The sequence below is a fragment of the Xenopus laevis genome, chromosome 2L (genome assembly GCF_017654675.1).
Source record: "Xenopus laevis strain J_2021 chromosome 2L, Xenopus_laevis_v10.1, whole genome shotgun sequence".
Lineage (NCBI taxonomy): Eukaryota > Metazoa > Chordata > Amphibia > Anura > Pipidae > Xenopus > Xenopus laevis.
Window position 1 is genome coordinate 54,058,603 of NC_054373.1, and position 72,089 is coordinate 54,130,691.

Below are 72,089 nucleotides of genomic sequence, written 5' to 3' on the forward strand. Positions count from 1 at the left end.
TAATTATGGGAAAGTCATGCTGTAGTATTAATTTACAGTGTATACATTTTTATGTAAATTGCAAGATAACAGGAATAACTGATGTGATAATAACATAATATATATATAATAACATAATATGATAACTGTTAACTGACCAGAAACATAAAAATATATCAATAACAGACTTGAGGCATCTGTACAAAATACACGTAACCTGCACTTCAGGAAATTAACATTAGCCTCTGAAAGTATTATATATTTTTAAAATATTTTCATTGGGTCCATGTGATAATTATGTATGATCTATAGCACATCAATTTAGGTTATTGAAATACTGTATAGAATTATAATTACAATTTCCAGGATTCGGTTCAGGATTGGTCTGTGTTCACAGACGCCCTTTTGGGGCCCCGGGCTTTATGCTGTAGAACCAACAAGGAATTGATGCGTTTGATAGTAATAAGTCCATAAAGAGGTACCGGCAAGGATTAGGCAAGGCGTAGTCACAAAACAGGCAAAAGGGTTGAGGCAGACGGCAAGAATCAAAGTAAAAAAACAGGAAATTCCAACAGTAAATATGCTTCAGCAGGGTCTGTAAACAGAAGCCAGCTTGGGCACTGTTAAAATGGAGGAAGGCCTTTTTAAAAGAGAATTGGCCAGAAATTCGTAACTCAGGCCGAAAAATTTCGTAATTACGCTCAGCGTCACAACTCTCGGGACAAACAAGAACGAACCGATGCCAGCGTCACTTGTGCACGACCGGAACAAGTTACATTGCTGGAAGAGCGTGCCTGCACCCCAGATGCTGGGGAGAGATGCGCCGGGAGGTAAGAGAATGGAGAAATCTCCCGGTGCGTCTTACAAGGAGCTTTTACGACAGTTCAAGGTTTTTTTACGGCAATTGTTAATTTGAATTTCTGAAACAAATTTTTTTTTAGATTTATTAAGTGCGTAACACTTGATTATAACAATTCACCAGAGTAGAAGGCAGTGCCTTTGCTATTCTCTGAACTGCTGGCTCTGACTACATGTACTGAATGATTGAGTCTTGGCTGGAGGGGACAAGTATTAAGAACCAACAGTGTATGGAGTAGCAAAGGAAGGAGTGACAGACACTGTTACAATAGCTATTGCTTTTACAATTAACTTTAATGAACAATATGTAATTAACATATACTGGAAAGATGTTTATAATTATATTCACTTTCATGTTGAGAAATTTATATTTGGATTACAACACTTCGAAACAAACTTTTAGGAAAGCAAAAGAAAAAATACAGTGAAAGAAAATAATGCATTATGTTAAAGAAAGTCTAAGAGGCCCATTTACTAACAATAGAATTTAATTTTTTTTCCACAAGAAATTTGTGGTTTTCCTATTATTTAAAAAAAAAAGCTCTAAAAATTCAAGTGTAAAAACCACGAAAACCCCTTATACAAAACTTTGCCAGGTAAAAGTTGTCGAGATCCTATAGAAGTCAATGGGAGCTGTGTTGATCCTATTGGACTGTTTTAAATCAATTTCAACTTTTAGAGGTGTTAAGATTTTTTTTCACTGGGAATTGTACAGAAAACTTGATTTTTTAGAGGTTTTTCTTATTTTTTAGTGCAGCGTTCAGTGTTATTTTCCATTCATACTTTTTTTATTCGGATCTTTTAATGAATGTCAAATGACATTCCTGGTTTAGAGAAAGTGATTTTAGTTATGGTTTCAAAATCCTCTAAACCCACTAAAATTCGACCTTTCATAAATGGGCCTCCAATAGTCCTTTATCAAGATATTCATTTTTTTATATCGCACGTAACGTAAAGGGGGTAATTTACTAAACCTCAAATTTATCTGGTTGGGCTTTTTGTGGCAAAACAATTTTTATAGAAAAAAAAAACTTGTGCTGGCTTTAGCCCAATAATCCGATAAATTTGAGGTTTTCAGTGGAACCCCCCCCCAAAAACACGAGTGATTTAGGAAAAAAGGCCCAAAAAATGAAATGATTTGGGGTTTTTGCTGGATTTTATCAGTTTTTTCATTAAAGGCAAATAAGGCAAAATCATGTTGGTCAAGCTTTTTTTATTTAAAATATGAGATTCATTTTAATTTTAGTAAATAACCCCCTTAATATTGTCTATTGGTATGCTTATCATGTGAATCAGGTGGACAAATATTTTCTGTTTGGCTCCATGTTCAGCATGCGAGTGACATGTGACATTGACACATAGCACTGTGGGAATCCTGAATCAAATGCTTGGTCAGGAGGTGGTGGTAGTTTCCCTAGAGTTTCCCTTGTGTCAATAGGCACCGCAGTTGGCGGAATGTAAGGCAAGAACGACTGAGCGCCTCCAAGTGAAAGTTACACAAGTGTTAATGCCTTTAATGAAAGTGATTTTATGAGCCCTCGTGTTTTCAAAGAATTGCAAATAATAGCCATGCATCATGCAGGCTGGACTAGCAATCGGTGGATCCTGGCAAACGCCAGAGGGGCTGCTGTAACATGCAACAGAAAGTCCCCATTTAGTGGGTAGGTGGAGGGATGTTTGGGCCTCTGTGTAGTTGGAATGTCAGGGCCTATTTTGAATCCCAGTCAGGACCTGGTATCATGTATTTTCAACCTTTGTAGATATGTATTTTGAGTGCCATACAGTTATCACTCTATACCCAGTTTGCTAGTGGTAGAATGTTGTACCGTGTTAGCCATAGTTCTTAATAAGAAAAAAAGTTCTTTGGTGGTTCCTTAATACATTTTTTTCATCAGGCATATTTATGATGTTACAATTTCAGACACAGTAACTGAAGATAGATGTATATACTGTATGTCATTAAGGACACACTGATCTATTTGCCAACTTGATATAGCTCGTATTATATTCTCTACCACCTGTCATAGAGGATTTTACACAAGAACAATGACATTTAAAACTGCCCTTCAAGTTTTGCTGTCTGAATCTGAAACCGTTTGAGCCAAGGAATGGATCCTGTGAATAAGCTTGTAATCATCACCACCGGATCACTCAGTTTCAGTGACAGACAAGTTATAGAGAGGAACTACCAACAGCTCAGAGGTGCTTCTATAAATAATTGCTGTTAGCCTTGGTAATTTAAATTTAGGCCATTATTCTCATTATAATTCCCATTGGCTGTTTTGAGCCAGTTTTAACAATAGGTTTCATTTTCTCCACCTTTGAAATGTTGGTTATTCCAAAGATAATGACCTAGATTTAGTAAATGCAGGCTACAGAATAGGGGGACATGAGATTTTTTCTTCCCTGTCCTCATTTTGCTGTGCAATTTTCAGCATATATTATACTATAGGGATTTATGGTTAAAGGGGCAGTGAATATTGAAATGTAAGTTTTAAAAGGAAACTATAATGCCACAAATATTCAGATACCCCTTCTAAAATTGTGTGTCCCTTACCATTCCTATGCTAAACTCTACTCATTGCAGCGGGTTCATATCTTCAATCAGATTGCCAGATTGCTGCCTTTAAAGAAATTGTTCAGTGTAAAAATAAAAACTGGGTAAATAAATAGGCTGAGCAAAATAGAAAATATTCCTAATATAGTTAGTTATCCAAAAATGTAATCTATAAAGGCTGTAGTGACCGGATGTCTAGCATAATAGCCAGAATACTACTTCTTACTTTGCAGCTCTCTTATTGGTTATCAGTCAGTAACCAGTCAGTGGCTTTAGAGGGGCCATATGGGTCATAACCATATGCTATTTAATCTGAGCTGCATACTAAGGACTCACTGAACATTATGTTCCATGTGGCCCCTCCAGATGTAAGGCAGGAAGTTGGGTTCTGATATTACTGTATCTTAGACATCCTTCATTCCAGCCTTTGTAGATTATATTTCTGGCTAACTAACTATAACAGAAACATTTTTCATTTTGCACATTTTTCTATTTAACCAGTTTCTATTTTTACACTGAACTATCCCTTTAAAATGCCTACCCTTCTGTATGGATTTAATGGAGGTAGGTTTCTCAGGTTTCAGGACACTCTGGGGCAGATTTACTAAAGGGCGAAGTAACAAACGTTAGCGAAAATTTGTCACCGTGACGTCATTTCGATTTACTAACAGGTGCAGGGATAATTTCCCTAACGAAGGAGACTCTAGCGGTAATTCGCTCCCTTACGCCTGGCGAAGTTGCACTCTGGCGAGGGGCCGTAACTACGCAAATTCACTAAGATGCAGATTTTACTGAACGTTACCTCTTGCGCCAGACTTACCTTCGCCACCTCAGACCAGGCGAAGTGCACTAGAGTAGATAGGAGTTCCTAAAAAAATAGTTGAAAAATTTTCTAAGTCCCAAAAAACGCAGGCGTCTTTTCCCTTTTCAGGGTGATAGGCTGAAAAAGAGAGTTTTTTTTGGGGTAACTGGCTTCCCCCCTACATTTCCTAACATATGGCACATAAACTATACACTGGGCTTGTGTAGGGCAATATAATAACTCTATTTTATTTTATTAAGGTTTCCCGGGCTTGTGTAGTGTAATGTATTTGTTGCAACATATACGTCCATTGAAATTTAACTTCCCGCCGTATGTACATTAGCCAACGCTAGCGCTACTTTACCAGCGTCTGGCGCCTGGAGGCAACTTCGGATTTTAGTGAATTAGCATTGTCCTGGTGAATCTACGCCTGGCGAAGTGTTGCAATGTGAGGGAAGCGGACGCTAGCGCAAATTCGTCGCTTAGTGAATCTGTCCCTATAGGTTTTATGAGCAAAAATTGCCCTTGGGAATGTGAAGAGGAAGAGACCCAGGATCACTTTCTGGTCAGTTGCCCTGTGACTAGAGACGTGTATGGTCAGTTAGCCACAGCTCTTAAAGTTCCCGCCCTGAAAAACTTGACCTATACAGAGTCAGCCTATGGGGTTTCTGTCAGGCAACATCTACTGGACCGTGAGACCCTTTACATTATCATTGCCTGCACACGATACCAGATCTGGCAGCATAGGTGCAGGAGATCCTTTGGCTTTGCTGGTGCTACTCCTGGTAACATTGTTATGGCAACTCTGGCTCAGTTGAGTTTCCTGAAGGAAAATGATATAAGAAGGTCTGTGGCTAATGAAAAGCGATGGCGATGGGTGCACCTTCCTCTGTAAACTTGCATCTTGTTATACGATGTATGGAAACTGTTGTATTGGTATTGTCTCCCACAATTTCTCCTCAGGGTGATGGCAGAGATATTGCACAGCACAATGTACGAGCAGAGAAATGTCCTGAGATTGTTCTTCATGCATTTCTGGAAGGGTGGGGGAGTTTAGTTATTGTTTTTGGGGTGGTGCAAAGGCCATATGGACAAAAACAAGACTTTGCAAGTTTGGCCTTGTAAATTGGTGATTTGGACTATTGCCTATGGACAGAGGGATGGACTCTGCGGGCAGGAGGGTGTATGGGTGGGCTTGTTCCTTTTTTGATTTTCTGATATGTTAACGTTTTGAATTAATGTAAGTGTATTTTTATAATAAAAATCCTATAGGTTTTATGCAAGCAAACAAAGTTCCTGGTTTAAATTACCTTCCCAACAAATGTCTTAAAGCTGGTGGCTCTGAAACCTAGGAATAACCCTCCTCCCAAAAAAAATTGTACCTCATTTAAGCCTATATCACTGCTAACTATAGATATTAAGATTCTTGCCAAACTCCTGGAACAAGACTAAGTAAAGCTAGAATCTTTGGTGTACAGATAGGCTCTATGCCTGGCAAAGTTACAGATATAATTATCAGAAGACTGTGTACAAATATTCTAGCCAGCCACAGTAATGTTGGTGGTGGTATCTGCAATGAGATGCCGCCTTGCATATTGTTTTCTCTATTTTCCTGTGATTCTAGAGCTGTGCTAACAGCTACAGGAAAGCATATTCTTCCCTCCTGCCCAATACAGCTTTCTAAGTCCCTTTCTCACTAAATCATGGGTGCTGTGGTCATCTGACATGAAACTGAAGTGCACATTCATTTACTTCTGGATAAAGTCCTTGGGAGTATTACAGTAGTAAAGTATTTATAAACTGAAATCTGCTGCATGCTCCTGAATATGTTTGCTACATTAGAAACGAGTTCCTTTCTTTAATAGCAGTGCTTTTGATGCACAGTGCTTTGAAAACAAAACAAAGGACATTTATGTAGTGTCATATATATCCTCGATTCCAGATTGTCCAAAATTCCCAGTAAAAATAAAGATCATCTTGTTATTATACGTCTTGCTTCAGACTTTATCAATAGAAGAGTTTTGACAAAGCAAAATTTCAAACTTAATTGTGCAGCCCTCACAATTAAATCCCCCAAAATGTTTTTGATAAGCTCTCACACATTGGCAATGATATAAAACAAGTTAGTTCCTGACTAAACCTCAATTTATACATCCTCATAGCTAAAAATAAAGAAGATACAATTTATAATAAAACAATAGACAGTTCAGACAGTTGAATAAGAGACTGAAAGATGACTGGGAAAGGGCCTAAATAGAAAGATAAACAATAAAAAGTAGCAAAAACAATAAAACAAAAGCCTCATAGAGCAATAGTTTTTGGTTGCTGGGGTCAGTGACCCCCCATTTGACAGATGGAAAGAGGCATAAGAGAAAAGCAAATATTTTTTTTTAAAAGCTATAAGAAAAAAGAAAAAAGACCAGTTAAAATATTGCTGTGAATTGGCCATTCTATAACATACTAAAAGTTATCATAAAGGTGAACTACCCATTTAATTTTTTAATAAAAACTTTATCTAATCTTCACCTAACCTCACCTAACATTTAAAGGGGACCCAGGGCCTCCATCAGGGGGGCACAAGGGGTGCAGTTATACCGGGCCTAAAGGGGGCCTGGCTGTGCTGCACTTTTTGAATTATCCGGGCCCCCCTAAACAGCACTGATCTAATGAGCCTCCTAAGTCCCATAAGAGCCGGAGTCCCGAAAGAACCGAAGACCCGAAGCCGCGAAAGGAGCCAAAGCCGCGAAAAGATCTGAAGCCACGAAAAGATCTGAAGCCGCGAAAAGACCCGAAGCCACAAAAGGAGCTGAAGAAGCTAAAGAAGAACCTAAGGTAAGTTCCTAAGGTAAGTTTTTATTAAAACACTGGCCACCAATGTTTTTTTTAAAATATTCTATGGGGCCCCTGACCACCAATGTTTCTCTTTAACTTGTAAGGGGGCCCCCTGACAGCCTAAACTTTTTAAAAACTTTTATGGGGGCCCCTGGTGCCAATATTTTTCTTATAGGGGCCCTGACCACAAATGAAGTTTTTGAACTTGTAGGGGGGCCGCAATCACCAATGTTTTTTTAAAAAATATTTATGTGGGACCCTGGCCAAATTGTTTTTTTTAACTTATAAGGGGGCCCTGACCTCCAATGGCTTTTTATAACTTGTGAGTGGGGGGGTTACCGTTTTCAGTGCTGATGACTGTGTGGACTTTTTACTGTGATGTGGGGTGGGGCTTGGGGCAATGTAAACTGCTCTAGATTTTACTGCCCTCCCCATATGCCCCAGCCCTCCTCATTGCCTATAAATGGGTAACTTGTGCATGGAAATCAGGTCCCCCTTTCTGGTGCATACATAAGATTCTGGGATGCTGCAAAGCTTGCCTCGATAACAGTTTCCACAAAATGTGTGTTCTAATTGTGGATTCCAAAAGAATGAAGGAAAACAATATTTAAATAATATATATAGTGTAAGTAAAGTTTACTTTTGCTTGACTAACATAATAAAATAGGATTTGGAATTATTTTTTATGGTGACAGGTTCCCTGTAATTATGTCCTCCTCCTCTAAACTTTGTATCCTGATCTGATCTATCTTAGAGACTTGGTCCTGTTCTTAACCCTGCTAGATTGCTGCCTGCCCTGATCATTTTCTTGGACTTTGAACCAGTGGCGATCCTAGAGGGGGGCGGGCCCTGGTGCGTGACGCGCAGCCGGGCCCCGCCCCCCTCTGTACGGCCGCATATGCCTGCATTCTCATCGGCGAACGGACTGACGGGGGGCCCTGAGGGGGTGCGGGCCCTGGCCCGCTCGCACCCCCTGCTCCCCCAGTAGTTCCGCCACTGCTTTGAACCTTGTTATCCCTTGCTGTGCCATGCCTTGGACTTTCCTTGCCTTGTTTTCCTGTACCTTCTCCTGGCCTTGCATTATTACCCTACCAGTGCTGAAATATGAAATACAGTGGGAGTCATTTATCAACACTGGGTATATTTGCCCGTGGCCAGTATGTTTCATGTTGATGTTGAAGCCTTGCTGGTGGAAAGTATTCCATTCATACATGAATGGTTGGTACTGATGTTAGCAATCATGTCATGTCTGTGTTAGCATTCCAATTCATCCCGCAGGTATTCAATTGAGCAGAGATTAGGGATCTGTGCATGACAGACAAAGTATTCCATATCCCATCTCTGTAGGACCTTAAAGAAAGGAGCAAGAACTGAATTGTCATGAAAGTAACGCATGATGTAGTGGTACATGTGTTAGCAATGATGTCTATGTCTAATTTCAGTGACTAATAAGGGTTCCTCAAGGGAAAGGACTCTTCCTACAGTAAGGATTTTGACTATTCAAATTCCCTTAAATTAGATTTATTTGACATAAAAACCATCAGCCTATATTTTCCCTATTCAAATCTAATACTTATGGGGCTGTTTTACAGATATTGATACATTTAGAAAATATCTAAACATTATGCAATCAAGCTAGCAATTCCTGAAAACAATCTCTTCATAACTAAACACAAATATCACTGACTCCTGCCCTTATGATTATGACGAGAATTTTAGAATAAAAAAAGTGTGTAAGATAAATGAATGTTTTTGAATATGCGCTCCCATTTAAAAATCTAAACTAAATCTAAACTAAGCAAGAGCTCTGGTAATATTCATGTTCCCATGGCATTTAACAGCAGGAGAATTCAGATAATGTGCAATGAAAATTATAGGTTAGGCTGAAGAGTGAAACAGCATAAGAAAATTGTCTGGAGTGTGTGTTTTCACATCATTAGATCATTGGCTTTCAGCAGGGCTCTCTCTAAACCTCAAACGCTTTAGTAATGGATAGTGTAGGAGTAAGCAGAGCTGTTTAATAATGTGCACATTAACACATTCTTTTTTATGTAACTTACTGACTCATTTAAAAAAAAATGCTTAAAACACCCAGTCTGTACAATTACTTTCTTATTACTATGCCTAGCACCATAGTCCGGAAAGGATAATTTTATTATTTTTATAGCTTTTCACATAAATTGTATTTTTTTTATCTTGCAAAATTCCATTAGCTGTGTGCTTTGTTGCATTGCCATGGAGCTCTCTAGGGTGGTACTGTGTGAATTGTTTTCCCTACTTTCTATTTCCATTGCAAATAGGTTCACAGTTATCTAGGCTACTCGATAAGCAATAGCACAAGATATTGCAAATTATTAAGCTCTATTAATTTTTCTTGTGTTACGGAGAAGCTAAAAACCCACTGCGACAATCTCTTGGTTAACACTGTGTTCCTCTGTATTCTTTGTTGCTAACTTACAGTACTGTTTGTAAAAGGAAAGCCATTTTGTCCTTTTTTATTATTTGCAAATCAAACAACCATATAGAAACCCATGTAAGTGAAGCATTTTATTTTGCCCTTCTGTTAACATTCAAACAATACACATTTGATAACATTGAATAAGAATTTTCAATTTAAGGAAGAGTGTTAAGGAAGAGTTAAGGTCCAAAGTTTCCAACACCCCCATTTGTGACTGCACAAATTAAATACAATGAAGCTACCATCATGTCAAAAATAACAATAACCAAAAAAGAGGATAAAAGAAAAACAAAAGAACCAAAGGGTGTTCTAATTAATTTAAAAAAAAATGAAAAGTAAGTATATGTGAGAGTTGAAATTATATTGTTTCATTCAGCCTAAATAGATTAAAAGGCAGTAGCCTTTCAATTTGAAAACACTCCAAAAAGGGTCATTTAATTACATAGTAGTCAAAAAAAGAGAAACAAGCCTGATGTGTTTTGTATTTATACTTTTTCACTAAGGAGGTTATTTATCAAAGGACGAGTTTGTAAGGTTTGTGAGTTTTTTTGAGAAAATACATACCTTTATAAGTAACCCCCTAAATATTGAGTAATTTTTACTCCTGAGAAATTGGGACCATTTAGTCCTTTGTTGTTCTTGGCTTTTGTTAATTCTGAGGACCCAGACAAAATTCTTAGATATGCAATGCAGTATGTTACGTGTATGTCTTTTAGTTGTGGTCCCATTCAGACACGCTATGTTTTTTCTTTACCAGACATTTTCCAGAATTTACACAATTTTGATGTAAAATCAGAGCAAACATCAGCCTTCTTGAATGCCTGCATCTTCCACCATATGTAAACTTGTGGGACCCACAACAGTCTTTCTTAGGTTTAAGGCAGTTTATTAATAGACAGGGGTGGGCAAGCATAATAAACAAAAAATAAACAAAGAATTCCCTCACCACACTGGGCCTTTGTGGACTACCAGTATGAACATATTTGCCAGGGATCAACTCTGCACTCCTACTATATACCCTGATTTTACACTTTTTTTTAGTGGTCCCACTAATTTATAATTCCTTTTTGTTGGTGCTTCTCTCTGATTTTACATCATGGTTTCATAGATTTCAGGCCAAAATGCTGTCCTGTAATTAAAAAAAATTCTGCTTGTCTTCTGTGAATGTTATTATTAGTGAAATTAATAGGTTTAAAATACTAACCAGAAGCATAGTTTGCCATCTTGTATATAGTCAAGTACAATTTGTCTGCACCTTACACAGTCATGCACAAATCACTTATTGCTTTAGGTTGTGAATGTGTTTGTCAGAAAGGTCTTTTACATGATAACCCATAGTGTAACATTAATTTTGCAATGTTTGACCCTTGTCATTACCACAGTAAATATTGTATTTCAATGTATAACTGACTCTTGATTTTATATTATTTTACACTAATTTGGCATAAAAATAGGGGTACTACTGTATTTCGTGGAAGTAACAGTCCAATCTTAGGCTCATTCTGTGAGGTTCAGTGTCATTTGTGGCTCTTCTAGGAGGAATACCTTCCTGGTATAAGGCTACAGTGACTGTCATGTGTTACTGTAGCCTTATTAGGGCAGGTCAGTTTTTTTTCTACTAGTTGAACAATGATCCCACCATCTAGGAAAGAGGGCATCTATCTTTTAGTACTTTTATCCCCTTCCTAAGGTCTGTCATCATCCACATTTGCTATGCACTTTGTAAACATTACAGTGCAGAAGAAGAAAGTTACAGTGGCGTAACTACCGGGGTGCAGGGGGTGCAATTGGACTAGGGCCCACACCCCTGCACCCCCGGCAGATTGTGCCCGATGTAGCCGGCTGCAGACTCAAAGAAAAATGCCTGGACCTGGGCCTGCCCCCACCTAGTAACGTTACTGGAAAGTTACACTGTGGGGGTTATTTACTAAACCTCAAAAAAAAATTTTGGTAGAGGTTTTTTTGGGCAAAAACTCGAATTTTTAGAGGAAAAAACTTGATTTTTTTTAGAGATTTATTATACTATAAAGCTGTAAAAAGTCTGAATCCATAAATCCACCATCTCAAACCTGTTGAGGTTGTGTAGAAGTCAATGGCAGGTGTCCCTTTTACAATTTGAAGATATCAAGATCTGCACTAGGTTTCGTTCAATAATCTGAAAAATTTGGGTTTTGGGTTGATAACATGAAAAAATGTAGTGATTCAGATGTCAAATCTGAAAAAATCATATGATACAATTTTATCGAAATTTTTCCCGACCTGACTTTTTCAAGCTATTTTATTGATAAAAAAGCTAAAATCGTGGACTTTGGTCGAGCTTGGTTTAATGAAAATATGAGATAAATTCTAGTTTTAGTGTGTTAATTCAGAAAGACTACAAACTGCTGTGTAGCTATGGGCACTGCACTGGTTGACATAACTGATAACATAATCTATAAAATACTATGGGGTTTAGTTCTGACACAGGAATATATACAGGGGCCAAATGCCATTAATGACTCTCTACAAGACTACAGGCTAAATCCTCATAGCCTCAATTTTCATATATGATAATTTTTTGATTAATATTTTGGTAAGTAAAGCATTCCTTGTTATTAAATGGAAATCATAAGTAACAATGCATGGTTTACATTGGTCCATTGGTCAAAATTAGATCAAAAGGCACAGGTGAATAAAGAACCACCAAAAACTTCACCTTCCAGCCTATATATATTGGTGATTTTTTAAATATTTGTTAAATAAAGTGTGTCATTTTACAACCAGTATTACTGTGTGAGCCCTTAATACAGGAATTCGACCATCCTAAGTACAGTTCTTTGAGCTCCATTGTGTAAGTGTTTCTTGGGGGAGCTCCGAATGGATTGTACTGGGATTATATAATTTTCAATGCATCAACACAGGGATATTATGTATTATTAGTATATATATTCAGTTGCTAGTAGTTGCCTTGTCTTTTTTCTTCTTTTTTCTTTTTACTGTGCACATGACAGTATGACTAAACAAAATTTGAGGGGAACTGCCTACTGCTTTTCTCACATGCTACACTGGTAATTATATTCAGTGTTTGCTAGTCATTCCATTATTAGTACTGAATTGTGATATAGCTTATAGCTGAGAGCTTTCTTAAAGTGGATCTCCACTCAGAAACAATTTTCTACATAATGAAAAAATGGCATTTTAATAAACTTTCCATTATGAATGACTTCAATTTTTCTAAATGTATTTGTAAATGTAATTGCTACTGGAAACAGTATCTGTTTTGTTGTTTATGTTCTCTGTACTTCTGGTCCGGCAACAATGTAGCAGTATTCATCTGACTCACAGTCAAAAGCCAGAGATAGAAACAGTAATGTGATAAACAAAAAGTCAATAACATTCTCAAATATCTTTGAACCACTGAAATTATTTTCATGTTTTTATTTAAAGGGGTTGGTCACCTTTGAGTTAACTTTTAGTATGATGTAGAGAGTGATATTCTGAGACAATTTGCAATTGGTTTTCATTTTTTTGTCATTTCTGCTTTTTGAGTTACTTCGATTTTTATTCTGCAGCTCTCCAGTTTGTTATTTTTGCAATGTTTGCTAGGGTCCAAATTCCAAGCAACCATGTACTGAGCTGAATAAGAGACTGGAATATTAGTAGGTGGAGGTCTGAATAAAAAGATGAGTAATAAAAAGTAGCAATAACAATAAATACGTATGTAGTCTTATAGAGTATTTGACTTTTAGATGGGGTCAGTGACCCCCATTTGCAAGCTGGAAATAGTCAGAAGAAGAAGGCAAATAATCAAAAAACTATAAAAAAAAAGAAATAATTAAGACCATTTGAAAAGTTGCTTAGAATTGGTGATTCTATAACATACCAATGGGCAAATTTACTAACCTCTGAAAATTCACCAGCGACGGCTTTACTCACAGCGCAACACTTCACCAGGCATAGATTGCCAGGACAACGCTAATTCACTAAAATCCGAAGATGCGTCCAGGGCGCCGAACACTGGTGAAGTTGTGATAGCGTTGCCTAATTTGCATACGGCGGGAGGTTAAAGTTCAATGGACGTATATGTTGCAGCAAATACATTACACTACACAAGCTCGGGAAACCTTAATAAAAGACGATAGAGTTGTTATATTGCCTTACACATGAGCCCAGTGTATAGTTTATGTGCCATATGTTAGGAAATGTAGAGGGGAAGTGGGTTACCCCAAAAAAATTTTACGCTCTTTTGCAGCATATCACCCTGAAAAAAGGAAAAGATGCCAGCAGAAAATTTTTCAACTAAATTTTGAGGAAGTCCTATCTACTCTATTGCACTTCGCCTGGTCTCAGGTGGTGAAGGCAAGTCTGGTGCAAGAGGTAACGTTCAATAAAATCCGCATCTTAGTGAATTTGCATAGGCATTCGCCAGGCATTAGAGAGCGAAGTACCGCTAGAGTCTATCTCCTTCGCTAGCGAAGTTATGCCAGCGACCATTAGTAAATCGGCGAAGTACCAAAATGATGTCATGCTGGCAAATTTTCGCCAGTGTTAGTCACTTCGCCCTTTAGTAAATTTGCCCCCCAAAAGTTGATCAATGTTTCAGAATTTGCTTAATAAATGCTACCTGAATTTAAAAAAAAGGTGAACCACCCCTTTAAGAAATGTTACATGTGTAGCAGAGGCAAGTAAATAAAGGCCTTCTCTATTAATGGGGTTTTTCACCTTCCAAAACTTGTTTCAGTTCAGTTATTTTCAGATAGCACACTAGAAATAGTGACTTTTTCAATTACTTTCAATTTGTGACCATTTTTCTGACAATGAAGTGTATTACAGTAGTACACCTCATAGCTCCAATCATGCTAATACCATCAACACCTTGCTTCGCACCCATCGCTATACTTCCCCAGGCGAAAATTCGCTCAAACAACAGTAATTTACTGAAATGCGATGTGGCTTCCAGGGCGGCGAACCCTGGCGAATTTTCGCTAGTGTTACTTCAGCAATCAAAGCGAAGATGCGCTAGCGTTCAATTCTGCCTAGCGCAACTTCATTAGAGGTCTTCGCTTAGGCTAATTTGCATACGGTTAGAAATTTAAAGTTGAATAGACGTATATGTTGCAGCAAATACATTACATTACACAAGTGTAGGGAACCTTAATAAAGAAAATAGAGTTGTTATAATGCCCTACACATGAGCCCACTGTATAGTTATTGTTCCATATGTTAGAAAATGTATGGGGGAACCCGGTTATCCCTGAAAATTTTTCAGCAGTCATCCGACTAGCCAGTCGCATAACTGGGGAAACGTCTTCAGCAAGTCCAGTTGATTTGTCTTATTTCTTCAGATATTAGGACTACATTTTAATGTAAAATCTGGGAAAACATATACAATCAGGCAAAAGCACCCATTGAAATACATTATAAATTGGTGAGACCACAAAAAAAAACGTTGTGAAATGTGGGAAAACTTAAAATCGCGGCATGTAAAATTAATGTTTCACTGTATGTCTTTCTGAAGCAGCAGGTCACCAACTGTAAATTGTTCTAAATTGATACATATGTTGATACATTTCTTTTCTTTTTTTATATATTCTTTATTTTCCATTTTCAAATTTGAAACACAGACACGGGACATCTGATTGACAAAAGAAAATTATATACAAAGCACAGTTCTAGCATTATGAATACCATTGATGTATATTCACATTTGACAGGGTATTATCCTATTTTGCAAATTTCGAATAGTTATTTTCCCCTTTGCGTTTATTATATAGTTTTAATCTTATCATCTTTAACCATGCTTATGTACATTCTTATAAACATCAATAACAGGGGGGACACAGTTCCTAAACACTTCCTTTTCTCTCCCTCTCGCAAGAGGAGGAGATGAATTGAACCCATATTTATAACATAATATAATTTATTACTCAGGTCACAACTTTTTATCACAAAAGGAGAAAAGAAAAAGGGTCCACAATCTGGTTGCTATTTTCGACAGACCCTTAAGTAACCAACATATTAGCATATTCAGGAGAATATATGAAAAGGGTCCATGTAGACCAGTGATCCCCAACCAGTAGCTCGTGAGCAACATGTTGCTCCCCAAACCCTTGGATGTTGCTCTCAGTGGCCTCAAAGCAGGTGCTTATTTTTGAATTCCTGGCTTGGAGGCAAGATTTGGTTGTATAAAAACCAGATGTACTGCCAAACAGAGTCTCCTGTAGGCTGCTAGTCCACATATGGGCTACCAATAGCCAATCACAGCGCTTATTTGGCTCCATCCAGGAACATTTTTCATGCTTGTGTTGCTCCCGAACTCTTTTTACGTCCGAATGTTGCTCATGGGTGAAAAAGGTTGGGGATCCCTGATGTAGACCATATACGGATATCATTATCTTGTGTTTTGTAATGTTTTTTTTCGTGATAGTGATATGAGGTGGTGGTATTGACAGCAGCGCCAATGCAGGGTCTAAGGGAAGATCTATAGCTATGACTTTTGAGATACATTTTAAGATTGTCGCCCAATATCCTTGTATCATATGACACTCCCACCACATATGAATCATGTCTCCCTTCTGTGTGTTGCATCTCCAGCATTTGTTGGAGGTAGTAGGAAACATCTTATGTAGGACCGCCGGGCATCCATACCAACGGGAGAGAATTTTTTAATTGGTCTCCTTGGCTTTACAAGCAGTTACCATCGTATGTGTCAATTTAAAGCTTATGTGACACTCTTCCTCTGTTATTCTGCAATTAAGGTCTTTCACCCATTTATTAGTAAATCTAGGGAGGTGCAACTGCTTGAGGTTCCGAATGATATTGTAAATTTGTGAGATTGTGTGTTGTGGTGGTTCCTTAGTCAAGCATAACTCATCAAATAATGTTGTATCTGTTAATAATTTGGCCTGCTCAGAATGCGTCTGAAACCAATGTACCAATTGGTGATGCATTCATTTAAAAGGAATAGAATCTGCTAGCTCACCTACTATGGTATTAAGGGGGGCTATTCCATTGGAACTTTTAACCAGAGTGAAAGGAAGAGTTCTTTCCTGCGTTTATGAAGAAAGCCTTTGTTTAAAATTCCCGGAGGGAAAGTGAGAAAGAGGAGTCATTGGTCCTGGTCACATTGAGAGTGGGATTGATAGAACTATTTTGTCCCAGATGGAAAGGGATGTTTGTATAATATGGGGTAGTACCTGTTTATTGGGTCGCTTGGACGGCTTTAGCCAAGATAACGCTGTTAAAGGCTGTCAGATTTGGCTTTGTTCAAAATGGGTCCATAGTTTGCAGTGTTTATAGTGGAAGCAGTCGACTATTCGCTGGCAATTTGCCGCTTCAAAATATGATTGCATATCTGGAAGTCCTAAGCCCCTCTTCGTTTATGTGTAAATAAGATTAGTTGTTTTAGTCTCAGGGGTTTATTTTCCCAAATAAATTGTACCATGGCTGTATTCATTTTCTTAAACATCTGTGGAGGCGGCTGTTGAGGTATAGTTTGAAAATAATATAAACATTTTGGTAGTATAACCAATTTTATAGCATTAATTCCGCCAGACCACGTTAGTTTTAATGGCTCCCAGATTTTAAGATCTTGTTTGAGTGGATTTAATAATTTATTATAGTTTAAAGCTGCTGCCTGACTCAGATCTCGTGGTATTTGGATCCCCAAATATTTAAGTGAATGTGTTTGCCAAGCAAATGGAAAGTTTTCCTTTACACGCTGGGCTTCTCCTTGAGTGTTGATACATTTCTTACCTTTAGCCATGCTGAGCAGTTTCATTAAAGGTAGTTGTTATAATTGATGCAATAGTTGCTAATATGGGTAATATTCCATAGATGCTGCTGAGAAATGTATCAATTATTGTAGGAAATTGTAAAAGTTCAGAATCTTCACCTGGATTACTGAGCTGCCAGACTGAAACACCAGAGACAGGACCTACATCTGTCCAGATCCGCACCCAACCTGTACTTGATTACCCCCATCACAACCCACACCTGCTTACCAACATTTGTGGCCCATAATGAAACACCTGGTCCATCCCTGACCCCGGCATTGCAAAACCGGAAGTGACACACAAACAGGCAGTTCTGTCACAATAATGCTTGTTTTCAGCAAAGTAAAGTACAGTAAAGCAGATGTTATTTTTTCCCCCCAAAATGTCTGCCTACAATGCACCCACCTACCAAAAGGGGAGCTTATCTTCTCTTTAAAGAGCATTAAGGAAGTTGGGAAGGTAGCAGAGAATATGTAGCATGTCAAGGCGTGTTTTTATCTGCAAGTTCTAACTATAAAAGTTTACATTTGATTAATTATCTCCCTATTGCTTTACCTTGACTGTCTATCTTTTTGGATATTATATGTGAATTATGTTTTTTCCAATGCTATTTTTGTGGTATGTGAATGACTGAGACAGAGAATGTCTTCTTGTCACTTGCTGCTACAACACAAGTCTTTATTAATAAAGTGGTCAGGCTCCATGAAATCATTTCTGACAAGAGTGTATTGGTTGTTTTGGTTGATCTAGATTGTTCCTGTCAGCTTGTTGCCTGCTGTGCCTCTGTCAGTTACTGACACACTCCAGTCTGTGATCTGTCCTCTGACTGCTCTAGTCTGGTTCCTATACTGATCTCTACCTCTACTGATCAAGCTCCAGTCTGTCCCTTGTCATCTGCTTGTTTCTGATCATGCTCAGACTGTTTCCAGTCTTCACTCAAGTTGTTGATTTGCCTGTTAAGGACACAGAATCTACCCTGATCTTGGCTGATTTGACTTCATCCTCTGAGGTTAAAGCATTTATTTTGTGAGACCCTACTAGACACTTAGAGGGTTATTTATCAAGGTCCGGATATAACTGAACCTCAAATAATTCATAGTTTTCGGAGCAAAAAATAAAAACTACAAATTTTTTCGAGATTTATTAAAGTCTGATGGAATCCCAAACCCCGGCATCTACAGTAAAAGCTTAAGATCCTGTATAAGTCAAATGGGGAAGGTCCCAGTGTCTGCGCTGATGTCCAATGACTTCAGGGTTACTGTGCAAAAAACTCTGAAAACTCAGAAAAAAATTGTTGTTTTTGCGGAAAACTCCAAACAATTCAGAGTTTTCGGGGAAAGCTCTGAAGTTTGCCTGACCCTGTTTTTTCAGGCTTTTTTCTTCATAAATAACATCCATTCGGGAATTCGAAGTTGCTCGGATTTCTAATTTAGAAATACTGAGATAAATTCTGACCTTGATAAATAACACCATTAGGGTGAACATTCACTTTCACCCATTGATAAATACTCTTTTAAAAATCCCATAGAAATTGAAAAAATAAATATAACTGGTAAATATAACCCTTATACTGCTCTGAAAATAATTTCAGGATATTCATCATCAGTGATGAATACAAATGGTAATCCTCAGCAATTTAGGCTCCACTAGTCTATTTTTTCTGGTAGGTTAGTAAAGATGGTTATTCTCCACACTTAAAGGAACAGTAACACCAAAAAATAAAAGCCTTTTAAAGTAATTAAAATAAAATGTACTATTTATTGGTAAAAGTAATGTATGTAGATTTGGTGCATGTATGGTGGGAGACCTATATCAGTTGGCTCGTCAATACCTTGTGCTATGTTACTCCTTAGGTGGAATCTAAATGTAAAACAGTTTTTTTTTTCATAATAACTACAATTCAGTTTTAAAAGGGTGGTTCACCTTTAAGTTAACTTTTAGTATGTTATAGAATGGCTGATTCTAAGCAACTGTTTAATGGATTTTTATTTCGAATTTTTTTATAGCTTTATAATTATTTGCCTTTTTCTTCTGACTCTTTCCAGCTTTCAAATGGGCATCGCTGACCCCATCTAAAAAACAAATGCTCTGTAAGGCTACAAATGTATTGTTATTGCTACTTTTTATATCTCATCTTTCTAGTAAGGCTTTTTATAGCTCATCTTTCTAGCCTATTCATATTCCAGTCAGTTATTTAAATCAATGCATGCTTGCTAGGGTGATTTGGACCCTAGCTACTAGATTTTCAAATGCAAATTGAAAACCTGCTGAATAAAAAGCGAAATAACTCAAAAACCAATTGCATATTTCACTCTCTACATCAGGGCTGCTCCGGCCATGAGGCAAGGTGAGAATCTTGCCTCAGGCGGCACGGAGCGGCCAGTTACCAAGGGCGGCAAAAAGCCATCTTTGGTAACTTTAAGAGACGAATTTCCATTTTTTAAAATGGAAATTCGTCTCTTCTAGTGCAGCAAGCGCAATAGCGCTCACTGCACTAGCGATGCGGCCCCACCTCCACCTGCTCCGATGCTGGAAGTTAGAAGAGCGGAGCAGGAGGAGGGCGGCATTGAAATGTGCCTGCTCTACAACATATTAAAAGTTAACTCAAAGGTGAACAATCCCTTTTAAGGCACTGGGGCTGTTTGTTTTTAATTTAAATAACAACTTGTAGTATGTATTTGGAATTGATTCTTGTGAAATATTTACCAGCAGTTCTGTTGCTGTCCTTTCCTCCAAAACATTCTGCCTGCTCCAATGACAGATCCACTTGTGCAGATCTGTAGATTCCTGGAAGCATACACTGTAGGAGAGTCCAAATGACTGGTTTTAAAAGACATGTTGTAGTGAAATGTCCAGAGTTATGTTTAGCAGAGGAAAATTTTATTTGAGAACCAAAGCTACAACTGTATATATCAAATGAACATATCATGCCATAAAGGCTATTGTGTAGAATAACTGCCATTCTTTTCATTGGTATGCAAGTGTTAGCAACTGTGGCTGGGGTTTTAGATGAAAGCAGCCTATTTTTAAGAAAATGTGCTGAATATTTTGAGTTTCATTAATCTTTCGTTCCTTTTAATTAATGCCTGGCAAATGACTCTACCTAAACTACATTACTCTATGCAGGAATGACCTTCTTCAGTTCTAAAAGGTTGTTCTACAATACACCTTCTGACATGGATTTCTGTTATGACAAATGCTTTAACATTGCCCTTTGAATCTCTGCATTTGTAAAATGTATTTGTGGTCCCAGGGTATGATGCTATAATTATAGAAGTGTTGAGAGCTCCTCCAATCTGGATCTGTAGGTAAGGGCACTTTGCCCACTCTCTCTTCCTTAAAATATTATATATATGAGAGATTTAGCCTGTGTATTCAACACCCCCCCACAAACGTTTGAGTATATACTAGACTTTTTTTTAGGGCAGAGACACACGCTGCTATTTCGGGAGATTAGTGCCCAGCAACAAATCACTTCTTCTTCGGGCGACTTATTTCCACAAACTGCCTTCCCTCCGGCTAGAATGTAAATCGACAGCAGGGTAGCACTCGGATCATTTCGGCTTTCCGAAGTCACCCAAAGTTACCTCCTGCGGGCGATTGACATTTTAGCTGGTGGGAAGGCAGTTCGGGGAGATTAGTCGCCCGAAGAAGAAGCAATTTGTCCAAGGGGCGACTAATCTCCTTAAATAGCAGCGTATGTCTCTGCCCTTAGAGTGTACCTCTTCATTATATTTAATGTTTGCCACGTACTGAACACCTTTTTGCTAACCCTAGCTGGACTTTTGCGTATATATATATATATATATATATATATATATATATATATATATATATAGACCAAAAATACTGTCCACTTAAATAAAAGCCCCTGTCCCAGTTTTTATTTGTGAATAATTTCTGAACAGATTCTTGCAGAGTATAATTGCCATATAATTTATAAGGATATCTATGGCATTTACTATCCTTCTGAATGACTTTTTCTAAGTGAAAAGCCCCAGTAGACAGGAAGATAGTGATAGATTCTCCTGAGATAGTTGGGCCCAGGAATGTTATACAGAATGATGGTTAAGCAGACACAGCTGGTGACTGGAGGCTGGGGAGCAAGGAACCCCTTTTCTCAGACAAGCAAAACGTTGGTCTGCATCTTTCCCTCAGGTGGTAGCAGCTCTCTCTCGGTGGGCGGGAAGGAATTGGCGGGAAAGGAGGGGTCGGAGGAGCAAGGGACGGCAGAAGAAGACCTGCTGTATATATCTCTGTGCGCGCTCCCTCAGTTGGATTCCATAGTCTGGGAAGTAATCAGGAGGAATCTCCGCAAATGCTTCTAACAGTCAGGACGCAAGAAGGATCCAGCGGGGAGAGCTGGGAGCGGCTCTAGTAGTGGGCTCATGAGGAGGCCACCGCTTCTCCTATCCGCCCAACCCCTTATCTCACCTTTATGGACGAGCACCTCAGTCTCCTGCACTCGCCTCCTCCGTCCTCCACCAGACACAGAAGCAACTGCAACATAGTGAACCCAGGCTACACGGAGTCGGAGCAGGAGATCATGACGGTGGCGGCTTGTGACAACAACATCTTAGAGGAGGCGGCTGCTCTCCCGGGTCACCACTCCAGCGAAGCGTACGAGCAAGACGACCAGGAGTGCTGCGAGAGGCTCGTCATCAATATATCGGGCCTTCGCTTTGAGACCCAGTTAAAGACTTTAGCCCAGTTTCCCGACACGTTGCTGGGCGACCCCAAGAAAAGGATGAGGTACTTCGATCCCCTGCGGAACGAATACTTTTTTGACCGGAACCGGCCCAGTTTCGATGCCATCCTCTATTACTACCAGTCGGGCGGCAGGATCAGGAGACCCGTCAACGTTCCCATCGAGATCTTCTCGGAAGAGATCCGCTTCTACCAGCTCGGGGAAGAAGCCATGGAAAAGTTCAGGGAAGACGAGGGCTTTATTAAAGAAGAAGAGCGGCCGCTTCCCTCCAATGAATACCAGAGGCAACTGTGGCTTCTGTTCGAGTATCCGGAGAGTTCGGGGCCTGCCAGAGGGATTGCCATTGTCTCCGTCCTGGTCATCCTCATCTCCATCGTCATCTTCTGTCTGGAGACGCTGCCCGAGTTCAGAGACGACAAGGAGTTCAGAGTGACACCTGTCAATGGCACCGGCCCGTTCATCAGCAGCTCCTTCACCGACCCCTTCTTCGTGGTGGAGACCCTGTGTATCATATGGTTCTCCTTCGAGCTGCTGGTCAGGTTCTTCGCCTGCCCGAGCAAAGCCACTTTCTCTAAGAACATGATGAACATTATAGACATTGTGGCCATCATCCCTTACTTTATCACTCTGGGCACCGAGCTGGCCGAGCGTCAGGGGAACGGGCAACAGGCGATGTCTCTGGCGATCCTTAGGGTCATCAGGCTGGTGAGGGTCTTTCGGATTTTTAAGCTTTCCCGACATTCCAAAGGGCTGCAGATCCTGGGGCAGACGCTAAAGGCCAGTATGAGGGAACTGGGGCTGCTCATTTTCTTCCTCTTCATCGGAGTCATCTTATTCTCCAGCGCCGTCTACTTCGCCGAGGCCGATGACCCTTCTTCAGGGTTTAACAGCATCCCGGACGCCTTTTGGTGGGCGGTGGTTACCATGACTACCGTGGGATACGGCGACATGCATCCGGTCACTATCGGGGGGAAGATCGTGGGTTCTCTGTGCGCCATTGCCGGGGTGTTAACCATCGCCCTGCCGGTGCCGGTTATCGTGTCCAACTTTAACTACTTCTACCACCGGGAGACGGAGGGAGAGGAGCAGGCTCAGTACCTGCACGTTGGCAGCTGCCAGTCCTCTAATGAGGATCTGAAGAAGACGCGGAGCAACTCGTCGCTGAGCAAATCCGAATACATGGTCATAGAGGAAGGGACTGAGCCCTTTAAACAGCCGCCTTTTAAATCAGGCAACAACCCGAACTGCGTTAACATAAAGAAGATCTTCACCGATGTGTAATGACACGTGTTGGGAGGCGAATGCATTAACAGCAGCTTCAGCGTGTTCCTCTCTCATGTTTCTTTTCTTCCACAGGGGCACCCTCAGCCTGCTGAGCAACTCCAGCCATACAGCAGCTGCCATCCAACGCCTTTATCTTTTGTTAACGTTTCGGGCAGGTCTGGACTGGGAGTCAATATAGGTCCAAGTACAGAGAGACGCACTCAGCTCCCCACCAGCCCACTAAATAGTGACTTTCTATGGCATTTTACAGCAGCCCCTCTGGCATTTGCCAGAACCCACAGATTGCCACTCCGGGCTGGGAGCTCTGATATTGTCTCCCAATAAAGTGCTGCTGCTGCTTAGTTTTTGAATATCAGTGCACAAGGAAGGTCACCGTATTGCTAATTATTTATCAGGCAACCTTTTGAGGGCAATATGATTCAATCTAGCTGTTATTATTTGACCCTTACAGATAACAAATGCTGATGGAGTTAATCCCTGCAGAAAAATCACATTGTTCTGTTTTATACATTGTGACAGAACGGCACTGATGTTTCTGTCGAAAGTAGATCGACACTCAGTTCAACACTTATGTTTAAGTTTGCAGGGAAACTGCAATTTTTATACTGTCTGTGATAGTGCCAAGCAGCAGAACAAAACTCAGATTATGTGTAACATGTCTACATGCCAGAGGATTAAACTGCTGCACTTGCTTTTCATCGGAAGTTACTAATTCTTCACTCCAGTGATGCAGTTTCCACAGTAACATGGGTTTCCTGGGAAACCCAATTCGTTGTCATGGCATCCCTTTCAGTTCCCATAGCAACCATCCAGATGGCTCCAATTTACAGATATGCTGCTGCTGTTGGGAAAATGCTCAGAGAAAGTTAATCCCAGTGAGCTTCACAAAATATGTATGGAAATAAGGACGTCGCCTGCAATGGAGGGAATGAAGAATCATTTCGAGCCTCTTGCTGACAAGTACAAAGTAATCTCCCAGAGACAAAATAAACATAAACTGTATTACATCTATAAGGAGGGGTCTGCTGAAAATCTTAACTCTAACTCTGTAAAATGATCACTTTAAAAAAAATGATTGGAAAGAAAATAAGCAGTAGCATCTTTTAAACAGCACTTTATACATTTTAAAAACTCATCAGCACTTAACTATGTAAAGGAAGTGAACCAGCCTTATCAGGAAAAACAGACCATGGCAATTAGGGAATAACTGAAAGGCAACTTCAATTGGAAAAGGCCAGCCTTGTCTTAACCCTTTCACCAAAGGAAGTGGTGCAACATAAAGGAAGGTGAGCCTTGTCAACATTGTTTGTGCTTTTTGTGTAAGATCTGTTTTTCATTTGTAGTCTTTGCATATATCTATCATTACTAGAGATAAATGAGTCCCTTTTATCTCAGGAATGGTTAGTACAATTCATTATAAAAAAAAACTCCTGCTGATTGCTTTGTTGTGTAAATTATTGTAATGTAGGTTGAATGTCTTGTCAAACGTATCTGGACAGATCGGGACATTTCCCCACATTCTATCCTACAGAACCAATGAAATGGCTAGAGTGCCAGGAGATATTTTCCTCTTAAAGGAGAAGGAAAGTGACAGAGGCATTTTATTGCCAATAGATTAGCTGCAATAGTGCAAGCTAGAATGCTATTCTGCAGAAAGCTTTACCATACCTGAGTAAACAACTCTAGAAGCTCTCTCTGTTTGTTAAGGATAGCAGCTGCCGTATTAGCTTGGTGTGACATCACTTCCTGCCCGAGTCTCTCCCTGCTCACTCATAGCTCTGGGCTCAGATTACAGCAGAGATGGGGGGGAAGAGGAGCAAACTGAGCATGCTCACGCCTGGGGAAGGAAGTCTGATACAGAAGCCCATGTGTACACAATAGAAGGGAAGAAATGCAGTGCTTCTTTTGACAGAGGACTCAGAGCAGTATTACTTTGAGGGTTTACTGGTATATTTAGGTGGACCTTTCTGATAAGGCTTACTTCGTTTTAACCTTTCCTTCTTTAAGACTAGCTGTCTAAAATAATATGGCTTCTCCATCTGGGAAAAGATCGGAAACCTGTTACTCAGCAAATCTCTTCATATTTCCGAACAGCGATAAATTTAATTCTTTATTTATGTAGCATGGATACATTTGTGCAGTGGTTTACTGAGACTGTTCATCATTAATTAAATTAAAAAGTCTTCAGTGGGCTGTGTTCAGGTACCTATATAGGAATCTTTGTTTTCCCCCCTGCCAATTACTCAACAAAAGCCATGAGAATTGTTTGAGGGGTACCAATCTGCTGCTAGCTCAGCAGATGCACAATCCAGTTTCTGTAATGAGCACAGGCCAGACCAACCTAGGGGGAGGACTAGTGTACAAATGTTAACAGTACTCCAGCCTATTAATAGGTTCTCCCTCCAAAAGACAAGGAGAAGTGACAGAAGTACTACTTCTCTTAAGCTTGGCTGGAGTTTTGAGAGCTTTAACTAACACTGGTCTGGGGTATGGGATGGGGGGGGGGTGGTTGTGAAGAAAAATAGCACAACTGTTCTCCCCTACATGTAATACTGACAAGTTCTTATAAATTATTGGTGCTTTCCAGTATAATGCAATCTGTGCAGCTCTTCTAGCTGGATTGTCTAGACATATCCCTGATTTTTACATGATCTTGTAACCATATGTAAGGATGCTATACAGCTGTTCTCAGCAGTGATTTTATGACTCTAATAGGGATAAGCTGGTTAAGAATGCTGATTAAGGATCCACACCCAACCTAACAACTTTTAGACCCATGCCCAATCCATCAACCTGAGGACTCTAGTAATGGGAGGGGTAACAGTGCTCACCAAAGGGGCAGAGTATGGCTGATGATGTCATTTCCATGAAAGGGTCCTGAAGAATGTATGGTCTGCTCATGTTGGTACACACAAAGACAAGAGGTCCTCTGCACTCACCCATTATCAATATATATAGGGCATTAAGATATTTTGTTCATTAAAGGGGTTGTTCACCTTAGATTGTTCCCCAGAAATAAAGACTTTACTCAATTACTTTCCATTATTTATTTTTTACTGTTTTTCCCAAAATCTAAGTTTAAAGTTGAATGTCCCTGTCTCTGGTGTTTCAGTCTGGCAGCTCAGTAATTTGGGTGCAGACTCAGAACTGTTACAATTTTGCAACATTTTGTTGATACATTTCTCAGCAGCATCTCTGGAGTATTAGCAACTATTGTATCAATTCTAACAGCTGCCTGTAATGAAACTCAGGGATTCGGCTCAGCAGGGACAAAGATAAGAAATGTATCAACTAAATGTATCCATTTAGAATAGTTTACAGGGTCGGCGACCCCCCTCCCAGAGCTGCTTCAGAAGGTGAAAAATGAGACTTTACACTTTAATATTAGAAAAACCGTCACACATAGAAAATAGAAAGTAATTGGAAAAAGTCTTAATTTCTTGTGATCTATTTGAAAACAACTAGTTGTTTGAAGGTGAACCACCCATTTAAGCTTCTAAAAACAATCAAGCAAATTGGGGATTGTTTGTCTGTATATTGCAATATATTCAAGCTGGCCAACTACATCAAAGTCATCAAAGTTTTTTTAAAATAAAATATTAGATAAATTCAGATATTAGTAAATAACTGTGGCTGAGTCAGGACACAGTGCTGCAGTTGCGTACGATATGACAATAGCAATTGTGTAACTTCCGGTTTAAAATGTCATTACGGTAACTTGTCAGTCTTTGGGTGCCAGTCTGGTGAGTGTATTGACACAATGTTGTGTTGAGTTGTAGTAATTCCCCTAGTGCAGGTAGATGACTTTTTGCCCCTTATGAAGAATCAAGCAATAGGCGCTTGTATGTGAAGGGATGGGACAAACGTTCAAACATTCAGCGCCACTATGCAGAAGTGACTTTACTGAGTGGGCAGCGTCACGTGATGACTGTAGCCATCCTTATGTGACTGCAACTGTGATTGCACTTTCTAAATGAGCCCTATTGTATGTGGTATACTATTTGAAAACGATAGTATTTGCTAAGGTGAACTACCCCTTTAAAGCTAGGACCATTTTGGAGTCTTTTTGCAGTGTTTAAACACAAACACCATAAGAAAAACTGTGTGTGGGAATACCCTAGAGCTGCTGTCAAGTTTCAGTGAGTCTTTTGCTATGGAATGCTGCAAAACGGCGTTCCTCCAGCACTCCTTACTTATCAGTACTGGAACAGTGAGCTGACAATCTCCATTGGCTAAAACTGCAGTTGGGCAAGATGCATCAGTAAGCTGGGGCATGTTTACAAAGTGAGACCCATGCTTTAGGTGGCAGTTATATCAAGCAGATATTAGTGGCACAACTAGATGTTACTGGACCTCACAGCAAATTATTTTTCAGGCCCCAAAAATTCTTACCAATATTTATTGACACCCCTAATGGGGTCCCTATACCTCCTAAACCCTCCTATAGTTGCAGGGTCTGTTTCTTCTGTAGTTATGCCACTGACTGAGATTAACAGGCTGTTCAGTAGGTTGTTTAGGTAGAGAATACCTTTTTGTCTCCATCCCTATTTGCTCTGGTAGCAACCCAAAGGTCCAGCCATACTTTAGGGAGTTGCTGTTCCCCCATAATGGAGTTTGCGACAGAAGGCTTTCAAAGTGGATTGTTTTCTGTGTGAATCGTTTTAGGGCTTTATCACAATATTTCCCCTACAGTGCAATGTTTTTCCCATTTTAAGTTGTGTCCATTGCAACTTCAGTGTGATGCACTAATATAGAAAGATAGTACATTTAGCATACATTTGGCAAATTGTTTGCATGTTGTGATGCACGCAAAATTCCACTGTAGCCCATACTGTATGTACATTGTATTTTATGAGTCTGAGCTGTTATGTATCAATTACATTGCACTTCACATAAAAGTAAGCACATGTTTGTTCACACAGTCATAGAGATCTAAGGTTTTTTTTTTTACTTATCTGAAGAATTTTTCAATACCTAATGTATTAGTGTTATTGCACTTGTAAAACTTTGTTTATTTATTTATGCCTTACAATTATTACATCAAATTATTGTGACTGATTGTGGATATATATTTTCTTGTGTTCTGCTTGAAACAAAATAAGGTACTGGACTGAGCAGTATCCTTTTGTGCTCTGCCCATGTAGCTGTAACTAGATTATGACATGTACAGTAATTGACAAATAGGCACAAATTAGCGCCCCAGATGTTACATTGTAACTATGTTACAACCTTTACTTGAATGATTTATGCTACAAACAGCTATAGCTAGGTGGAAGGCAAATATTGAGGCTTCTTCTGCTTTCACATAAAGGCTTACAATAAATTGCCTGCAGCTTTCAATTGAAAATGAAGCATTTGCTAACAATTTGTACAACATTTGCCAAAACAAAGCCTGTTAATACATGTATCTCGTTAAATTAAAATGCAGAGGGAACTTTCATATTCAAGTCTGCATTTTCAGCCACAGACTCTATGCACCTTTATTTGTGGAGCAACACACAAGGGCCAGATTTAATTTCAGAAAAAAGCTTTTCTTCTAATTCAATTCCAGATTTTCCCGCAGACCTTAATGGAGTTTTCACATGATAATCAATTAAATATGTCTCATCAAACTAAATCTGGCCAAGTGTATGTACTGAATTTAGGTGGGGACTGCAGCGTACTCCTGTGGGTGTTGCAGATTGTCTGCTCTCTACAAAAGTAGTGTAGAATGTGAAGAATATGTGCAATTCAGATAATTTGGTTTCAACTTCATGCATGTGACCTAGTAGCACTAGCTGTTGAGTGCAGGTTAGGGTCGCAATGCCCCATAACCTCAGAAAGATGGCTGATAGCAGCCATCTTTCTGAGATCAGATATACTGCCAAATATCAAGGTTCAGGGATAATTTGATCAGCCATTAGGAAATGTCACTTTTACTGTACTTGCATAGGGGTACAATGCCATATAAACCCGATGTGCTTTGGTGCAGAAGGGCCCATCATGTTCTCTCCCAGTTCCCTACTGGCCCAGTGTGACCCTGGTTTGACTTTCAGTCCTTCCAGCTTTTCTACAGTTATATACAGGTATGGGATCCGTTATCCTGAAACACGGTATCCAGAAAGCTCCAAATTACGGAAAGGCCATCTCCCATAGACTCAATTTTATCCAAATAATCCAATTTTTTAAAATGATTGTCTTTTTCTCAGTTATAATAAAACAGTTTCTTGTACTTGATCCAAACTAAGATATAAGTCATTCTTATTGGAAGCCAAACCAGCCTATTGGGTGTATTTAATTTTTACATGATTTTATAGTAGACTCAAGGTATGAAGTTCCAAATTATGTAAAGATCCATTATCAGGAAAACCCCAGGTCCCGTGCATTCTGGATAACAGGTTCCATACCTATAAATCTGTAACTTTATTTTTCTTCTCATAAAATGACATGTACATACCTCCCAACATTTCTGAAATAGAAAGAGGGACACAAAGATTTGCCGCACTTAGTGAGGGAAGTGCCCTAATTACCATGTTTATTTTACAAAATTTGGCAGGTTATGAACACATTTCTGTGGTTTTTATGTGTTATTACAGTTTTGCTAAGGGTAAGGACACACGGGCAGATTAGTTGCCCCGTCGACAAATACGCCTCTTCTTCGGGGCGACAATCTCCCCGAACTGCCTTCCCCTACCTTACCTTCCCGCCAGCTATAATGAAAAATCGACAGCGGGGTGGCACTCACGGTGCTTCGTTTTCCGAAGTCACCCGAAGTTACCTCACAAATCTGCCCGTGTGCCCTTACCCTAATGAAGGTGACTTGCCCTTTAAGCTGCTAGTCACAGTTTCCCCAAGATACCTGTTTATCTGAAATTATTACAATTACTTATTTGCTTATCTTAAATTGTTACAAAAGTATCTAAGTGTACCCGGTGGCTGTTCTTTGGCTCTCTGCCAAAAGACAATTAAGTTAGAAACGTTGTATCTTTTTCTGGCATTTAAGTGCAGGAGATCAAAGAGAAAGTCGGGACATTTGTACTATACTAAAATCTTCCTTCTCTCTCAACATTTTCCCCTCTTCTATTCCAACTAATTGTCTTCTCACAGTCATCTAACTTTTGCACTCCCCTTTACATTTTAAAAATTCTTGGCTGTGCCTAATTCAGTTATCCTTTTGTTTTCCCACTTTTCTTTCTCCTTTTTTTCAGTTTGTAAGCATAGTGAACTGATAGCTATGTTATCCGATATAACAGTACTTCTGCTCAGGCCTGGATTTGTGGAAAGGCCACCTAGGCCTGGGCATGCTACCCAACCACACCCACATTGGTTCAGAAACACTGGGAATGTGCTGGAGATACAATCATTTTTTAAATTCCCATGCGCCAATCCCCATTGCTCCGGTCCAGATGATGAAAATTTGCATGAATAAAGGGGAGGTGGCAGGGGTGACGAACGGCAGTGGGCCTAGGGGCGCCCATTACGTAAATCCGGCCCTGCTTCTGCTTTCTGGTTGCTTGTGTTAGATCAGCCAGAGGCGGGAATAATTGTTTTTACACCTGCAATGAGACACCTAATTGGGGTCATCCTTGCATGGGCTAAAGTGGAAGGAAAGTGTTAAATTGCACTAGTAAAGTTGCAGATCAGCCCTATAAATTAAAGTGTGCTAGAGAAAATTTTGCTGGAAGAGTAGGTACGCTAGTGACTAGTGACTAGCATGTAGGCACCGAATGCATGTTGAGACGCAACATGCTGCATTTTTCCTGTGTTCGGCGCCTACATGTGCCTGTGTGAGTACAGCCCCATTGAAAAAAATGCGTCTACTCCTGCGCTCCCCTGCGGCTGAACACAAAAACGGAACTCAGGGGAGCGCAGCTTCAAACGCTCTTCTGTAAGAGCTCTAAGTAAACTCGTTGCATGCTCAGGTGTGGGCACAATTAGGCGGGGGGCGGAGGATGATACCGTCCGCTGGGCACTCCTACAAGAAATCCAGCCCTAGATGAGAGTTGTTTATAAAGCAAATAGCACGTGTAAAAAAAGTTTATTCGTTTGAAATTCCTAATGATAAGTCCAAATAAAGGAGAATGAAAGGTATAATCACTGAGGGAATGCTAAAATTTTAGGGACCTCCCAGTGATTATAATGACTTGCATGAGATCCTGGGTTGCAGTGATCCTGTTAGCAGAAAACTGCACAGGCCAGTGCTCCTACTGTAGTGCACCATGTGCGCGGTTTTCATCTTCTCTCCCAGTTGTGGTGTGCATGCCCAATTGAGTGAAAGGCATATCTCCCAACATTTTGGAAATAAAAAGAGGGACAAAAAAGTAGCGTGCCTTAAGTTTTTTTGAATACACACATTTTGTGGCCACACCCCCTTCTTACCATGTTCATTTTACAAAATTTGGCAGGTTATGAAAGTTTGAACATATTTCTGTGTTTTTTTTCCAGTTATTATAGTTTTGCTAATGAGGGTGAATTGTCCTTTAATCTGTGAGTCTAACTTTTCCCAAGGGACCTGTTATCTTATATTGTTACAATTACTTATTTGATTATCTCAACATTGTTACAAAGTATCTTATTTGTAACTGGGCCAATTAATTTAGAAACTTTGTTTCTTTTTCTGGCTGTTCAGTGCAGAGAAAAACTTTCCAGTATAAATGAGGGACTGCGGGTTGAGCTGTCAAATGCGGGACTGTCCCTCTAAAAACAGGACAGTTGGGAGGTATGGAAAGGCCAAACTTAAAAGCAAAAAGGCAACTTTTTACTATACACATTCAAAATTTTTACTATACACATTCAAAATTATACACATCCACAATTTTGTCCTAGTAAATGGCATTATGAGCAGCAACCAGCATGGCTTTATGAAGGATAGGTCATGTCAGACAAATTTGATTGCTTTTTATGATGTGGTAAGTAAGATGCTGGGCAGTGGGGGGGGGGGCAGTAGATGTGATCTATTTGGAATTTGCCAAAGCATTTGATACAGTGCCCCACAAACGACTGATTTCTAATTTTTGGGCTTAATGAAGTTGTTTGCACATGGATAGGAAACTGGCTACAGAATTGGGTACAGCGGTGGTTGTTAATGGGACATTCTCTACTTGGAGTAAGGTTCTTAATGGGGTCTCTCAGGGCTTGGTATTGGGTCCATTTTTATTTAACTTGTTCATTAATAACTTAGGGGAGGGTGTTGTAAGTAATGTATCAGTGTTTGCAGATGACACAAAACTATCTAGCCCAATAAATTCCATCCGTTCATCCTTGCAACACGATCTTGACAAACTGGCAATCTGGGCAGCTAAGTGGCAAATGAGATTCAATGTTGATAACTGTAAAGTCATGCACCTGGGATGTAAGAATATCCAAGTAACTTACACCCTTAATGGGACTGCACTAGGCAAATCCATTATGGAAAAGGACCTTGGAGTCCTTGTAGATGATAAACTTGGCTGTAGCAAGCAATGCCAGTCAGCAGCATCAAGGGCAAATAAGGTCTTGAGCTGTATTAAAAGGGGCATAGAGTCAAGGGAGGAGGGGGTCATTCTTCCACTGTAGAGAGCACTTGTAAGGCCCCATCTAGAATATGCCGTACAGTTTTTGTCTCCAAAACTCAAACAGGACATTATTGTATTAGAGAGGGTACAGAGAAGGGCAACTAAGCTGGTAAAAGATATGGAAAATCTTAGCTATGAGGAAAGAGCCAAATTGGGGATGTTCACACTGGAGAAGAGGCGCTTAAGGGGTGATATGATGACTATGTATAAATATATAAGAGGATCATATAATAATCTCTCTAATGCTATATTTACCAGTAGGACTTTCCAGCTGACACAAGGTCACCCATTCTATTAGAAGAAAAGAGGTTCCGCCTAAATATTCGGAAGGAGTTTTTTACAGTGAGAGCTGTGAAGATGTGGAATTCTCTCCCTGAATCAGTTGTACAGGCTGATACATTAGATAGCTTTAAGAAGGGGTTGGATAGCTTTTTAGCAAGTGAGGGAATACAGGGTTATGGAAGATAGCTCATAGTACAAGTTGATCCAGGGACTAGTCCGATTGCCATTTTGGAGTCAGGAAGGAATTTTTTCCCTCTCTGAGGCAAATTGGAGAGGCTCTAGATGTTTTTTTTGCCTTCCTCTGGATCAACTAGCAGTAAAGCAGATTAAAAAAAAAAACCTAAAAACAAAACCTAAAAGGTTGAACTTGATGGACGTGTGTCTTTTTTCAACCTTACTTACTATGTTACTATAGTGTGCATGTGCAGCTGGCAGATAGAAGAAGCAGAATCAGAGGAAAGAAATTGCCACGTGGCAGAAGTATTCCTGGCTAATGCAGTTTTCAGTGAACAGGAGGACCAGCAAAGGGCAATTATACCAGCAATTATAATCACTGGGGGTGCCTAACATTTGGCACCCCCCTCCCAGCGGTTCTACCTTTCCTAATGATTTGGCAACATGCCAAATAGGCATGTCACGTGGGTTGTTTCTCGGCCTGCTGCATATTAAAGTAGGCTGAGAAACTGCCCATCTTCTAATATCTTCTGTGTCTGCACCCAGAGCCACTGTGTCGGCCGAAGTGCAGACACAACAACGAAATCCTCTCGATGTGTCTGCACCTGTGCCAACACAATGGCTCTGGGTTCAAGAGCAAAGACAGGAGATATGAGCGATGCAGCTGTTTCTCAGCCTTAGGCATTGCTGCTGATGAAATGCATATTTGTGCTTTTGGCACTAAGGGCCCGTTCATTAAACCTCGATTTTTTCTGGTCAAGTTTTTTTGTGGGAAAACTCAAATTTTTTGTGGAAAAATAAAAACTTGAATTTTTGGAGATTTATCACCCAAAGCTGCTAAAAATCTGAATTTGAAAATAATCCATCTCAAACCTGTCGAGGTCATGTAGAAGTCAATGGCAAATGTCCCTAAAGTTGTTTCTTGACATCATGATCTACACTGGATAATCCGAAAAAGTCAGGGTTTTTGTCCGATAATCTGAAAAAGTTGAGTTTTTGCAGCAAAAATTTGATAAAGTAGAGTTTTCCCAACGTTAATTGTACAATATGAAGATGCTCGATTTTATCTCTGATTGTTTCGAGAAAAATTATTGATAAGCGATGGGAGTTTGATCGACTTTGTTTTCATCGAAAACTGTCAAATTGTTAATCAATGTGATTGTTAACTGGACATGGGGTTCTTAATTTTGCTGAGAAACCAGATAACAAGGTCTGTACTAATTAACTCTGACATTCTGAACCTTTATTAGCTAGATTTGAATGCTTTCTGCCAGGAAGGGCTCTTCCTGTTAAACAGAGATCTATGTTCGATCTATGTTAACTACAAAGTCCATCATTTTCTGAAACATTCAGATTTGTGCATACTGAGAGCTGTTGTTAAAGCAGAACTATACCCAAAAAAATTAATATGGTTAAAATTCCATATTGTATATACTGAACTTATTGCATCAGCCTAAATTTCATCTTCTCAATAGCAGCAATGATCCAGGACTTCAAAACTTGTCACAGGGGGTCACCATTTTAGAAAGTGTCTGCGACATTCACATGCTCAGTGGGCTCTGAGCAGCTGTTGAGAAGCTAAGCTTAGGGGTCATTGCATATTATTAAGCAGAATATTAGGTTTGCCTGTAATATAAACTGATGCTACAGGGCTGATTATTAAATTCTGATGCTAGTGGCACTGGTATCTGTGCTGCAAATATCTGTATTAATTACTAATCAGCCTTATACTGTGACATTTCTATTCTATGTGTACTGTATATTGTGAATGGGTCCCTAAGCTCAGTAAGTGACAGCAGCACAGAGCATGTGCAGTGAAAAGAAGATGGGGAGCTACTGGGGCATCTTTGGAGGCACAGATCTTCCCTTCTAAAAGGCGGTGGTTGCCTTGGTCTGGTACAGAAGCCCAAAACATAATGTTCAACATTTCTAGCCTACTTCTTTAGATTTAGCTTAAAATAAGAACTAAAACCTTAAACTAATGAACACCCCTACCCTCCATAGTCTCCCCTCCCTGTTCCCCCTCGCACAGGTGTTAATACCTGTAAATGCCCCTCAATACAGAGTCAGCGCAGCGGAACTCACGGGCTCCATCTTCACCGTTTGGGAGTCTTCAGTAAGTAATCGGTGTATCGGCGCATAGGTTCAGTTGTGGCAATTTTCCGGTCCCGAACAACGGCGCAAGCGCCTACAGCCACGGAAATTGCCGAAGGGACCTGAATCTGTGAAGATGGCATCTGTGAGCTCCGTTGCGCTGACTCTGCATCGAGGAGTAATTAAAGACTTAAGGGCATTTACAGGTATTAACACCTGTGCGGTGGCGGGGGGGAACAGGGAGGGGAGACTATGGAGGGTGGGAGGTAGGGGTTTTCATTAGTTTGGGGGTTTAATCCTCTTTTAAGCTAATGTTTAGTTGCTGCGAACTCTATCATCTTGATTCAGTGAAAAAACTTAATTTCTTCTTTCTCCTTTTTGCTAGCAGCGGTTGGGTTGGTGTTTTGCGTAATAAAAGACCTGGTGGGCCAGTATGCCTTGCTTAACGTTTTGTTCTTTTCCTCCTGGATGGCATGCCTGACATATTGTGCTAAATAAATCTATTCATGCATATAATGTATTTGTTGTATTCTGGCAAGTACTTTGGGGCTTTGAGCTACATAAAATGACTGTAACACTACAGTAAATACACTTCTTCCAGCTCTAGATTTCAGAGTGGGTTGATTTGCTGTCAAAAATGGGTCAAGCATTGTTTAATGCACTTACATCAGATCTGCGGATGTCTCCAAAAGCAGTTATATTCAATATGATGAGCATTGTATAAATGCACAGAACAGACTCGATGTTACAGCCAGGGGAGCTTCTATTTAGTTCATTTGTTCATGCATGTATTTTGATTTGGCTCCCAGGGCCCCAGTAATTGGATGTTATATCTCTCATAAAGCACTGTAGCTGGAATACCATAATACTGTCAGTAAATGTTGACAGTCTTTCACCGTTCAGCTTTCAACATGTGATATCATTTACAAGGTGGATTTTTAAATGATTTCCTTTTTTTCATGTTCTGTACTCTGTACAATTTCCGTCTGGCAAGTTTATTTTTCAGGATACATAGATGTCTGAACATCAAAATGGAGCTCTGGGCAATATAGCATCTTCTGCTAGAATGATAATGGTAAATTCAATGATCTTAGAAATCTTTTGATGAAATGGATCTGATGCCATCTGCTGGTAGACTAAACCACATTTTGGTTTGGAAGCTGCAGACATCTACACAAACCTTTTTACAAGACACTGTGGGGCAAATTTACTAACCTCCGAAAATTCGCCACTGACGGCTTCGCTCTTAGTGCAACACTTTGCCAGGCGTAGATTTGCCAGGACAACGCTAATTCACTAAAATCCGAAGTTGCGTCCAGGGCGCTGGATGCTGGCGAAGTTTCGCTTGCATTACTGCGCCAATTGAAGCGAAGTTGCGTTATCGTTGCCTAATTTGCATACAGCGGGAAGTTAAATTTCAATGGATGTATATGTTGCAGCAAATACATTACACTACACAAGCCCGGGAAACCTTAATATAATAAAATAAAGTTGTTATATTGCCGTACACATGAGCCCAGTGTATAGTTTATGTGCCAAATGTTAGGAAATGCAGGGGGGAAGGCAGTTACCCCAAAAAAATTTACTCTCTTTTTCAGCCTATCATCCTGAAAAAGGAAAAGATGCCAGCGGACTTAGAAAATTTTTCAACTATTTTTTTAGGAACTCCTATCTACTCTATTGCACTTCGCCTGGTCTGAGATGGTGAAGGCAAGTCTGGCGCAAGATGTAACGTTCAATAAAATCCGCATCTTAGTGAATTTGCGTAGTTACGTCCATTCTCCAGAGCGCAAATCCGCCAGGTGTTAGGGAGCGAAGTACCACTAGAGTCTATCTCCTTCGCTAGCGAAGTTACTTCAGTGATCGTTAGTAAATCGGCAAAGTACCGCAATGATGTCAGGCTGGAGAATTTGCGCCTGCATTAGTCACTTCGCCCTTTAGTAAATTTGCCCCTGTATGTGGCAACATATAGAAGAGGGCAGTTTTCCTGGCAGACTGATGGGGGGGGGGGAAAGTAGATTTGATCATTAATGGAGATGTAACAGGGTGAGAAGATGTTAGGTTTGGGGTTGGGTCCAGGATGCATGCTATTTATGGCTGGTTAAAGATAGGACAAATAGTTTTTTGAGGGTGGTAGGGGGAGCACTTGAATGGAAGGGAAATATTTGTTTTTTTGGGGCTGCATTGTGAAAAGTGTGGAGCCTTGAACAACATAGGGTTTGTTGAAGTAGGAGCAAGAATCTATCCTGAATTGGGTAGTACAAGTATGGAATCTGCTATTTGGAACCCATTATCCAGAAAGTTCTGAATTATGGAAATGTAGAGTTTGTTGAAATAGGAACAAGAATCTATCCTGAATTGGGTAGTACAAGTATGGAATCTGCTATCCGAAAACCCATTTTCCAGAGAGTTCTGAATTACAGAAAGGTTGTCTCCCACATAGACTCTATTTATCCAAATAATCCAAAGTTTTAAATATTATTTTTTTCTGTTATAATAAAACGGTACCTTGTACTTGATCCAAACTAAGATGTAATGAATCCCTATTGGAAGCAAATTCGGCTTATTTAATGTTTAAATAATTTTCTAGTAGACTTAAAGGGCATGTAAAGGCAAAAAAATAAAATCCCATTTTTAATGAACAAAGAAACCTATCTCCAATATACTTTAATTAAAAAATGTGTACAGTTTTTATAAGAAACTGTATGCAGTGAAATTCTCCCTTCATTTACTGCTGTGGATAGGAATTGTCAGATGGTCCCTAACTGCTGGGCAGGGAAACAATCATACTTATGAACAGCAGGGGGAGCCCTCGCCTTACTTCCTTACCTTTCAGAACTCAAGCAGTTTTGTTTCCCTTTAAAGCAGTCAGCGACTGTGTAGATTTGTATTGGATTTTATTTTTGCCTTTACATCCCCTTTAATGTTTCCAACTCCAGCTCCATGGACAAAGATCATGGAGCCAGATTTAAACAGATAAACTGGGATTCTAATTGGAGGATTATTTTGCTGCTGCCTCTGGTTCTGCAGAGTTGGAGAAAGTTTGTATTAAAGAATACAAAAACTATAAAATCCACATTAGATTACATGACAACACAGTGCCCAGTGCAGTCTATATATTCTTGCTGTATTGGCTTCTGACAGATATGGTTTGACTTGTGCTGTTTTGATAATTTATGACGATCCCTAAGCAGCAGCCCAGGCCACACTGAGCATGTGCACAGTCTTGGTCTTGGATGACAGCACCCTGTGGCCAACTTAAGCATAAATCATTGGTTTGATTAGGCTTGTGGTGCAGTAAGTTCATGTTTATGTTTGGTATACAAAATACAGCATTTCTAGCCTTATTCTATTTTAGACTTTCCTTGTTCTTTAAATTATGAAGATCCAAATTACAGAAAGATTCGTTACCCGGAAAACCCAAGGTCCCAAGCATTCTAGGTAACAGGTCCCATACCTGGAGTTCTCTTCAGAAGAGAAAAAATATGAGTTGTTACTGATTGTTACGTGATGGGGTTTGTTTCTGATTGGCTGTGTAGGTGGTAGGAAGGCTTGTGAAAGTTTGTGAAAGGATTGGTTAAAATGTATTATATTTAGGACATAGAGTGCTGAAATTGCTAAATAACTCAAAAACCAGATAACAAAAAATGAAAACCAATTACAAATTGTCACAGAATATCACTCTCTGCATCATACTAAAAGTTAATTTAAAGGGTAACAACCCTTTAATAATTATAACCTTCCCATCTCTGTCAAAGTCCAATGGGAATAATCCAACCCAAGTCTATACTTCTTAACCACTTTAATGCATATTGAATATTCTGGCTTTTACTTAGCGATGGGCTGTTTTAAAAGTATCATCAAAGGTTTATTTCTGTGCTGTTTTTTACCAACTTTATAAATATGTCCCTTTATTCAATAGTCAGCTCTTGAAAGGAAAAATGTTTTTAGCTTGGGGATCTGCCCATAGGACATGGATACACCACCCTATAGGCCAGATTTACTAAAGGGCGAATTGTCGCCAGTGACCGCTTCACACCAATTGCTACACTTCACCAGGCGCAAATGCACTCAGACTCCACTAATTCACTCAACTGCATAGTTTTGTCGTGGGCGCTGAACGCAGGCAAATTTATGCTAGCGTTACTTTGGCAATGCGAGTCTTTGATAGTGAAGATGCGCCAGCGTTCATTTCTGTTAGCAAAACTTTTCTAGGGATCTTCCTCTCAGGTCAATTTGCATAGGGCGGGAAATTTAAAGTTGTATGGACGTCTTTATGTTAAATGTTGGTGCATAAACTTACAAAATACACTTTTAAAAACACATCTCCAGGGATCCTTAATAAAGACAATAGAGTTATTCTAATGCCCTACACATGTGCCCCCTATAAAATTAATGTTTCATATGTTTGCAAATGTATGGCTAAAACCGGTTAACCAAAAAAAGTTTGTTAGGACTTTTGCAGGCAATCAGGCTGAAAAAAGGAAAAGACGCCAGCGTTTTTTGGACTTTGATGCATTTTTGGCTCACAGAATATAATGTGACAGAAGATTGAGGAAGATCTAGCTACTTTAATGCACTTCGCCTGGTCTGAGGTGGCGAAGGCAAGTCTGGTGAAAGAGGTAACGTTCAGTAAAATCCGCATTTTAGTGAATTTGCGGAGTAGCATCCATTCGCCTGGCGATAGAGTGTGAATGACCACTGGCGCCAGTCTCTGTCACTATCGAATTGGCGCCTGCGCCCCGTTTGTAAATCAGCGATGTCTCTATGGATGGCAACACTGGCGAAAAGTCATTAACGTTAGCCACTTCACTCTTTAGTAAATCTGCCCCTATGTCTATTACTAAAAACTATTAAAGAGAAAATAGGTAGTGTCCAATGTTTCCTCCAAGACGTTCGCTTGTGCAGACAAATTTTGAGGCCAGCACACACAACATATGGTGGTGGGCAAAATAATATCTATATCCAGATGGGCTCTAAAAAAGAAAATAATTTTTTTTTCGAGATGTATTATATCCCGACCCTGGAAATAGCTTGAATCCAAAAATACACCATATAAAACCTGTCAAGGTCATGTAGGAGGTACAGCACACTGCAGCTGTCTATACATTGTACGTTATGCTGTTGCAATAATTACATCAAACACAAGATGGCAACAGTTTCAAATTGATGAAGATACAGGTGAACTGTTTTGTAACAATGTTTCCTTTCTATTACATTATACCACTTGTGTTGTTACTCAAACTGAAATATTTATGAACCGTTGATTTGATTTCATCTAAACTCTTGAAAGAATTGACTTTAAACAAGGGTTCCTATGTTTTACTCACACCATTGCTGGCACAGACTAAAAATCGAATTGGCAAATGCAAGATGGTATTGCAACTTGGTATTTCTGCTTGAACTTAATCCGGTACTAAATTCTGCAGCTTTTAAGAACAAGAAGAGTGGATTTCTGTGTCTTCAAAATTTGGATTCCAATAGAGTTATTGTTAATTCTATGAATGAAGTCAACAGCAGTAAAATAAAAAGAGGTAAAGAAGGGCTTAGAGATATTCCTGAACTGGGTTTGTTCACCTTTGAGTTAACTTTAAGGGGCATATTTATCAACGGTCGAATTTGAAAAACTTCAAAATTCAAATTCAAAAAGACCAAACGAAATTAAGTTTTTTTGGTCAAATAGGTCTGTTTTCGATCAGATAAGTCCGTATTCGGCTGAATTTGAATCGTACGAATTGAAGTAATAGTGCATTCGATCGAATTTTTCAAAGTCCACCAATTGACTCTAAATAGGTTCTATTTGGTCCCCCATAGGCTAAAACAGCAATTCAGCAGGTTTTCGATGGCGAATGGTTGAAGTCAAATTTTGAAAGAGACAGTAAATGATAAATTTCGATATTCTAATTTTTTTCAAATTTGGACTATTCCCTAGTCAAAGTACACAAAAAATAGCTTGAAATTCTAATTTTTTTCATTCGAAAATTCACCTCGACCTTTGATAAATCTGCCCCTCAGTTTCAAAATGATATCTGTTATCTGTATATCAGATGTGAGTGCACTGCATATATTAATTCATATTAATTAATTTAGCTACAATGTTCCCCTGTGTCTGCAGGCAGTTTATCTATACAGACTGTCAAGATGCATCGGTACTTGGCACCATAACACACGCGTGTAATGAACAGCTATAGATTCAAGCACCTTTAATGAATGCAGCCAATTCAAACAAAGACTGTAGCAACAGTTGCACTGCTGCACATAAATACATTAGCCCACTTGTTGCTTGTTTGCTGTATTGTTAGCTGCATTTGTTTGTGGCTTGTATAGTTTTTTATTTCACATTATTGGCTTGAGAAAAACAAAAAAATAAGTGAGAAGTGTAGCTGTCCTGAAATGAACCTCAGGTCATGAAGGCTGTCGGATCAGTGCTGTATAGATTTCTGCTTAGCCCTACTTGCTGGGTTGATTCTAGTTGCAGGGTACTGTTAGGGCAATGGCACACACAGTGCAGTTTGATTGCAGCAACATGTGTCATTGCCATAGATATAGAGATCCACTCATTTGGCGATGTTGCCAAGCAGATCTCTCCCCAATATGCCCACATTGAAGTGGGTGATATTGGGCTGGTCTGATCGTGGGCCCTAGGGCCCAACGATCAGAACAGAGGCCAAACAGGCAGTCGGAATGCGGGACCGCATCAACGAAAAGATGCGCCTGCAATCCGTCTGGATTTTCTAACCTGCCTGATCGGCATCTGGCTGATTTTCAGCTAGATATCGTTCGGGAAAGATGGGGGCTCTACACACTGGCCGATAAGCTGCCATTTCATCCCTTTAACATGGGTACTTATTAAATCCATGAAGTACAAATGCACGGTAATCTGTTCACATGAATGACTAAAAGGCACTGGAAGTGGAACATGGGGGAGTACTCACCAAATAAAACACAGCATGCCTGGATGCAGTTAAAAATGTGTACAACATAACAAAAATAAACGCCGTTTTTTTTGTTGTTGTGTTATATATAAAATCAAAGTTTGGAATAAAGCATTTGATTATATGATTGAGAATTGGCCGTGCACCCCTCCTATTGCTTGATTGGAGTGCGGATACTGAAGATATATTATATATATATATATATATATATATATATATATATATATATATTATATATATATATATATATATATATATATATATATATATATATTGGTTCAGGGAACTGTTTCTGATGTCTTGATAAAAGTCCTCTATGTAGGACTGAAACTTTGACATACACCATTAAAGCTTTGCACATAACTAATGTCCCGAGACTGCTCCGTGTTCTTCATACTTGTATTACTTTTTGCAGCAGCACCTGGGCTTTTTTGCCTTTTTTAAGAGGTGAAAATGCTGCTCTTCAGACTCTCTCTCTCTCCTCTGGAAGGAGCACCACTAAAAATCAAGTGCCTGGGTGCTGGGAAATAATCATCGTAGAAGAAAACAGAGCACAGAATTTATCAGGTCTTTTAAAAATTGCCTGTGTCAGTGACCGAAAAGTTGGGCTTGAAATACAACTATTATTTCACTTTTTAAAAGACCTGATGAGTGCTATGCTCTGTTATATATATATATATATATTATATCATTTACGTATATTATCATTTCTTTTAAACATTGATGTTACTGTTCCTGTACGTAATGCCTATACCAGTAGGGCATGTTTGGAGAGGTGTGATCAGGCTACAAACTGTCCTGGATTATACTTTCATTCAAAAAAAGTCACTCTGTCACTTTGAGTCTTCTTCACTTTACTATTGATACATCAAACTAACTTTTGGGATAACACTGGCAGTTTTTTTTTACATTTTTGCCTATAACTAAAACAGGATAGTTCACAGCATTTCTTGAAATGTGTGCTGTTTTTACATTCCTTTTGCACATTTTAAATGCCCCATTTTTATGTTTTCCTCCATCTGAGCTAAACAACATATGTAGTGTCTTTATTTTTAACGTGCTCTTGTCAAAGAAATGCACTTATATCTGCGTCTGCTTAATTGCACATTACAGGTCTGCGGGGCTTTCTTTAAAATGACACTGACTCTTAAGTATCACGTTTGTGTCTCGATGCTATACATTACTAGCTATTATTTATTTATACTTTAACAGCTACTATAACTTAATTGTTTGTCTTCCCTTTGGTATTGCTTAATGAAAAAATTAAGTATGCTTATCTTCCATTTGCTGTATTAGCTTAGGCTTCTAAAACCCTTATCAACTTAATCTTATTGCATATATAAGGGCTCATTTACAGTGCACCGTGCAGTGTGTAAAGTGCAAAAAATAGCTATAGCCAGCCATTGCTTTGCACTTTGCACACTATGGGGGTTATTTACTAAAATCCGATTTTTTTCTAAAAAAAAATTTAATAACGAAAGCTCGGCCAAACTTCCATCCATAATTTTACCTTATTTATCACTAAAATAACTCGAAAAAGTCAGGTCGGGAAAAAAAACTCAATAAAATCGAGCACAAACTCGAATTGTATGAATTTTTACGAGTTTTCTCCCGAATCGCTCAATTTTTTTTGGTTGTTGCCAGAGAACCCCAAATTTTTCATGTTATCTGCCTAAACTGAGCTCAAAGAACAATATCTTCAATCTAGGACAGGGACAGCTGCTATTGATTTATACATTACCTTGACAGGTTTGAGATGCGGCTCTCCAGATTCTGGCTTTTTGCAGCATCGGGGGTTTAATAAATCTCAAAAAAATTTCAAGTATTTTTTTTTCACTGAAAATTTGAGTTTTTGCCACAAAAAGCCCTACCAGAAAAATTGAGTTTCAGTAAATAATCCCCTACATGTTGCATTTTGCAAATAGCTGCAGGCCTCTGCACTCCATTTGGGCACTAATACAGTGCTGATTGTGTTAGTCTGTATTAGTAACTACAGGGGTGTAACTACAGAGGAAGCAGACCCTGCGGCTGCAGGGGGGCCCAGGAGGTATAGGTATAATTAATGAGCAATTTCAACATGTATTGGTAAAAAAGACAACCTGTGGCTATGTTGGGGGCCCTAAAATCAATTTGCTGTGCAGCCAAGTAACATCTAGTTACGCACTGGGCAAGGGGGAGGCATCTAGGCATCCCCTTACCACCTTGTACCTTGCGTATCATTTAGAGGCACAACCAGCATTGTGGCCCTGTCCTTACCGCCTGCCCTAAAGCTTTCTGATGCTGCTCTCTGCACAGACGGCAGATTTTTTTATTTGTGCTCAGTGCACACAGCAGAAACCCCCGAGGATGCAATTTCTCTGAACGTGAGCACTAAGGGCACAATCTTGTGCACCTTAGCAATATTACACTTGTGCCCCTGGGGTTGGTAAATATCATCTATAATTTTAAAGCCAGAGGGTATGTGGCTTAGTAATCCTGGTGGTATGATATACAGTAATGCCGAAAAGGGACAGATTTATCGAGGTGAATTTTCGATTTTAAAAAATTCTAATTTCGAGCTATTTTATTGTGTACTTGCCATTAGGGAATAGTCCAAATTTGATTTGAATTTGAAAAAAATTCGAAAATTTTAATTGATCATGTACTGTCTCTTTAAAAATTCGACTTCCACCATTCGCCATCTAAAACCTCCGAATGATTTGTGCAATTCAAATTCGGCCTATTCAATTGAAAACTGACCTATTCGGCCAAAAAAAAAATCCTTTGACTTAATTTCGAGTGGTGATATTGAATTTGAATTTCGAAGTTTTTCAAATTCGAAATTCAACCTTTGATAAATCTGCCCCTGAGTGTCAATTTTCATAGCAGGAACAAGTCCCAAAGTTTGCTAACAGCTGATATTTAAATCAATGCCAACGTAGGTTTTCTACTATAGGAAGCACCATTCTGCTGACAATTTGATGAATATGGCATAGCAGCCTTTAAAGTGAAGGACAAGGAACGCTCATTTCATTGGGGGTTGGGTTTGAGAAAATGTTATTTCACCCCAGTGAAGTTTTTTTTTCTCTGCCAGATGCTCATCTTTGCAGAAAACGAAGCACTGCCCCAGCATTTTGTTTCCTTCTGTTTGTCTGTGCTTTGGCAAATGTGCATGTGCTGTAGATTTCAACTTTCCTTTTGTACTCTGCTGCACATGAAGTTTATCAGAGCACAAGTCACATGACTGGGGACCCCTTCGAAACTGACATGTCTAGCCCCATGTCAGAATTCAAAATGAAATATAAATAAAAAAAAATATATAAACTATAAAAAAATATGTTTGCTCTTTTGCAAAATGGATTTCAGTTCAGAAGTCTGCTGGAGCAGCACTATTAACGGAGGTATATATATATATAAAAAAAAAAAAAACATGTTTTCCCATGACAGTATCCCTTTAAGTCTTCTTTTTATCAACACAACTGATATTTACCTCTAGGGGTTGCCAGCTCACAGTGCACAATTGTGCTGTAACATTTGAGAGAGAGGGGATAGGCTATTATATTCTGGAGATTTTGGTGGAACACAAGGGACTTGGAGAGCAGTTTGAAACAAAACAGACAATTAGAGAGGATCAGTATTGTGGAGCACCTTTAATATAAGTTATTGAAGTTAAGGGGCTTGAGGAGGGAATTAGGGATGGGTGAATTTTTTCGCCTTGTTTCGCCGTGGAAACGACTCCCATAGTCTTGTATGGCAGCGTGCGTCAAACAAAATGGCTCAAATTCACCCATCCCTAGAGGGAATGGCTGAGCAGGGCAGTAAAAGACAATCATCAATGGATTAATGACTCAAGCGAAGAGAGGTGTTAGAGCAGAAAGTCGGTAAATAAGTGGTTGCTTTAGTAGAGAGAGAATGTCAACCAAATAATAGGGATGTAGCGAACTGCCGATTTGGTGTTCGCGAACGCCGTTCGCGAACACCGGCAAAAAATGCGAACGTTCGCGAACTTCGAACACAGCTAAAATCGTTCGATACGAACGATCGAAGGATTTTAATCGTTCGATCGAAGGATTTTCATTCGAATCGAACGATCGAAGCCATTCGATCGAATGCTTTTCATTGGATCGAATGCTTACAATCGTTCGAACGAATGGAAATCGTTCGATTTTTAGCGGTCGAAGGAATTCGAATGGTCGAACGATCGAACGCGAACTCAAACTGCGAACGTTCCCAAACGTTCGCGAACATTCGGCGGACGCGAACGGTCGAAGTTCGCGCGAACTAGTTCGCGGGCGAACAGTTCGCTACATCCCTACCAAATAACTTGATTCAATTGTTACCCAAAAGGCAAAAAGAGTGAAAAATAGCACGACATTATAATTTTAATATTTCTCACCCACTGAAACCATTCACCTTGTGATTTTTAGGTTCATCATACATGTCATGCTAAGTAATGAATTTAAAATAAGAGCACCACCAGCTGTTCATTTTGGCCAACTGGCTGCAGTTGGCAGAAAATGTATTTTGTGAGAAAAGAACATCTGCTTAAAAAATAAAGTAAGTGAACAGAGAATGTTCATCCGATCTTTCTCTAGGTAGTTCTAGGCAAATACATTTTCAGCTAAGTGTGGCCAGTTGGCCAAAATGAACAGCAGGTGGTACAGAACTGTGGTTTCAAAGTTCATTTAAATGCAGTTTAATAACTGCTAATATCTTGAAAACAGGAAAAATGTATGTAAATTGACCAATTTGCTTTCAAATCCTGCATTTATGCAATACTCATGTTGTGGTTTTGAATTTAACTGTTTCATTAGTACAAAAACGAAATGGTGCTTAATGCAAAACTGTACTTTTGTTTTCAGGTATTAGAAGATTTTAAAGGCCTGGATAGAATAGACAGATCATTTTGTCGTTCTCCAGATGTCGTGAAAAGCCGTGGAAGAAAACACAAGGAAATGAAAGCATCCTAAAACAATGGATTGTGCAAAGAAAGGTTCTGGTCTCATAGTAATATGTTTCTATTTTTATATAACGATTTCTTAGTTGTTAGTTCTCCACAAGTGCATTATGTTGCAGAAATTGTTTTAGAATTCCAACATACCCAAATTCACTGCAATATGTCTTAGTATGAGAAGACAAAGGGGGTTATTTTTTTTTAAGTCTGAATGCCAAAAACTCCCAAAAAAAATCAATTTTTTTTTTTGAAGAAAAAAAACCTTATTTTTTTGGGATTTATGATACACCGAGGTATAAAAAGAAAAAGTCTGAATCCAAAAGCCCGGCATCTCAGACCTGCCAAGGTTGTATATAAGTCAGTGGGTGAAGTCTCAAAGATATCGGGCAAAAATCCGAAAAATTCGTACGATTCTAATTTTCAGACGATTTTCAAATTTTTTTATTTTGTTATTTCTCAAACTGGAATTTTTCAGGAAAATGTATTGATAAATAATCTGTGCGGATTTGGTCGGAGTAGAAAATGGTAGAAAATAATGAGATGAATTCGGATTTTGATAAATAGCCCCCCTAAGTATAGCTGCAAAAAATTGTCGTGATCATTTTTGTTCTGTAAAGGTGAATTTTATGTAAACGATATGAGCGCTGCTAATTAATATTGTGATTCATGGGAAAAATTTTAACTGTATGTTTGTAAATGTTAACGTTCAAACTCGTCTTTGTATTTTTTTCCCAGATAACATTATGAGCTTTATTTTACTTTGGAAACTGAAATAATAAATTTATAATATATTTTTGTTTACTTTTTGGTGAAGATTTATAAGATTGTGTATTGTACCAAAGGCTATAATGTCTGTCTTTTGTGTATATGTTAATCACCACTGTGCATATACTGTATATCAGTCGTAAAACTGCCAGAAATTCAGCCTAAGTGTCAATTAATGTTTCAGACTGTCAGCACATTATAATGTAGTTGTCTCCTGTCACAACAGGCATATAAGTGAGAAAGCTAGTTACATAAGCAAGGGTATTTGGAAACTAAAACAGTAACATTAAAAAAAAAGCCTCAGCACTAATTAGATTCATAAAAATAAAAAAAATATTTTTTTGAATTTTGATACTGTGATTTATGTGCTCACAATTTTAATTGCAATGTATTGTTTAAAAATGGTACCTGATTATTTTTGTATAACCACATATGCACTTTGTTTAAGTTTTTCTGTGTGCACTTTTATAAATGCAGTATATATATATATATATGCAGTATTCACAGTGATCTGGGGACTTGGCTGCTAATATATTTACATTGTAAACTGTCTCTCTCTCTCTCTATATATATATAAATATATATTAGGGATGCACCAAATCCTTTATTTTGGATTTTGCTGAACCCCCGAATCCTTCACGAAAAGATTCCGAATCCTAATTTGCATATGCAAATTAGGGGTGGGAAGGGGAAAAAATTTTACTTTCTTGTTTTGTAACAAAAAGTCATGCAATTTCCTTCCCCACCCCTAATTTGCATATGCAAATTAGGATTTGGATTCGGTTCGGCAAGGCAGAAGGATTCGGCCGAATCTAAATCCTGCTGAATCCTGGCTGAATCCCGAACCGAATCCTGGATTCTATATATAGAGGTTATCGGCACTCACCATTCATATGATCAATTGCTGGGTGCTAACCAATCAATAATTATTACAGTCCACGAAAGCACTCACAGCAGACGCCATCCAGCGTGTATCAAAAGATTATTTATTGGTGCATGGTGTATCAACGCGTTTCAGCTCACCTGGAGCCATCATCAGGATAATGACAGGAAGTGTGGCACATCATTAAATCAACCACTAGACCAATCAGGGTCAATCCCTCATTAAGATATCACATATGTGTAAACCATTCATATATATATATATATATATATATATATGTATATATATATATAAAAATGGATAATGAAAGTGATAGTGCTCATCTCACGTTTCTACTGTGATTATTATGTCTAGGCCTGTATCTAAAATCTAAGGGGCAGATTTACTAAGGGTCGAATATCGAGGGTTAATTAACCCTCGATATTCGACCAGGAACTAAAATCGTTCGACTTCGAAGGATTTTAATCCAACGATCGAAGGAATATCCTTCGATCAAAAAAACGCAGGCAAGCCTATGGGGACCTTCCCCATACGCTAACATTGAGTTCGGTAGCTTTTAGCTGCCGAACTAGGGGGTCGAAGTTTATTATATATATATATTTATATATGTATATATATATATAAAAAATGGATAATGAAAGTGATAGTGCTCATCTCACGTTTCTACTGTGATTATTATGTCTAGGCCTGTATCTAAAATCTAAGGGGCAGATTTACTAAGGGTCGAATATCGAGGGTTAATTAACCCTCGATATTCGACCAGGAACTAAAATCGTTCGACTTCGAAGGATTTTAATCCAACGATCGAAGGAATATCCTTCGATCAAAAAAACGCAGGCAAGCCTATGGGGACCTTCCCCATACGCTAACATTGAGTTCGGTAGCTTTTAGCTGCCGAACTAGGGGGTCGAAGTTTTTCTTAAAGAGACAGTACTTCGATTATCGAATGGTCGAATAGTCGAACGATTTTTAGTTCGAATCGTTCGATTCGAAGTCGAAGTAGTAGTCGAAGGTCGAAGTAGCCCATTCGATGGTCGAAGTAGCCAAAAAAACACTTCGAAATTCAAAGTTTTTTTAATTCGAATCCTTCACTCGAGCTTTGTAAATGTGCCCCTAAGTGTACGGCCATCAAGTGAAGAGCATAAAAAAGTCGTGCAAAGAAATTTAAAAAACACATTTACATATACAATGTCTCATTGAAATGTATCTAGTATAATCTATTGAGCAATATTTTCAAACATTGCAAACAAAATCACCACCTGAATGTAACAATGTAAAACCCATAATGTGACTATCTAAGTTGATAGTTACATAGTTACAAAGTTAAATTAGGTTGAAAAAAGACAAAGGGGCAAATTCACTAAGATGCAAAGTTGCGCCAGGCGCAACTTCGCCGCACTTCGCCAGGCGTAGTTTCGCCAGGGCTCCGCAAATTCACTAAAATCCGAAGTTGTGCACAGGGGTAGAGTAAGGTTGCTAAGTTGTGCTAGCGTTGATTCGCTATATAAAGCGAAGTTACGCTAGCGAAGGCTAATTTGCATACGGCGCGAAATTCAAATTTCAATGGAGGAACACGTATCTGCACTACAAATGCCTAGAAAACCTTCAAATCAGCAAATAAAAATTTTATTTTGCCCTACACATGTGCCCACTGTCTAGGTAAGTTGCCATGAGTCAGGAAATGTAGGGGGGAGGAAGGGGAGCCCCAAAAAATTTTCGATCTTTTTCAGCCTATCACCCATCATGTAGAAAACACGCCAGCGTTTTTTGGGACTTAGAAAAAAAATTGACTTTTTTTTAAACAATCCCTATCTACTCTATTGCGCTTCGCCAGGTCTGAGGTGGCGAAGGAAGTCTAGCGTAAAAGGTAGCGTTCAGTACACTGCGCAAGTAAGTGAATTTGCGTAGTTTCGTCGCTAGCGAAAATCCGCCTGGCGTAAGGTTGCGAAGTAACACTAGCGAAACTACGCCAGCGTTCGTTAGTGAATTTGCGCAGTAGCGAAAATGCCCAACGCTAGCGAATTAACGCTAGCGTTCGGCGCTTCGCGGCTTAGTGAATTTGCCCCAAAGTCCATCAAGTTCAACCCCTCCAAATGAAAACCCAGCATCCATACACACACCCCTCCCTACTCACATAAATTCTATATACCCATATCTATACTTACTATAGAGTTTAGTATCACAATAGCCTTTGATATTATGTCTGTCTAAAAAATCATCCAAGCCATTCTTAAAGGCATTAACAGAATCAGCCATCACAACATCACCCGGCAGTGCATTCCACAACCTCACTGTCCTGACTGTGAAGAACCCCCTACGTTGCTTCAAATGAAAGTTCTTTTCTTCTAGCCTAAAGGGGTGGCCTCTGGTACGGTGATCCTCTTTATGGGTAGATGTGCCTAAACACATTGTAAAAAGAGATTCGCTAGTATGGACATTGACGGGATCAGGAAAAATCTCACTGTAGAGTGTGGTAGTTGGTATATAAACAATATTAACTATTACTACTACTCCATCAAGGTTATGCCGCCCCTTCACTGATAAGGTTGATACTTGGTTTTAGATCTAATAGAACTGGCTGTTACAGATGTGCGGGTTGTAAGACATGTGGATGTTTAATAACTGGTGAAAGTTTTGCTCATCCACGTAGGGGTAAACGCTACAAGATTTCATACAGGCTTACTTGCACCTCGGATTTTGTCATATATTGTATAATTTGCCCATGTGGCCTATATTATGTTGGAAAATGTATAACCACATTCCGCATGCGCATGAACAACCATCATTCTGTCATATGTGCAGCCTTGGCCACTGGTAAAGCTGATACCCCCTTGGCTAGACAGACATTTTTTGACATGTAAACATTCCTTGCTGTGCTTACGTGCAGTGCTTATTGACCATGTCCCTTCCGTACGGAGAGGTGGGGATAGGTCTAAATCATTATTACAGCGTGAAGCTAAGTGGATGCAGACTTTGGACACAGTGGTCCCTAGAGGGCTAAATGAAATGTTCTCTTTGGCAAGTTTTATATGATCTGTAACCTCCAGTGAGCAATTGGTCCGATGGATATTCAAGCCAAAATGGTTATTAGTTCTGAAGGGGCGGCATAACCTTGATGGAGTAGTAGTAATAGTTTATATTGTTTATATACCAACTACCACACTCTACAGTGAGATTTTTCCTGATCCCGTCAATGTCCATACTTGCAAATCTCTTTTTACAATGTGTTTAGGCACATCAACTTAGATCTTAGTCACATTATGGGTTTTACATAGTTACATTTTCTAAGGAATTCAGGTGGTGATTTTGTTTGCAATGTTTGAAAATATTGCTCAATAGATTATACTAGATACATTTCATTGAGACATATATATATATAAGGAACAGCGTGTCTGGGCTGCACACCTTAAATGTAGTCGAGACCTGGGTGCTCATGCATAAATAAGTCAGTAAAAAGTCTGTAGTAATGGCACTCACAGGATTTACACACCAAAATCAATATGGATAAAAAGAAGAAAGTTTATTAATCTGACGTTTTGGTCCCACAAATGAACCTCTGTGTGTATATATATATATATATATATATATATATATATATATATATATATATATATATACACACACACACACACACACTTACTTTATAGGAATTGAAAACTTGACAGGATAGTGGGGAAATAAATTTCATTCTGCAAAGATATGTGCATTAAGATTGTATTACACTGCATTTCGTTAAATAAAACAATTCTGTCTGGCCTCCGTTTTGTATTATTTGTTAGAATAACAATTCTCATTCCCAAAAAATAGCTATACATGCTTTACTTTTTGTAAATACTAAGATTTACAGATTATAGGGGTCATTTATGACCACAAGTGCTGTTGCTGGCCTGCAAAACTCCCCACAGTCATTTGAGCATAATACTCATTCATCAAATGTAATTGCATTAGCATGCACTCTGTGCATTTCCATATAGTTGCATTTGGTGCTGCTGCCTTCCTCCTGCATCTTGTTCCAAATCGAGTGAAGCAGGGGAACCCTGGATCTTCCATTATCTCTAAACCAGGAGGTAGCTTCAGGGTTCCCACAGCGCCCTGCTACAATTCAGCGCAACAGCATAGCTACCAAAATGTTGAAAATAAAAAGAGGGGCAAAAAAGTTAAAGCATGTTGCGCTGCAATTTTTTTTTACCACACCCATTTTTGTGGCCACACCCCCTAATTACTATGTTCATTTTACAAAATTTGGCAGGTTATGAAAGTCTAAAAGTTTTTCAGTTATTACAGTTTTGCTAATAAAGGTGAATTGCCCTTTAAGCTGTGAGTCTCACTTTTCCAAAGGGACCTGTGATCTTATATTGTTACAATTAGTCATTAGCTTATACCTGTTATCTTATATTGTTACAATTAGTCATTAGCTTATCTAGAAATTGTTATAAATGTATCTTATGTAGCACACCCTTGATTGCACTTTAGCTGTGGATTTGTGACTATGTGTGACCAGGATAAAACTGCTTGTAATGTGCCTAGGACCCGAGTGTACATGTACAACTCCCTGCAACTCCCGGTACCTGGTGTAATTCAGTCCAGCAGGAGATTCAGTTTCTTTGCAGTAAAATAACTTGTTTATTTAACAGGGAACTGTTGCAATGGAATAATTCACAGGCACTTAGCTGTCCACAGAATAATAGTACCAGGATAGTGTTAAACAGCAATACTCCCTCCAGGGGATACCAAGCGCTTCAAGGGAGCTGATATACAAAATAGGTAACTTCGTCAGGGCAGCAGCAATAAAATACTCAAAGGACCACTCTCGCTAGGTAATATCCCTCCTGATGATCACTAAAGCTTGGGTTTCTCAGCCTGGGGTCTTGTATCTTGGTACCAGACTTGGTCCTCATCTCACCCATTGTAATCAGGCTGGGGTCTTGGGTCTTGGCACCCTATCTGGTCCTCAACTCACCCACTGCAGTCCCTGCTCTAGTGGTTTACATACCACGGGGTCCTAACCCCACTACTTTTCCTTGTTGGAGCGAAAACTGCTCACTACATAGCCTAAGGCTCCTAGAGCAACTATGATACAATCTGTCTATCACTAAATATCTCTATCTATCCTTAACACCGGCAGCCATGAACCTGTAATACCTCACAAAGAGCCAAAGCCCTAAGAAAAACCCTGAATACATGGTGCTAACCCCCTTTATACTTTATACTACTGCCACCTAGTGGACAAACCCTTTTATTGCTGTGGATCTGAGTTCAACTAAAGGACCATTAGGTGTCCTATTACCATGGGGAGACTGAATGAGTTAAAAGTACCCAAACCTCAGGGTCCCTACATTTATTTTCTGCTGTGGCTGTCTGTTCTGGGCTCTAGAAAAGCCAAATAAGTTAGAAACTTTGTTTCTTTTTCTGGCTGTTCAGTGCTGAGAAAACGTGACTTTCCAGTACAAATGAGGGACTGCAGGTTGAGCTGTCAAAAGAGGGACTGTCCCTCTAAAAACGGGACAGTTGGGAGGTATGCAACTGTATCCATTTCACATTGCCTTTCTAGTACAACTGCGTTCATTTTGATGCATCAGCTGCAATTGCTTCAGATGCGACTCCACCTAGCGACTGCAGCAATGCTGGAATTCTCAGAAATGTGGCGAAAATACATAACAATTGCTCTTGAAATTGCACTTTGTTCGCTGCTCTTGCAATTGTAAATTACTGGAGTACCCTATCAGACATTGACAGAATGCCATTTAAAAGTCATTTACAATTTGTGGTAAGCCTTCTTTGCTTCTAAAATGTTTATTTAGTATGGTGTAACCATTGATGAGTGTGTCAGCACCCTGAACTACTGCTCATACAGGTATTGTAAGATTATAATATACCTTAGTAGGGTTACAGTTCTTTTGAGCAAGCAGACAAAGAATTCACACCAATAAGCATATAGTAAATCCATTATAGTAGATCCATTATCCAGAACCTGTTATCCAGAAAGCTCCAAATTACAGGAAAGCCACCTCCCATAGACTCCATTTTAATCAAATAATTCAAAGTTGTAAAAATGATTTCCTTTTTCTCTGTATTTTCTACTTGATCCCAACTAAGATTTAATTAATCCTCATTGCTAGCAAAATCAGCCTATTGGGTTTAATGTTTAAATGATATTTAGGTCGACTTGAAGTATTAGGATCCAAATTATGGAAAAAAAAATTGTGCAAGAATTTATCCTCTCTCTCTCTCTCTCTCTCTCTCTCTCTCTCTCTCTCTCTCTCTCTCTCTCTCTCTCTCTCTCTCTCTGTATAAACAACCCCCCATCCCTTCTACTCTATTGAGCCCTTTTTAGGACTTCTTATTGGACTGAGGGTTTGCTTAGTTTTCCACTGCTCAAGGGAGGGGTCCTAGTAACGCTAGAGAAAATTCTCTAAGCAACTTTCACGCTGGCGAACTATTGCTGGCGAAAGTACACTATCGCATCTTGATAAATACGCCCACTCGTCACTAACTAATGTCTGATGTAGTTGCGCAAAGTATGGTGAAGTTTCCCGAAGCAAAAATTTGCACGTAAGTAGATATGACCCTAGGAGGCAGAATAAGGGTAGTTAGTAGATAAGCCAGAAACCAGAGTAACCCTGCTGTGTTATCTGCATATGTATAGGAATTCAATCGGTCAGCCTCAGGACTAGGAGATTCCTGGAGCAATAAACCACTGTATTCTGTAAGCACCCACTAGCACTGGAGTTTAGTTCACTAGTCTATGACTTCTCCCTCTGGGATGCTGCATGCACTACTCCTGTGCTTGTGTGAATACCATCTAGAAGCATTTATGACTGTCCAAGATATGACGACCGTTAAGATATGATTAAATAGTTTCTGCATATGTTTAGGTTGTCCATCAAAAGGTTTACCTAAGAGGAAGGTCAGACTGTCCAGCTGAATGCTATCATGTACCAATCGTTCCAATAGCTTTTGTACCTCCTTCCATAAAGGCTGTACTTGTGGGCATTCCCAAAATAAATGATAGAGTGTCCCTACAATATTACAGCCTCTCCAACACCATTGTGAAGCGGTGGGAAAAATTTTATGCAATCTAGAGGGAGTAAGATACCAAAACATTTAGCATTAAGCCAGATGTCCGACCAATCCTCTATAGGAAGCTCATGACCCAAAATAGTATCCCATTTTGTCATATAGTTATATTTATGTCCAGACGTGACTAAAGGATCATTTAGCACTTTATAAATATTTGAAATCAACCCTTTCTGAGGCAAACCTTGTATCGTTATACGTTCAAATGCTGTGGGGAGCTGCTCTTTACAAGCTCTAAGAAAGGGATCTATAAAATATCTCATCTGAAAGTACAAGTACCAAGTTATAAGGGTATCCGTAGTTTTAGCTGCCAATTGATCTAACGTGAGCATTACTGTGAAAGAGGGGCTAATCGCGTCAAAGATTTTAAATAAGGAAAATGGTTTGCGAAATTGACGTGTCAAATGTGTTATTGCTGATGGAAATGCAGGATTGCCTAAAATTGCCATCACTGGAGAATAAGGGGAGGATAGTTTGAATTTGACCTTCAATTTTTTCCATAGGTCCAATGTGAACCTCATAGTTTTTAGCATTGGAATTTTAGGTAAGGTAATATCCGGTGTAGGCCAAAACCAAGCGTTGGGATGGTATGGAAAAAACTGTATCCTCTCTTTATATGCCCACTGAGAGTTAGGGGCCCATAGGGACCATGTTAGTACTTGCCTTAGTTGAGCTGCTTTGTAGTATTGACTCAGTACAGGAACTCCCAGCCCACCTTGAGCAGTAGGAGCAGTTAACGTTTGTTTATTAATTCTATGTCCTTTACGTCCCCATATAAAGTTATAAATTACTGCCTGCAGTTCCTTAAAGAATTTTGGGGGGATTGGCAGTGGAAGTGTCTCAAATAAATACAAAAATTTTGGAAGAACATTAATTTTTATAGCCCCAATTTTACCGAACCACGATATAGAATGATCACTCCACTTGGCTAAAGTAGTTTTCATTTTTTGGGCTAAGGGGATAAAATTCTGCTTAAATAGACCCTCATAAGTTGAGGTGATCTTGGTGCCTAAATAGGTAATATAATCTGTTTTCCAATCATATTTATATTGTGACCGTAAAGTTGCTATCGTGGAAGTTGGTAGTAATATTGGGAGGGCTTCCGTTTTGGAAATATTCAGCTTATAACCAGACAGCCTACCATATTGGTCTTGTAAATCGTGGAGTGCCAGGAGAGAGGAGAGAGGAGAGGTCAGTGGTAGGATCACATCATCTGCATAGAGCACTATTTTGCTCTGAAATGGACCCACTTCTACACCCTTTATATTTAAATCATTACTAATGTTAGCTGCTAATGGTTCTATGCTTAATGCATACAACAAGGGGGAGAGTGGACAGCCTTGCCTTGTCCCATTTGTGATCATTATCGGTGATCGTTGTCGAGCAGGCATCTTCAAATAAGTGCTAGGGATGGTATATAGTGCTTTCAATGCAGTCAGATATGGGCCTGCAAAATTGAGATGCAAGACTAAAGCAAACATGAACGACCAATCTAGGCAATCGAATGCTTTCTCCACGTCCAAGCTTAAAATCAGGACTTCTTGATCTTTTTTCTGTAATATATCAATTACATTAATCACCCTTTGCGTGTTGTCCCCAGCTTGTCTACCTTGTATAAACCCCACTTGGTCCATATCAATTAAACTAGGTAAAATAGGTTCTAGTCGGTTTGCAAAGATCTTGGAGTATAATTTAAGATTGGTGTTTAGAAGCTCAATTGGCCTATAATTTGACCAGTATGTGGGATCCTTCGGTATCAGGGACAAATAAGAAGTAAGCATGGAAGATGGAATCATAGAGCCTTTTATAAATGCATTAAACAGTTCCACCATATGAGGAGATAAAATCTTTAAATACATCTTATAATATTGGTATGGATAGCCATCAGGGCCTGGAGCTTTATCCTTAGGTAAACTCTTCAAAGTAGTAGAAACCTCTTCTAACGTTATATTTCTATTCAAGATCTGTAAATCTTCATCTCGTAGCTTCGGCAAATTTGCTTTTTGAAAAAAGGTTTCTAACATCTGTGGGGAGTTTGTTGGGTCTACAGTAAGGTTATATAAATTGCTATAATATATATGAAATTGTTTTGTTATATTGTCCGGATTATAAATAGATTGACCCAGGTCATTTTTAATGGATTTAATCATCATTTGGGCCTTCTATTCCTTTAATTTCCTAGCCAATAAAGTATGTTGTTTATTGCCTTTTTCATCAAAAAGCTGTTTAGTCCAGATCAAAGTTTTTTCTGCTTCCCTCAATTTCAGTTCACGCAGCTCACTACGCGTAGAGAGTAGAATTTTATCTAATACGGTGCTAGAGTTATCCTTGCAATATTGTTCTTTATATTGTTTTAGCTGAGTTAGAAGGGTTTGTAGTTGTTGCATCCTAGCTCTTTTCTTAGCTGTTGTTATAGCAATAATATTCCCTCTTATTGATGCCTTATGGGCCTCCCATAATGTGGAAATATCCTGCACTGGACCAATGTTCAGTGCAGGAGTCTATATAATGGAGCAGTGTTACATTTAGTCTCCAGTGAGACATTTTTTGAGGAGAATCTGTCAAATCTAGCTTAAGCTGTATAGGCGTGTGATCTGACCAGGTTATTGGTAGAATATCTGCAGCATAAGGGATTCTAAGACACGATTGAGACAGCAAAAAATAGTCCAACCGTGAATGCACTTTATGAACATTAGAATAAAAGGTGTACTGTCTTCCCATCGGATGGTCTATCCGCCAGATGTCATATAATGGAACTTGGTTTATAAATTGTCTAAGTTCTTTGGAAAGTGAGCGAGAGGATGGATCAGGGGATGGGTGTGATCTATCTTCCAATTGTATCAGGGGGATATTAAAGTCCCCTCCCAAAATTGTATAAGCTACCTGAAAAGAGGAAAGTTTGTTACATAGTTTTCGAAAAAATTTATCCCCCAAAGTACCCTCTAGTATAAGATAGTGGCCACTTGGATCACTTATAGTTCGCAAAACTTGCAAAGGGCAATCTTTGTGAGTGTTACTACTCCTGCCTTTTTTTGGGGAGGTGAGGCATAGTAAGCAGTAGGATACATCTTAGAATATATTTTATGAGGGCTAAGCCGTGAGAAGTGGGTTTCCTGTAACAGTGCTATTTCTGCTTTCTGGTTCTTGAATTCTTTTAGAGCCAGAAAGCGCTTTGTTATGGAATTTAAGCCTTTACAATTCAAAGAAATGATATTCACCATAATAGATAGAGTCAAAAACAGCTAATATCGTGTCAAATCCATTCAGTGAAAACCCTCTAGTATTTTGACCAAGGGCCCAGTGATAATGCATTAAAATCATGTTAATATCCCTTAACATAGTGAGTCTAACCGTAGAAAGTGTCTTCAATGAAAACATTATAAACATAAACATCATAATCAACAAAAAGAAAAAAATTAAAAAGGAAAAATAAAAAGATAACCTATAAATGCCGAAGATATCAAAATACCTGAACCAGCAAAATAGTATAGGGAGAGAGTGTGTAAAGTTCAGTATAGTCAGTAACCAAACTATATTGGAGCTCACAAAGCTTCCAGCGGGGAGAGGGAAGCCAAGTATCTGCCAGAAGATGGTACTTCAGCAGTAAATTCAGTATCGACTTCCAGGAGGAGAAGAGACAAAGGATCCATAAAAAATGTGGAATCTCATAAACGTTAGATGTATGGGAATTTACATAACCAAAAACCTCTAGCCAGATGTCCAGTTCATTCCCCAGCAAGTGACCTTGTGCTCGGTGAGGAAGATAAGGCTAGTCGTTGTTGTGGAGAAGATCCCGGGACCTGTCGCCATTCTGGTTGCAATTGAGGCGGCGGTGATGGCAGTCAAGATGGGCTTCGCTGCTGTAGGTGCTTAAGCCCAAGTGCTTCAAGGAACTGTCATTGTCTGTCCAAATTCTGGAGTATATAGGTTTGTCCTTTATGTTATGCAACAAGCTTAAATGGATATCCCCAGCGGTAGGCTATTTTATGATCTCTCAAGGTCTGTTTCAGTTCTCGCCGCTTGGCAAGGGTAATAGGAGAGAGATCTGCAAAGATCTGTAATTTATGATTGCGGTATTCCAAAATCGGTAAAGACCGTGTCTGTATCAGGACAGCCTCCCTCTGCACAAAGTAGTGGAAACAAACAACAATGTCTCTTGGAGGTTTACAAGTGGGCGTTTAGGGCCTAAAGATCGATGAGCCCTTTCAAATTGCCAGGCATCCAGGCCTACAGTAGGACAAATTCCATTAAAGAGTCCCTTCAGATATTGCCCAATTTCTGGCTGAAGGATTTCCTCTGGGACTACCCTAATATGCAAATGCTGCCGTCTTGATCTATTCTCTAGGTCCCCACATAAGTTTTTTAACTGCGTAAATTCTTCCTTAACCCCATTCTCGTCCTTCAAACTGACAAATCTTTGGGCCAGGTCATCTGTAAAATCTTCCAGTTTATCTGTGCGCTCTCCTATTTCCCTTATTTCTGTATACACCTCTTTAACAGCAGTGGCTACTACGTCTGAAACTGTCTTAGTAAGGGTGCTAGTAAGATTTTGTTGAAGCTGCGCTAACTGCGTAGTAAGTGCATGCATCGTCACCAAAGTTTCCTCTGGCCGACCCACAACAGCAGATGAGACCTTTTTAGATACAATCTGACCTGCCTTCCATGCGGTTGAAGATCCTTGGCTACAACGAAGCGAGTCTGGGGAGGATGTAGGCATATCCGGGTCTGTTGTGCGCTCTGGTGTTGATCCGCCATCTTGGACACGCGGTCCGCGGTCCTTAGCAGATTTCTGCAGGTACGGCGAAATGGTAACCCGTTATTCTTTTGTCTTTCTCTTACTCATCATTGTGGTCACGATGTAATCCGCTGTTAATTACCTCTCAGAGACAGTTAAATTACTTTTGTCTGCTAATGTTCGGGGGGAGTTTTCTCCTTCGTCTCACGGAGCTCCTGTAGTTAGCATCCGCACTGTCATGGCTAGCCACGCCCTCCTTCTGCACCAACTTTAATCTGCTTGATTTCTATTCCAGCACCTATTAAAACAATTATTATATTTGTCCTCCACATCACATTAGATCATGTCCACCACATCATTGGCCTATTTTAATCGAGTTATGAATTATTTAAGCCCTTCCCTGCCAATACTCTAAGAAATAAGAAGCAAATACTTTACAGTATGTTGAATCTCCTGATCTAAAAAGAGAAAACAGGAAATAATGAGGTGCCAGGGAGAGTTTCTTTCCGGATAAACTGAACTGAGAGGGAAACTTGTATTTATTGGAGAAGTATTGATAAATACTCCAGAAAAGACTATTTGGCAGTCGTGTGTTCTTGAGGGTTGGTTGGGGAGGCTAATACACAATCTCCTACCTACCCATAACTGGTATAAGAGTTAGGTGAAACCAGTGGGCACCAGTGCTGAGCTTTTTAAATTAGGACTGAGGGCTAGTGATGAGCGAATCTGGGCCATTTCGCTTTGAATAATTATAGAGTTGGTGAAAATATTAATGAAACTGTCAAAATTCACAAAATCCATTGAAGTCAATGGGTGTCAAAATTATTTTGCCTTGCCACAATTTTTGACGCAAGTGTCAATTTTTTTTGGCCGCGGCCGATTTTTCCCGACTAAGTTTTTTAAAGGGGTAATTTTCAGAGTCCATGCCTGCTGAATGTATTCACTAGTGAGGGCCCGTTGTAAATTACCTCTTGTAAATTATATAGATATGGGACCTGTTATCCAGAATGGTTTTCCGGATAAAGGATATTTCAATAATTTAGATCTCCGTCCTTTAAGTCTACTAAAAAAATCATTTAAACATGTATTTAATTGGGAAATAAATGGAAATAATTGTTTTGCCTCCAATAAGGATTCATTATATGAGAAAACAGGGTTCTGGCTCTAACGTAACCGGTAAACCGTTCATATAGCTGTAAACATTCCAGGAGTCTGTGCAACCCCTAAAGTAATCCGAAGAATGGAATAAACAGCTTTAAGCAAGTACTTTCTAACTGCAAATTTTCTTTTATTTTAGCAATGTAGAACACACATTACGGGGCACATTTACTTAGCTCGAGTGAAGGAATAGAATAAAAAATACTTTGAATTTCGAAGTATTTCTTTGGCTACTTCGACCATCGACTTCGACTTCGAATCGAACGATTCGAACTAAAATTTTTTGACTCTTCGACCATTCGATAGTCGAAGTACTGTCTCTTTAAAAAAAACTTCGACCACCTACTTCGCCACCCACAATGTTAGCCTATGGGGAAGGTCCCCATAGGCTTTCTAGCCAATTTGTGATCGAAGGAAAATCGTTCGATCGATGGATTAAAATCCTTCGAACGAATAGCACTAAATCCTTTGACTTCGATATTCGAAGTAGAAGGATTTAACTTCGACGGATTAATATCGAGGGTTAATTAACCCTCGATATTCGACCCTACGTAAATGTGCCCCAACAAGTTTCGGGTAAAGACCCTTTATCAAGTGTGCAGTTTGAAAGTACTGCCTTAAAGCTGTTTATTCCAAGGACTCATTATATGTTAGTTGGGATAAAGTAAAAGGTATTGTTTTATTAATACAGAGAAAAAGGAAATTTTCCAGATAACGGATCCTATACCTGTACGTTATAAGCACATGAAGCAGATAATCTGTGCAAACTGAATGCCCAAAAGAAAGGAGCAAAATTTCATTATCGCCAATCTCATAATTTTCCATTAATGTAATGTGACAAAATGCTTTCCTTTTCCCTAAAACTAATTCACCCTTAGGTCGGTTAGTAACTGTTGCACTTTCTAATGAGCCTTACAACTACTGTAGTACAAGTGTTAGATAAAAAATGCATGCATTTAAACTATATTCCCAAGATACGTGCATCTTGTACCACAGTCTAAAATCTAGTTGTTTATGATTATCTGAATTAGGTGCAAGGTGTGAAGTACAGGGAGCACAGATTAAATATAACATACTGTATATCACACACCTTTATAAATATGTCCCAGGGAGTTTTGTCATCATAAAAGAGGTAAATTAAGCTTCTGCGAGTTGTTTCACTGAAATGTTCTTTATAGAGAAGGTGGATATTTGGCCAATAAACAAGCTGTTTTGGTGTAAAAGCTATTTAATGCTAGCATATTGTGATATCACTGCCTGCCAACACCCAGCATATGCAGTAAATAAGCTTTTTTTATCATACCAAGAAACAATATTGCATGCAACACCTTATACAGATAGAATGAGTAGAGATTTATTCATAAATCACAGCATCTGTGTTTTTATATGGTGCTGGACCACCATAAGAACCCGGAATCTCACCTAAGCATGCTGGGAGGTTAACTGCAGTAGACTGTAGCTGTAAAGCAGGTCATTGAGTTCTTCATTAGTGATGAGCGAATCTTTTCGGCAAAATATAATCTTGCTCAGTACACTGGCTGCTACACACATGCCCTACATTGTTTGAGGACCTCCTATCCACTAGGCTACAACTGCTTTTTCAATAGAAAAAATAGAAGGCTCCCGTGTTTCCAATTTCATAAAAACACGTCTGTGATTTTTGACATTACCTCTGGTCAACTGGTAATAGCATTTACTACAGGTATGGGATGAAAACCCGTTAACCAGAAAGCTTCAAATTACGGAAAGGCTGTCTCCATTTTATTCAAATAATCTGAATTTCTAAAAATGATTTCCTTTTTCTCTGTAATAACAGTAGCTTGTTATTGATCCAAATGAAGATATTAATCCTTATTGGTAGCAAAAACACTATTCCTCATACATATGATAGTGCAACTGTATGTTATTCAAAGTGTTTCTTTGACAGTATCCCTTTAACTGTGAAGGGATTCGTTTGTACAGAATACTACACGAAAACTCAGCAGTAGAATATACAACAAAGCATGTCTAGTTAATAATCATGCTTTCAAACTGCCTCGGTAACAGGCAAGTTATATATTGACTTGTCATTGTAAATATTACTCACTTTAGATGGCCTTCAATTATTTATGAACACTTAGTTCTTCCACAATATAATGAAACAAATGGCTTTCTAAAAATCCCAGAAGACTTGAAATGCCTAATAAAATACAGGTGCACTAAAACAATATAGGCCTTGTTAAAGGTGCACTTCTAGAGGCCAGTCGCTAATCATGAAAGTACCTGCCACTATGGGGCTGATTCACTAAGCTCGAGTGAAGGATTCGAATGAAAAATACTTCGAATTTCGAAGTATTTTTTGGGTACTTCGACCATCGAATTGGTTAAATTCGTTCGAATTCGAACGAAATCGAACGAATCGAACGAAAAATCGTTCGACTATTCGACCATTCGATAGTCGAAGTACTTCCCCTTTAAAAAAAACTTCGACCCCCTACTTCGGCAGCTAAAAGCTACCGAAGTCAATGTTAATAATTCAGAGAAGTGAAGACTGCGCTTAGTTCAAAACGATAGGAATATAAGCTGCACCAAGGTTCAGTCTGTGGATCCACTCATCCACATATGATTCAGTGAAAAAGGAGAAAGAAACGGAAGGTGCGCTAGAGATACCTATGGAGAAAGGGAAGACAAAGCCTAATAGTGTAGTATCCTCTATGTACTCTAGAAGATATCGGACGATTGGTTCTACTCACAATCAAAAGGATTTCATTTCACATAAGAATACTGGTCGCGTCTGCCCGTAATCAGGTGTCAGTTAGCGGTTGGTGTATCTGGTCAGTCGTGCGCCTCAGTTTTACGGAGATATGGCTTTTGAATGCGCTGACTCGATCGTATTCAGTTTCACCACTTCTAAGTCGGCTGGGCGGCACTTATGCGGGTCTGTGTTGAATCGGGGCCAGATGTCCTTACATTAGGAGGGATGTGATCTCCTCCCGCCGGCACTGATCCGATGTGTCTCGCAAATTCAAATGTCGGCGTTCTCTTCCGCCACGCGGTCTTAGATCTTCACAGGAGTGCTTATAGCGATGCCGTCTATTTCTCCACAGGATAGTTTGAGCTTAAAGGGAATTTATTTTAATAGAAATTCTACGGCACAATTTTTTGCCTCTCAAGTTTTTATTAAGTCCAATAATAGGTAATATAAAACACAGTACAAGGCCCAACGCGTTTCGTATATGATTATACTTCCTCAGGGGCTGATTTCCCATGTTGCCTAACGGGAGTACTTTTATCCCTTCCGTGGGCGGTTCCCTTAATTAAAAATGCAAATTACATTTATTAAATCATGCCATTTAAAATATAAATATATAATAAAACGAAATAATAAAAATATCTTTAATCTTTTAAAAAACATTTTATATCGATATCGATATTTAAGCCTTTGGGAGTTAAAGTTTTTAATTTATGGATCCAGAAGGTTTCTTCCTGGGATATTGTTTTAGTCATATCACTCCCTCGCCAATGGTTCTTTTTGAGCTTTATTCCCATAAAAGTGAGGTGTGTAGGATCTGAATTATGATGTGTTTTAAAATGTGCAGGAACACTGTGGGTAATTATTCCTTTTTGTATGTTACTGACATGTTCACGTATCCTGGTTTTCAAACTTCTGGTGGTTCTACCTACATATTGCAACTTACACGGACATTGTAACAGATATATTACATTTTACACCCTGATTGCAACGGCTTCTATTACCTATTATTGGACTTAATAAAAACTTGAGAGGCAAAAAATTGTGCCGTAGAATTTCTATTAAAATAAATTCCCTTTAAGCTCAAACTATCCTGTGGAGAAATAGACGGCATCGCTATAAGCACTCCTGTGAAGATCTAAGACCGCGTGGCGGAAGAGAACGCCGACATTTGAATTTGCGAGACACATCGGATCAGTGCCGGCGGGAGGAGATCACATCCCTCCTAATGTAAGGACATCTGGCCCCGATTCAACACAGACCCGCATAAGTGCCGCCCAGCCGACTTAGAAGTGGTGAAACTGAATACGATCGAGTCAGCGCATTCAAAAGCCATATCTCCGTAAAACTGAGGCGCACGACTGACCAGATACACCAACCGCTAACTGACACCTGATTACGGGCAGACGCGACCAGTATTCTTATGTGAAATGAAATCCTTTTGATTGTGAGTAGAACCAATCGTCCGATATCTTCTAGAGTACATAGAGGATACTACACTATTAGGCTTTGTCTTCCCTTTCTCCATAGGTATCTCTAGCGCACCTTCCGTTTCTTTCTCCTTTTTCACGAAGTCAATGTTAGCCTATGGGGAAGGTCCCCATAGGCTTGCCTGTGATTTTTTGATCGAAGGATTTTCCTTCGATCGTTGGATTAAAATCCTTCGAATCGTTCGATTCGAAGGATTTAATCGTTCGATCGAACGGAAAATCCTTCGATCGATCGATCGCAGGATTAGCGCTAAATCCTTCGACTTCGATATTCGAAGTCGAAGGATTTCAATCCGAGGGTCGAATTTCGAAGTATTTTTAACTTCGAAATTCGACCCTTAGTGAATCGGCCCCTATATGTTCTCTGATATATCTGCACCATGGATGAATATTTCAATAATGCCTGCTCTGGTGCAAGGGAGCTCTGTGTTTTATACTGGCCACAAGCATAATTATTGATATTAAGTTGCTTGGCCAGATGGCAGTCATGTGATTTTGGGTGAATAAGTGGTAGATTGAAACTCAAAGCATGTTTTGTTGCATTTGGTAATACCCTATGGAATGCTGAAATCTGATTGGTCAGAGAAAACAGTGGGATGATGTAGACAGAAGAATGGAAATGTGTGTCCAAAAAGTAGTTGTTGACCTTCATTAAAATAAGAGAACAAAAAAAGTAGTTGTTGACCTTCATCCAATTAAGAGAACAGCCCCTGAAAAGTTTTGCTGAATTCCCTATCCAGTCATTGTGAATGAAAGAATGGTTCCTGAGAAGACTTGTTGTTGTTGGTCATACCATGTATAAAGAACAAACAAACGTTCTTCTTGATATCTAAGTTGAGGGTGCAAGGTCTTGAACTAATTGTTAAGTTGGGGTCTATTCCTCACAATAAAAATTTTGATTTGCCAAGGACCTTATCAACTGAATTCTATTCAATCCAACTGTGGGTGGGGGAGGAAGGCCAAAAAACATGCCCTACATGTTCAGAAGAGTGTCCATGTGGCTGCATTCTGTGTGTACATTCAGTACTTACTACTGCACTTTATATTTTCTTGCTGTTTAAAGTAGCCATATCTGTTTCAAACTATATTGTTGTTGCACCTTTAGAGGACACATTCCATATACACAGTTGTCTTTTCAAATCCACACAAAAACAGGCCGAGTGCTTCAGGAAACTCTGGCAGGCTATAGCCAATCATTGTGCCAGCAGAAGTCATTTGTCCATAAATATCTGCTATAAAGATATAGTATAATGGAACAAATGCATTACATAAGCAATTAGAAACAATACTTGAATGTTCAGGGCAGTGACTACAAATGTAATGCTTATGTTCCATTACAAAAGATATAAGAAATAATAAACATTGCTTGAGTGCTCACACATTCTGGGCCAACTCAACCCAACTCAAATATTCCATAGACCAGGGGTTCCCACGTAGGTCTCATATGTTAATTATAGTTAATGCAACTGGAATTTGTGTTGATTTGGTGAAATTAGCAACAATTTTGACGCGCGACAATTTTGATACGTGCGACTATTTTGATACGTACGACTATTTTGTCCAAATGCATTATAGTCAATGGGCATCTGAATAATTTTTACGCATGACAATTTTTATGCACTGCAATTTTTTTATCGCAGCAAATTATTTGTCGCCGAATTTTAGACCACAGTTTCACGAAAACAGTTGCGGGCGGCAAAATGCGGAAATTCGCCATGAATCCATGCCTGGTGAATTCATTTGCCCATTACTAGCAGCAACCAATAGGATGTTTGCTTTTTAACAGGTGACCAGTAAATGTTTTCTGCAGATTGGTAGCCATGGGTTGCTACTCCTCGGCATACATACCCCAATATATACATAAAGGCAGTAAGTTTGCCCAGGAGTAGTAATCCATAGCAACCAATAAAATGTTTGCTTTTATAAATGTGATCAGGAATTGCTATCTTCTGATTGGTTGCTATAGGTTACTGCCCCTGGACATACTTAGTGCCTTTAATTGAATACCCTCCTTAGTGTATAGTACCTTGTTCATTTTTTTCCTTTTCAATGCAATAGCAACAATATATATTTCTAAGTTAAAGCAATAGGCAAACACTACTGTATGTTCAATGCTTAATTCATTGCACTTGTACTAGACAAGAAGCAGGTATACTGCCCCTTTAAACTTCCATTGGGGATGGAGTAGATCCAGATATGTGAGGAAGAGTTCCCCCTTGAGTTTCCAGTCTTATAGGTTGAATATAATGAGAAACATAAATAGGTTATATCAATGTGGGTAAATGCAGCTATTTCCATTTTGCTCTCCATGATAAAAATATGAGTGAATGATAACAGCAACATTCTGGAAGTAGTAAAAACCCACTAACCCCTCCTTTCACTGAAATAAAACATATACTGCATGTATACTATTTTATCTACTCTACCAGAGCTAACAAAATGCAATCAATAGAATCCATTTAAGCTCTATGCTCAGTGGGATAGGGAATCCAGAAGGAAAGCACATTTCCTGCTGTGTTTGAAAATCTTCCAGGTGTTAGTAAGACAAATGTTCAGGCTGTAAATATATATTGTGAGGAATGATGAGACAACAATGATTCTTTTTGGTACTTTATCTTTTTCTCTCTATTCTCTAGAGGATCATCATACCAATGCAAAGGTTTACTTCTGCAGGCAGTTTACACTAGTAAGTGCAACGTGCAGAACTTACCCTTTGCCTATTGTTTTGATACTTTTTGTATTTTTTTTTTAGCTAAAAGGGCAAACAGGGAAACTAAAGCTACTCCATGTTTGGTCCTGTGAGGTAGATACCCAGAGCACAGATAAGCAGGAGTTTATTATGCGGGAGATTTATCTGTACATCTAATTATCTACCCCGCAAGGACCAAGCATGGAGTAGGTTCATGCCCTGTTAAGTTCAAGACATAACAAAAGGCCATAGGATTTTCATAACTGAAACTATAGGCAAAAAGTAAGTTCAGTACAAGCCCAGTTCATTGCAGTCATATTGAACAAGGGGATATACTGTTGCTTTAAGACACCGCTGCACCCATTTTTTTATTAATCGACAGTATATAAAAAGCACATGGATTCAAATATATTTGTTTACCATTTAAATACATTTTTTAAGCCCTCTGCTGAGTGACTGCTACTGCAGAGCTATAACATTGGAGGAGGGCATGAGGATGTTGGGTGTGGACATAATGATGTTGGGGGCAGGGCTATGTTACTGGGGGTGGGGTTTTTGCATCACTTGGACAAAAATGGGTTGATTTCTGCCTGGTTTTCAGAATGGTGAAATCAACCCAATCATGTCCGAGTGATGCAATAAGTTAGGTGACAGTTGAGTGTTTACAGGCATCTATAGCAGGTGTATTTATGAAACTTGGGTGTAATATACATGCAGAAATGACTACCACTTTTAGTCTTGCATCCAAATGCCACCAATAAACTGGAATGGACTATCTGGTCACTTTTAAATTTTTTTTAAAATTAACTTAACTATTTGATGAACCTTCTTATACAATATCATAATGCTGATAATGTGCTAATATATAAGTGACATGCCACCAATTACATCATACCGACATTCAAGTTTTAAGGTTATGCTATTGGGAAAAAAAATTACCTACAAACGTTTCCCAAAATGCAGCTAAACGCACCAGATCACTGGCAGGAAATGGGTTAAAGGATGCTGGTAGTTATAGTCCAATGCCATCGGATGTCTCAAGGATAAATAACAAGGTATCAAGAAAAGTAAGTAACCAGCATATTTTTAAATCTAGAGTTCAACACAATATCCAGAAAATTCTGAGTTATAGTAAGGTCTATCCCTTATTAAGAAAATGAATTTTTGTAATTGTGTATTGGCAAAGCAATCCCATTGGATTTTAATATTTTTTTTTAGCAGAATGACAGAATTATGATATAGTAATCCAAATGTCAGAAAACCCCTTTTTCAAAAAATTTCAGGTCCCAAACATTGTGGACAGCGGAGGTTTTACCGGACGGGCATCCCTAGGCCTCGCAGTCCTATCTCCCGCCCGCAGAGCCCCTTGTGGACGCACAGAAGCGCCAGAGCACTGGGGAGCTGCGCTTGCCCAGTGCTCCCCATAGAGCAGCTGGACGGCATATAATAATCTGCCACCCTAGGCCCGGGCCTTTGTGGCCTCACTTCAAGTCCAGGCCTGATTCTGGATGATATATCCCATTCCTGTACAACAGGTAATTCAGGTATTTATGTATAATGTGAAATTAACCACCTTAAAGTTGCGTAAAATGGTTATCTCCTGTGTGTGTATGGGACCATCTGTTGTTATACCATAGTCATCAACAGCAAAATTCAGCAGCCAAGGATTGTGGATAATTAAAACAAACTATTTAAAGGAACCTTAAAACATCTGTCTGCAAACTATAATGGAGTCTATGGGAGATGGTCTTCATATAATTCATGGATAACTGGTTTCTGGATAAGGGATGCTATACCTGTACAATATTTATTTAAATGCAAAACAAAGTGCTTTTGCATTTAATGGAATCAAAGACAGACTAGGGCAGAGGAAATGTTTTGTATCTATGATGTTTATTGCTTAATGTAATCTGTATAGAAGTCCAATAGTGAGCCTGGTACAGGTGGAATGCAAATGACTGAGGGGCGTAGTAGTGGGAATAGTAGGGGGGGTGAGAGACATCATGGGAGTGGTAGTTTGGAGGGAGTGAGCAGGAAAAAGGGGCATGGGCTTAAGCCTTAAATAGGGGGAAGAAGGTGTGGGAAATCTCGTTACCTGAGGTGGCAGAAGGAAACAACAGCATCCCACCCTCCCGCCCTGTGGAGATGGGGGGAGGTGGTAAGGTTCAAGTGAGGGGGCGGTAAGGTTCAAGTGAGACTGGTGTTGATAGGCCTAGGGCGAGGCTTAATGACAAGGAGGCACAGTAAGAGGAAGTAGGTGGCGGAGGCTTAGCCTTAGGCAAGTTAACGGGTTTTGATCATGAAGGGTATTGGTAAGTTATTGTAACTATTGTTTATTGGTAATTGTTATGTGCAGTCTTCAGTGGCTAATGGTTTTTGTATACAGATGCCAACATGTTATTAAGTGTACTTGATCCAAACTAAGATATAATAAATCCTTTTTGGAAGCAAAACCAGCCTATTGGGTTTATTTAATGTTTACATGATTTTCTAGTAGACTTAAGGTATTAAGATCCAAATTACGGAAAGATCCATTATCTGGAAACCTCCAGGTCCTGAGCATTCTGGATAACGGGTCCCTTACCTGTACTCAAAGGATATAAGCACAGGAGTCTGAAATACATTTTTTACTGTGTTAAGGACAAGGGTTAATCAGTGTAGCATTAAAGGGATTGTTCACCTTTACATTAACTTTAATATGGTGCACAGAGGGATTTTCTTAGAAACTTTGCAATTGGTTTTTTCATTTTTTTTATTTGCGGTTTGCATTATTTAGCTTTTTATTCAGCATCTCTCCACTTTGCAATTTCAGCAGTCTGGTTGCTAGTGACCAAATTACCCTAGCAACTATGAATTGATTTGAATGAAATATTGGAATATGAATTGCAGAGAGCCTGAATGAAAAAAAAAAAACAAGTACCAATAACAATAAATGTATAGCCTTACAAGTCATTGTTGTTTAGATGGGGGTCAGTGATCCCCATTTGAAAGCTGGAAAGACTCAGAAGGAGAGAACTGAATAAATATTAAAAGAAAAAAATGAAGACCAATTGAAATGTTGGTTAGAATTTACCATTCAATAACATACTAAAAGTTAACCTGAAGGTGAACCACCCATTTAATGTTACACCATGGGGAGCATGTGCAAGGCCTCTGTTACATAACATTCACAACCTAGAGCAATAGGTAAATTGGTGCATGACTTTAGGCACAGACTAACTGGAATGAAATATTTACACACAGGACCATGGCAAATATCTTAGACCTTTTAAGTTAACTAACAACATTAACAGAGAACTGGGGAACACCATAACAATAATAATAAATAAATGGTGTAAAATTAGGGAAAACAGAATATAAAATCAAGGAAAAGAAATG

At 39.1% G+C, this 72,089-nt stretch overlaps 1 protein-coding gene across 1 annotated transcript; it reads left to right on the plus strand.

The window, feature by feature from the left end:
* The first annotated feature begins 21,345 nt into the window (after positions 1–21,345).
* On the plus strand, positions 21,346–47,446 carry kcna3.L (potassium channel, voltage gated shaker related subfamily A, member 3 L homeolog). The gene is made up of 2 exons (XM_018246343.2): positions 21,346–24,518; positions 47,092–47,446. The coding sequence occupies exon 1, from the start codon at positions 21,679–21,681 to the stop codon at positions 23,227–23,229; it is 1,551 nt and encodes a 516-aa protein (XP_018101832.1). The 5' UTR covers positions 21,346–21,678; the 3' UTR covers positions 23,230–24,518; positions 47,092–47,446.
* Positions 47,447–72,089: the final 24,643 nt, after the last annotated feature.

What these genes read in the sequence shown, in the direction of transcription:
- kcna3.L (XM_018246343.2), top strand. Translation starts at nt 21,679, where the DNA reads ATGGACGAGCACCTCAGTCTCCTGCACTCGCCTCCTCCGTCCTCCACC.